Below are 72,089 nucleotides of genomic sequence, written 5' to 3' on the forward strand. Positions count from 1 at the left end.
CTCATGCAGGGCAGAACTGGGATTCCAAGCCAGGTTTTCTGCTCATATGACTCATACCCTTAACCACTGCCATACAGCCTTTCTTGTCTGTATCATCATAGCCTCCAACAGCTGGCTCACCATCTCTGACTCTTCCTGAGAGGTCTGACACCCACTGAAGGCCCCAGATGAACTCATAGTTGAGACAGGAAAATTTGAAGACTTTCACACTCTCATTTATTAGGACTTGGCATTAGGTTCTACACAACACTTGATCTCTACGTGCTCTCCTGATCACTCATGGAAGCCCAAGTCTCCCTTCTGACAACTGTGGACCAAAGAGCCTTGCAGGGTCCTTGTGTCCTTAATGATGATCACAGTCTGCCTTTATCCCGGGGAGGACCTCAGTGTCCATTCTCCTCCACAGAGCTCTGCTCCTCTGTATGGGAATCCTTGAATCAGTTGCTCCCTAAATCATTACTGAGATTGCCAGGGTTTCTGAACTGTCCTGGGCATTTGTCTCTACCATCAGAACACACACTGCACAGCACAGGGAACTTGTGGACTTGGTCACCGCTGCAGCATCAGCAGTGAGCATGTTGCTTGGCACAGAGTTGACATGCAACAAACATTTGTCAAATGAATGAAAGAGAAGCTTTGGCATCTTCTGTCTCACCTTAGAGGGCAGGTTTCAGGTCAGGGTCCATCTCCTCCACCTTCACTATTTACTCCTTGCCACTGAATAATTAACCACCCTCTCCTGGGCTCAAGTTTTAATACATGACGGTAGAAATGATGCGCCAACTTTTAAGCTTTCCCATTTACTCAGAAGACACAGAGACTAAAGGTCTCTTCCCCTGACCACCAGCCTTCATGTTTTAAAAATATGGCTTCTTGATTTTATGCAATGAATAAATAGACACCAGAATGAGACTAATGATATTTATATAAACAGACTATCAATATTAAAATAACACGATGGAATCTTTAAATGTAAATTAATTAGAAACCTGAACTAATTTCATTATTAGCCACTAATACCTTGGGGACATGATCATACTTCTTGAAATACTGAAATGAAAGTTTATGGTATTTTTTGTGTGTAAAGCATCATGAAAATGTCATAACATAGAGCAGTATTTGGTTTTCAAAATTATACTTAAAGAAATATTTCACTTCATCATGTTTAACAGATTTTTTGAGGTATGATTTATTACTTGTTTTATGTGTTCACTTCAAGGCTTTTTAGTACATTTATACAGATATAGGATATAGTCCCTTTCTAATTTAGAACTTAATGTTTCATTCTTAATATACCTCACATACAAGATAGTTGCTTATTTTAATTTCTCAATTCACTTTGAGATGTAGTAGTACAGACCACTGAATGGACACTGAAGATACTGGGAACTATCAATGAGGAAAATGAACAAAGAACCCGCATTGGGTCTTGTTGGCCAGTAAACCTGTATATTGACCTACCGTGGGGAAACCTCCCCTCTGTTTGCACTTGAGAATCAAGTGTTTGGTTAGTTGCAAATTGATAGGCTCTTGATAGGCAATGTGCAAAGCAGAGGCAAAGCTTGGGAAGCCAATGGATGAGCAGAATGATCCACTAATTCCCATGAACAAATTCTCCAAAATGATGTGTTTTCAGGCCTTGAGACTCAGAGAGAACATTGTCAAAAGGTAGAAACGGTTTTTGGTGCTCAGTCCCCTGAGAGTAAAATATGGTAGGGGATGTAGTCTTTTACTGGAGGGAGAAGTAAGTAAGGATTGTGCCAAGCCTTTGTGATAAGAACACTGTACAGTAAGCCTCCTACATATGAACTTTCAAGTTGCAAACTTTCAAAGATGTGAATGTGCATCTGGTTCTAGCAAGGCACCAGAACCTGTGCCATCGATGTCAGGCATGAGTGAAATTTCACCTTGGCCTCCATCTCCTATTGCTGACTATACACTGTCTCCCACCTTCACTCCCTCTTCCGGTCAGTAACTCTTCTCACTTGTTCACTTGATGCTAGCCCCTGTATGCCAGCTGTTGTGCTATACTACTATACTTTTCAAGGAACTACACTGTAAGATTTTAAAATGTTTTATTTTTTGTGTTTGTTTTTTATGTGTTATTTGGGTGAAAAGATCTTCATGACCCAGATAACCACAATGGTGTGATCACCCACCTAGAGCCAGACATCCTGGAATGTGAAGTCAAATGGGCCTAAGAAGCATCACTACAAATAAAGTTAGTAGAGGCGATGGGATTCCAGTTGAGCTATTTTAAATCCTAAAAGATGATGTTGTGAACGTGCTGCACTCAATATGCCAGCAAATTTGGAAAACTCAGCAGTGGCCACTTTTCCAGGACTGGAAAAGGTCAGTTTTCATTCTAATCTCTAAGAAAGGCAATGCCAAAGAATGCTCAAACTACCACACAATTGCACTCATCTCACACGCTAGTAAAGTGATGCTTAAAAATTTCCAAGCCAGGCTTCAGCAATACGTGAACCATGAATTTCTAGATGTTCAAGCTGGTTTTAGAAAAGGCAGAGGACCAGAGATCAAATTGCCAACATCTGCTGGATCATCGAAACATCAGGGAGTTCCAGAAAAAACATCTATTTCTGCTTTATTGACTATGCCAAAGTCTTTGACTGTGTGGATCACAACAAACTGTGGAAAATTCTTCACGAGATGGGAATACCAGACCACCTAACCTGCCTCCTGAGAAATCTGTATGCAGGTCAAGAAGCAACAGTTAGAACTGGACACAGAACAACAGACTGGTTCCAAATCGGGAAAAGAGTATGTCAAGGTTGTATATTTATCACTCTGCTTATTTAACTTATATGCAGAGTGTATCTTGTGAAATGCCAGGCTGGATGAAGCACAAGCTGGAATCAAGATTTCCAGGAGAAATATCAATAATCTCAGATATGCAGATGACACCACACTTACAGCAGACAGTGAAGAAAAACTAAAGAGCCTCTTGATGAAAGTGAAAGAGGAGAGTGAAAAAAGTTGGCTTAAAACTCAACATTCAGAAAACTAAGATCATGGCATCTGGTCCCATGATTTCATGGCAAATAGATGGGGAAACAATGGAAACAGTGAGAGACTTTAATTTTGGGGGCTCCAAAATCACTGCAGATGGTGATTGCAGCCATGAAATTAAAACATGCTTACTCCTTGGAAGAAACTATGACCAACCTAGATAGCATACTAAAAAGCAGAGATATTACTTTGCCAACAAAGTTCCATCTAGTCAAATTCATGGTTTTTCCAGTAGTCATGTATGAATGTGAGAGTTGGACTATAAAGAAAGCTAAGCACTGAAGAATTGATGGTTTTGAACTGTGGTGTTGGAGAAGACTCGAGAGTCCCTTGGACTGCAAGGAGATCCAACCAGTCCATCCTAAAGGAAATAAGTCCTGAATATTCATTGGAAAAACTGATGCTGAAGCTGAAACTCCAATACTTTGGCCACGTGATGTGAAGAACTGACTCTTTGGAAAAGACCCTGATGCTGGGAAAGATTGAAGTTGGGAGAAGGGGGACGACAGAGGAAGAGACGGTTGGATGGCATCACTGACTCGATGGACATGAGTCTGAGTAAATTCCAGGAGTTGGTGATGAACAGGGAGGCCTGGTGTGCTGCAGTCCATGGAGTTGTGAAGAATTGGACAGGACTGAGAGACTGAACTGAACTGAACTGGGTGAAAAGTATTATAAACCTATTACAGTACAGTACTGTTGAGCTGATTTAGTTGGATGTACAAACATGCAGAACTCATTCTAAGTGGAGGACCTACCTGTATAAGTTAGAAGAGGCCAGGTAACGCTGCAAAAACAAACAAGCCACAGATCCCAGATGCTCACAGCAGCAAAGATTTGTTTCTCCTTGTTTTATAAATCTAGTGCAGGTCAGGAGGGAGGCTCTGCTGATTCACTGTTGTCTTTCAGGCACCCAGGCTGAGACAGATTCAAGTTATACACAGGTTTTTATGGATGTCACAGCAGGGCAAACAGTACTGGGGGGCCTCACACTGGCATTTCAATATCTCAAACAGAAAGTAATCCACATGACGTTCAATCTCAGCCCATTGCACTGAATTATCATCCAGTCCCAAGGGGGCAGAGAAGTCTACCCATGTGTCCAGAAAGAGAGGAGAACCAAATATCAGAAAATGGCAGTAAACAGCACCACATATATAGCACTATTTAATGAAGTGAGAGGGGAAATATTTTAATACTAAAATTCTAGCATCAGAATTACATTCAGTAAGAAAATTCTTCTCATTTTGGGAAATACCCCAATAAGCATCTCAGCGTGAGGGTTGAGAGCTGACTAACCAGGCAACAGAAAATAATCCCTGGATTACTCCAAGGGTGATACATTTAAGAATTTGCTATGATCTATGAGGAAGAAGAGAAAAAAAAAAAGAATAAAGAGACATGTCAGCAAGATGCAGAGACAGACGAGATGTGTAAAAGTTCATGGAAAACCTTAAACCCTTCAGTAAGATAACTGAAGTCATGAGAACAAGGATGACTACAGTTCCAGTTTAGATTTTTCACATGGCTGCAACTTAACTTCCTTCATCTTTGTCTTCAGTAAGTCTGTTACCTTCATCTACGCACTGCATGCACAGATTTCTTCTGTGAAAAAATGAAGGGGAGTTTCTTTTCTGATTTAACACAGAAGCAGAACCTGAAGGCAGACATTCTCCCATTCTTCCTCATGTCCTTTCTGTTCCACAGAAAGTTGCCAAAATAAAGGGAAGATTATAGATTTACACTGACTATGGAATTGGGGGTTAAAGCCAAATCTTTCAAGGAGCCAGGAGATTCCTGGTTGGTTATATCCACATAAACTCAGGATTTTATCAGGATAAAAAATGTGGGTATTTAAGAAAGTTTTTGTTGCATTTATTGAGATTCTTGGATCTGGTCACCAAATCTAGAAATGTAACTTGGTTTTAAGGGTTATAGTTCTTTCCTTTTTACTTTTTCCATCCTCTTTTACTTGTCCTTATTCCTCTCCACTTCACATGAAGAGACACCACCGTAGATTTTTCATAATTCTAATGTTGTCCAGTGGAGCAACCAGGAGTTTATGCCACCATTTTTTCATCATTACTTCTGGAGTCTTAGATAACAGGTATATTTTAGGAGTTCCTTTTCAGCTCAAAACAATTCACCAGATGCTGGTGTAACTGGATACACACCTGGAAAAGTAGTGCCATCAATGGGGTGGCGTTACGGAGTAACGACTTCTACCACCAATGGCTCCCAAGACTTGGGAAAACAGCCCGGCTAGGACACTTGGAAATGCAAAGCATCCTGCACCAGATTTTGGCAGGTAGCTGTGCCCTCTTTTAATTTCAGCTGCAATTATAAGGATAGTAAAATGGAAAAACAAGTATTTGTGCAATGAATGGGAAAAGCCAATTAGTTTTGCACCAATGAGAAATAATGCAGAGCTCCTCATGTCATCTTATAAAATTGGCTCTTTCCGCATATATTTTTAAGATGTGTATATACTGTCCAAATGTACTTAGAATTTAAATAGCACTGGAATATTCTGTAAGTTTTAGTAAAGTAAAGGAAATAAGCAATAAAGTTTCTGAATTTTAAGAAGAAAATTATAATATGATCTAGGTATATAGTAATTTAGTAAATATCAGAGTTGTGGGTTTTTTTGCTTCCATAAATATGTTCTTAATGATCTTCTCTTCCCTCTTTCTGTCTCTATTTGCATTCAAAGGAAGTATAGATATATCTAAGATTTACCAGCTAGCTGTGCCATTTCAAGTTTTAATACAAGAATTGGTGATTTTGAACTGTGGTGTTGGAGAAGACTCTTGACAGTCCTTTGGACTGCAAAGAGATCAAACCAGTCAATCCTAAAGGAAATAAGTCCTGAATATCATTGGAAGGACTGATGCTGAAGCAGAAACTCCAATATTTTGGTCACCTGATGAAGAACTAACTAATTAGAAAAAAAAACCCTGATGCTGGGAAAGATTGAAGGCAGGAGGAGAAGGGGAGAGGATGAGACAGTTGGATGGCATCATTGACTCGATGGACGTGAGTTTGAGCCAGCTCTGAGAGTTGGTGATGGACAGGGAAGCCTGGCGTGCTGCAGTCCATGGGTCGCACACAGTCAAACACGACTGCGTGGCTGAACTGAATTTGGGTCGCACACAGTCGAACACGACTGCGTGGCTGAACTGAATTAAACCCTTGGCAGCTCCAGTTTTTTTTTTTTTTAAGGCAGAAAAGTCCACTCTATTGTAGCTTTTTTCCATCCTAGTTGAAACTTGACAACTAGATCTGAAAGTACTTTGTGATTTTTTTTCATATTTGATAAGGCACAATTGCCTATCTGATTACAGGCTGATTTTACAAATGAAGAATTAATATGGATATCCTTTGTTCACTGAGAAATTACTATTAGCTTTAAATGTGAAATTCATTTATTATAAATAATTGAATTTAATCTTTATCACAGTCCTATGAGAAAAATTTTATTGTCCCCATTTTATAGATAAGAAAACAGGTTCATAAAGGTTATCATAGCCTGGCTAGTGAGTAGAGAGATACACAAGTCTACATGAGTTCAAAAGGTTTACTCTGGGATCAACATGTACATACCACTATGTTTAAAATAGATAACCGACAAAGTCCTACTGAATAACACAGAGAACTCTGCTCAATGTTATGTGGCAGCCTGGATGGGAGGGGAGTTTGAGGGAGAATGGATACACATATATGTATGGCTGAGTCCCTTTGCTGTCCATCTGAAACTATTACAATGTTGTTAATCAGCTCTACTCCAATATAAAATGAAAAGTTAAAACAAAAACAAAAACTAGCAGGTAAGCAGAGTTCCCAGAGATGGTATCATGCAAATTAATTTTAACTTCATCATCACATGAATAAAGAGATCCCTGCCAAAGAATCTGCCTGCAATGCAGGAGACTCAGCTTTGATCCCTGGATCAGGAAGATCCCCTGGAGAAGGGAATGGCTACCCACTCCAGTATTCTTGCCTGGAGAATTCCATGGACAGAGGAACCTGATGGGCTACAGTCCATGGGGTCACAAAGAGTCGAACACAAATGAGCACCTAATACTTTACTTTCAACACTTAAAAAAAAAAAAAAAAAGGCTTACTCTGAATCACAAGTAATTACAGTACTCTGAATGTAATTCTTACTTGTATCTTTCATTCATCCATCCAACCATTCATGCAATCATTTATTTTTCCATTCACTGAATTCTAAAAAATCTTATTATTCACCCACTCTCCCACCATAAACCGGATACCGTGTACCAAGAATAGGGGATACAACGGTGTGAACAGCAAAGTCCCTGATCCCCTAAGAGCTTACATTCTTGTAGCAGTAGATGAGAACTGAAATAGAAAACAAAGAGGGTAACATGCATGGTGAGAAGAGCTCTGAAAGGAATGAAGAGAGCACTGTGAAGAAGAGAGATTAGGTGTGGCTGAGACCCCACTGCTTTTCACAGCGAGGTCTGAGAAGGGCTCTCTGAAGAGGGGCTAACTGAGCTGAGACCCTCAAGATGAGAAGGCGGCATCCACGTGCATGGCCAGAAGGAGCAGTGTTCCAGAAGAGCAGGCAGGGTTGGGGAGGTGTCTAGGAGGGCCAATTTCAGGCAATGGAAGTTTATTCTTATGAGTGCCCATTTAAAAATCCAGATAACTTGTTCAGTGGAAAGTATCCACAATCAATTCTACACCATGCTCTTTTCTAGAAGACAGGTCACTGAATGTGTCCTCTAGTTTTTGTTGATTAAATTAAGACCACCATTACATCTTCAGGTGTTCACTTTAGATAACTCTCAAGCCTATTTATGTATGTACCACATTTATTTTTGAGACCTAGGAGAAAGGAGCCTCATGTGGGAGTTCTTAGGGGAAAATAATGGGCAAGTCACACATCTAATTAGTTTTTTCAAATTATTTAATGTCTTAGTTACTTTTTGGTAGCCTTCCCATTTCCTCTCATCTACTGAATAATAAGTTGCTGAGTGTTTGTAAACACTGTGCTGAAGAGTAATGACTGAAATTCTCCATAAAAGAGATCTGCAGTGTGGAGTGGCAGGGTAATTTTGCCCTCAGGGTGTTGGAAGAGATACTGCATCTTGTGCGCTGTCATTACTCCCACAATTAGAGGAAGCCAGACAAGATCCGCCTTCCTGTGACATTCCCAAGTCTCTCTGTTGTGTCTGACTTTTTGCAGCCCATGGACTGTAGCCTGCCAGGCTCCTTTGCCCATAGGATTCTCCAGGCAAGAACAGTGGAGTGGGTCGCCATGCCCTTCTCCAGGGAATCTTCCTGCCCAGGGATCGAACCCATGTCTCTTACGTCTCCTGCTTTGGCAGTTAGGTTCTTTACCACTAGCACCACCTGGGAAGCCCATGCTATATATGTATGTATGTATATATATATATATATATATATATTCAAATATAAATATGTCCTGGGATGTGTTCGCTGGTTTGTAATGACTATGGTATGTCACCCAGTACTGGACCAAATGGATTGCTTTTTAAAAAAATTTTTCTGATGTGGACCGTTTTAAAAGTCTTTATTGAATTTGTTACAATATTGCTTTGGTTTTACGTTTTGTTTTTTTGGCTGATAGGCATTGGGATCTTAGTTCCCCAATCAGGAATCAAACACGCATCTGCTGCATTGGAAAGGGAAGTCTTAACCACTGGACTGCCAGGGAAGTCTCTGGGTTGCTTTTCAAAGGCAGTTCTCCCCTAGATTATAAATTCTTAGAAAGCAGGAACCATGTCTGTCCAATTCACTAGAGCTTAGGATGAGCTTGGGGCTTAGCCATTAGCAGCAGAAATTTCATCAAGGCTTGGGAGGGAGAGGAGGATGAGATGAATGTCAACTGTTGGATTGAACAAAGAGCTGAGTTGTCTCTGGGGGCCTCTGGCTGTCTTCTTTTACTTTTCTCCTAATGAAGAGCAACTGCTGTGAACTTTAGCCTGTTCAGTTTGCTGGTAAACAGAACATGAGGTGGGACGTGGAACTGGACTTGCTGGCTCGTGGAGGTTGTGGGACAGCAGCCACAACTATCAGATTGTCTTGGTCCAGTAGGGAGAGGACAAGCCTGGGAGTCTCCCAGCAAGAGCAAAAGGAAAGACAATAGCTTTATTATTGTTGCAACCTTAGTATTCACCAGATAGCACTCTCATAAAAACCGGATGAATTTGGTTTAAAAAGTGTGTGTAGGACTTCCCTGGTGGTCTAGTAGATAAGAATCCACCTGCTGATGCAGAACACATGGGTTCGATCCCTAGCCCAGGAAGATCACACATGTAGCCGGACAACTAAGCCCCGCATTGCAACTACTGAAGCCCGTGGGCCATAGAGCCCTTGCTCCACAATAGCAGAAGCCATTGCTATTTGAAGCCGGGCACCACACCTAGAGAGCAGACCCCACTCACTGCAACTAGAGGAAGTCCAGGTGAGGCAATGAAGACCCAGTGCGGCCTAAAATAAATAAATACACTAATCTTAGAGGAAGTCCAGGTGAGGCAATGAAGACCCAGTGCCACCTAAAATAAATAAATACATTAATCTTAAAAATTTAAAAATAAAAGTGTGTGTGAAAGAACTTTTAGGTCAGTGAAACTGTGTGTGTTCCTATAATAGTGGACACATCCCATTATACATTTGTCCAAACCCAGAGAATGGACAACACCAAGAGTAAGCCCTAATGGAAACACTTTGTGTGTACAACAGATGTGCCCCTCTGGGAGGCATGTTGAGAATGGGGGAGGCTTCTCATACGTCGGGCAGGGGTATACGAGAAATCTGCACCTTCCATTCAATTTCTCTGTGAACCTAAAACTGTTGTAGAAAAGAAAAAAAAGTGAAGTGAAAGTGTTAGTTGCTCAGTCGTGTTCGATTCTTTGTGACCCCAAAGACTGTAGCCTGCCAGGCTCCTCTATCCTTGGAATTCTCCAGTCAAGAATACTGGAGTGGATAGCCATTCCCTTCTCTAGGGGATCTTCCTGAACCAAGGATTGAATCCAGGTCTGCACTGCAGGCAGATTCTTTACCATGTGAACCATCAAAGAAAAGAAAGTCTATTAACAATTAAGAAATGACATGTAAATAATCAACTACTGACAAGCTTATAAGTCATCCCTCAAATACACATTAATTTGGACTGCAAAAAAAGTTTGTGTATGTGTGCCCATAAATGCACAAAAAATTCCATGAAGATATTCAGAATATTCTTAAACTTGGTTTATTCCCTCTATCTTAGCCTAGGATGTTAGGCAGGAGGATTTACCATCAATTGTCAATCTTCTTGAATTTTAAAGATGTTTTGCTGTGTATATATATTATTTTTAAATTAAAATGTTAAATTTTTTTATATAGGTGGTATTTAATTTCTGGTATGTTTTATTGCTTTTATCCATAAATGACTTCTCAATATTTAATGTATTTAACAATATTAAAACTTTGGAAGTATTTTGTTATCTCTGAAGGAAGAAAGGGATTATTTTTACTCAGAAGAGTCTTCTGAAGTGGCTTAGTACTATCATTCAACATTTTCTGGCTAGGAAATTGGGGTAGAAAGGAGCGAATGTATTCACTGACATATTGAAAATTTGTAAAAAGGACAGAATGAGAACTTGCAGCAGCCAAATTTACAAACGGGGTGCATTCAGCACTGCAGTATGGCCAGTGTAGCAGTGAAATCAGTTAAAACTGGGTGGCTGGGCTGGATGCAGGTGTCAGATAAGCGAGCCCTGCGGGCAGTATCTTCTCAGAAGAGGGTAATGCAGGTGAGTATATCTTACTGTCTAAGCCATTAGGTAGAAATTAAATTGCATCTTCAAAGCAAAGAGTTTGAATTAGTAGGAAATAACCAAGTGGGATGCCCGAGGCCTGTAATCTGATCAGCCAATATTGGAAAGGGTATATTTGGGCAGACAATGACTCCACTATGTTCAAATATTAGAACTAACCAGTATACCTCACCTTAGTGGGGGGGCCCGGTCCTTATTAAAGAGGAGATATGACTATTTCATATTGTTGTTGTTTAGTCTCTAAGTTGTATCTGACTCTTTTGCGACCCCGTGGACTGTAGCACGCCAGGCAAACCAAACGAAAACAAGCATATAAATACAGAGAACAGAGTATTGGTTACCAGAAGGAAAAGGGGGTCAGGGAAGGACAGAATGGGTAGAGTGGAATTAACTATATAGTGCAGAATGAAAGCTAAATTTGGGGGCGATAAGCATGCTATAGGATATACAGAAATAAAAATAAAATATTAGGGGCTTCCTTGATGGCTCAGCGGTAAAGAGTCTCCCTGCTAATAATGCAGGGTACACAGGTTTGATCCCTTGTCCAGGAAGATCCCACATGCTGTGGAGCAACTGAGCCCCTGCACCACAATGACGGAGCCAGTGCTCCAGAGGCAGGGAGCCGCAACTACTGAGTCCACGTGCTGCGGCTACTGAAGCCCTTGCGCCTGACAGCTCGTGCTCTGCAACAAGAGAAGCCCCCGCAATGAGAGGCTCATGCACCACAGCTAGAGAGTAGCCCCCACTCACCACAACTAGAGAAACGCTCCTGTGACAACAAAGACCCAGCACAGCCAAAATTAGTATTAACTAAATAATGTTAAAAAATACAATATTGTACACACAAAACTTATATAATGCTTAAACCAATGTTACCTCAATAAAAAATAAATTAAAAAAGAACTATTCCCCATTTGCGGACAGCATCATCCATAACAATGATGATTCTAAGAAGTGATGGAGAGTTAGTACTCATTGGGACATTACATTAATCATAGAATACATTTCTCCTTCTGTTTCCTTCAGTAGAGAATGGCCAAGGGGTATCTGAGTTTACTATTTACCAGCTCTCTTGGAAACTAACTTGTGACTAGGAAATGCAGGTTATGACAAATTCCATTCTAACCAACTTGTATCAAAAATTCACCAGACGGTTTTGCCATATTGATGTTTGTTGCATAAATAAAGCTTAAACTATAGGAGGACATTAATTGCCATTGTCTTTGCCTTGGGTATCATTTCTATAGCAGTTTAATCTGAATGTTTATAAAGTTTAAAATGAAATGCTTATTCAGTGAATGATGTTATCACAATTTTGGTGCAAACTCAGAGAAAAATCTTAGTTTTAGATTCTGAAGGCTAAAGGAGAATATTATCTTAGGCACATAAAAATCTGCTGCCAAAGACAATATTTTTCGATGATGTGCTATTTGTTAGCTTGTTATAATTATATATTTTTTCTTCTTTTTCAGAGTTAGCTGACTGTGAAGGAAGTCGAAATTCCCATCATTTCTCACTGACAATATCTGGGTGAATGAATAGCGAGTCTTGGGGTGCAAAAAGTAATACGATGCCTCACTTGCTGTACTGGATGCGACTTCAAAGGACTCCTACCCTGGCAGTGGTGGTGAGCTTTGCTCCAATTAGATTAGAAGCATTTAAAAATGTGGATTCACTGGATGCAAATTCAGTAATGCCAAAAGAAGAGATGAGTTAGCTGAGATGCCCTATAGTTGCGCTTCCAAGCAGAAAACCCAGCTGCTGTCCCCTGATGCACTTTGAGTTTGACGTAAAAAGCGATGGCTCAGTCTTTCAGGGGAAAGCTTTGAGGAGGCTTTTGTCTTGTCTCCTGGACTATCTCCTGAGAGGCAGGCTTGTCAGCCTCGAGTCAAATAAATCCAGGCTTCACGATTTGGAGGAGAAGATGAGCTATGCCTTTGCTCTCTTGGCATTATCTGGGGACTTGCTGTGAAAATCCTTCTCCTAGGACAAATTATCAGCCCCGCAAGACTTCACTAAAGCAAAGTAAACTGTACTCATGAAAATTAAATGGAGGCATTCTAGATAATGAAAGAGGGCTCTCTTTCTTTCTCCCTCTCTTTTTTTTTTAGATTCAGGAATTCAGTGCTTTGGTTTTCAGTGATGCTCTGTGCATTTATAGATCAAAGAGCTGGAATATTAGGAAGCATGCTTTTGTTTGCCTTTCTTATTCCAACACCTTAAAATCATGGCTTAGGTCCTTGGGGTCTTCTCTTGCTTGCCAATGCAAATAAAATAAAGAAAAGAGACACGCACTGTGATGAGAATATGAAGCCAGCAGAAAACTGCCCCAGAGTTTGCAAGCACAATCATATGTAACTTGGGAGGTGTGTTTAAGAGTTAACTACTTTAAGTTGCAGAAGACTTGGAAAAGGAAGCATGAGACATGTAGACTAATCAATAAAATATACACTTTGTAAACATTTAAACCACCTAGCCTCAATATTTCTCCCCACTAAAACACTGCTTGTTTATTTTTGTATTATTTATTTGCATCTATCACACTTAATAAAATGTTTCTTTTATTGTTTTAGCATCAATATTTTATCAAGCCTTTTTTTTCTCAACAAATACAAGTTGCATTTGCACTGGAACACTGTTACAGCTCATCTCTTTAAAATTAAAAATGCCCGACCCCCTCCCCTGCCCAAGGAATTATATAGTCCCAATTTATCAGGAAAAAAAAATAAAACTCAGATGGCTTTCGGTACATTTTCAAGTAAAGTACGAAATATTGGCAGATGCTTTTTATACACGTTCGCTTTAGAGTAAAATGAAATTTTCATAATGTTCTTTAAAATACAATCCAATTAAATTTCCAGTGTGTTTACAAGCTCCTGGATGGAACTTTTGAAAAACTCACACTGTAGTAATAACCATAAAACCACCTTGCTAAGCAAATGCTACCCAACTTAGAAATAATACCTTCACAGTTTGTATGGGAATGCATAAGTCTAGAATCTTTAGTAGGTGATTATATTGATGGAGTCTGCATTTTCTCTCCTGTTGTGTCCTCTTTATTGAGGACACACCTGAATGGCACTCTACTACCACACGGGAAGGAGAGGGCAGGAACAAATCTCTTATTTGAGAAAGTTCATGCCCGAGAATTTGAGGCATCTACTCAGAGTCATCCAGCTAATGGCAGGTTCTAGTTCCCAGGTCTTTCCCCCAGAAACCTCTACTTCCATTTCTTGAGTTATTCTTAGCCTCTACTAAGACGGGGTTAATTTCTACTGGACAGCCAACGTATTATGCTCAGACATGGCCAATTACATAGCAGCTCACATCTAGATAAAATTGGTTACATGGCAGATACTACATGGAGTACTGTTATACACAGTATCTCTTTTACTCTTCATAAGAGCTCTGTAAGATAGATTCTAAACAATGTCCTCATTTTACAGATGAGAAAGTGAAAACCACAGCAGTCAGAAAACTTGTTCAAGGAAAGAAGAAAAGGGTCAAACCAGAAACCAAAACCAAGTCTGTCTATACATTTGAATAGACAGAGGAGCCTGGAGGGCTACTGTCCAAGGGGTCGCAAAGAGTCAGACACGACTGAACCAGCTTAGCACGCATACATTTGAAAGTCCATACGTTAAACCACTCTGATGCATGAATCCCCAAAACATTATGTTGAGAGAAGGAAACCATATACAAAATATTGCACACTGTCAATACCATATGATTCCATTTTTATGAAGTTCCAAAACAGGTGGAACTAATCAATGGTGACAGAAACCAAAGCTATTGTTTCTGTGGGGTAGGCCACTGTCTGGACAAGGGGACAAGAGAAATTAAAAAACAAACAAAATCACTCCATTCCACTGCCTCTACACACAACAAGGATACAAACAGAGCAAAAATCCACATTTGTATTTAAAAACAAGCACATTTCCATATGTCTTTGTAAAGAACAGTCATATGCAAACAACATGAAGTATTCCTGAAATAAGAATTTAAATTTGGGGAAGGCAGATTGTGAGAACTCAGTACTTTAGTGTGTAGGGATGATTACAATGCTTTCGCATACACACATCCTTTCTGCAAGTAAAATAGCAAACCATGTGTAAGACACACATGTAAATTATTTTTCCAGATGTGTTAGCTACCATGTGTAAAATCCTATTAAGAAATTTTTGTTGACAACAGCTAGCATTGGGGAGCAGAACCAGATCTTTGGTTGTGTCAGTTATGTTCTTGTGGCTGATAGAATATTTATTCCCAGAGTTAACTGTTATAAATTGCATTTTGCCCCTTCAGTTGCTACAAGCTTGTGATGGAGAGTGGGCGGAGAGGACAACCTGTAATTCAGGATGGTTTGAAAGCCTGTTGCCTAGGAAACTGGGATAAGCAGCAAAATGCCCACCAAAACCAACTGTCAACAAGATAGGGGGTTTTCTTTTTTGATCTGTGTTGCTTTCCAAATACATATTTTGTGTCTCACGTGGAATGGCATCTGATTTGGGCCATTAACCCCTAGTGGTCAGTGTAGGCCTAAGTGGGCCAAAGGTTAGTAGGGGAGGGTGGGACATTCTTCATAAACAATATACTGACAACATATTGGGGGAAGGGGAATTATGGTGCAGTTTAAAAGGGGTTTATAAGATAAGATAATCAATAGGTGAATATTTTACATAACATGCATGCAATTCTTGATCATAACTTTACAACTAAATTTATAGCAGCAAAACTTACTTTTCTTTAATATGAGAATTTTATTTGTTGTAATCCACTATTCCCTGCTGTTATGCTACTTATACCAAAAGCTTTGATTTGCAGTCAAGTAATTATCATCAAGGGTAGTACTTGGGAATTCACAAATCTTTGATGAAAATACTACCTAATTTCCCAGTACTTTTAAAGTATATGCACACTTAACTTTTAATTTTTAAATGTGTCACACATGCACGCAATGCATTTTAGAAGTATGGCTACATGTGTGTGGGGTTCCCTGGTAGCTCAGACGGTAAGGAGTCTGCCTGCAATGTGGGAGACCCACATTCGATCCCTGGATGGGGAAGATCCCCTGGAGAAGGAAATGACAACCCACTCCGGTGATCTTGCCCGGAGAATTCCATAGGCAGAGGAGCTCGGCAGGCTACGGTCCATGGGGTCTCAAAGAGTCAGACATGACTGAGTGACTAACACACACAAACACACACACACTCACACAGACATGTGCATATATATTTAAGTAAAATCATATGAAACTGCTGGGTCTACAAAAATGGCAATTTTATATACTTCAACTCATGAGCAATCATATAATACATTTTTTCTCTCAACATTTTTTGCTTGGATCCCTGTTTCCTCTTTTCCCACTTCCACCTTACCCTGTCTATATCAGCTCTACTCTGCCCTTCTCACATATCCCCACGCTATCCTCTTCTCATGGCAATTCACATTAATAACCATGTATGTATATATCTCCATACTCATGGAATCATGAACTCAGGTCTCCTGCATTGCAGGCAGATTCTTTACTGTCTGAGCCACTAGGGAAGGCCCATGGAATCACAAACAGGTACAAATATATCTGTGCATCTGTATGCATGCCAGCCACCAAATTCATCATGTGAAACCTCAAACTTTCAGATTGCTTTTTTCTCTGTTGAAGGCTATCGCTAAATACTCTAATTCCTGCATTTGAATAATACTTATCTCCTTTTCTTGGCACTTATCTTTAAGGGATTTTAGCCTGGTTTTAAGTAGTTGCTTCACTTTTTTGATACTCATTCACTTGAATTCTCTTTCTTTTATTATATGCTAGAAACTAATCACAAATATTCAAGCTGTAAAGTATGGCAACGGGTCACACAATCGATTAGTCATTCTTTCCTCGTTTCTTACTTCTGCCTCCATAAAATAACCCATTATTTTGCAAAGTTAAGAATAAGGATGTAAGAGAAGGAAATACTTTAACACTAGACCCAGAATTTCTCCTGTGAAGAAAAATGGCCTCCCAGAGCCATTTCTCTGGTTTCCATCTGTCAGAGCAAAGTTAATGATCAGGTAGGCAGTGGGGCCACATGAAGAGACCTTAGAATTCATGTTAGAGAGGAGAGTGTTTGAAAGCTTAAAAGAGACAAGAGGTACAGCTTTACAGCAGATGTCATAGAAAACCTCAGCCACTCAGTGAAAGGTGACTTCTTCCCTCATTGTCTATAGTCATTGCCATTGAATTCTACTCTCCTTCCAGGAGATAATATTGATTTAATGGTGGGAGATCTCTGCTCAGTAACATGGGTAAATCTCCAGGGTGCTGGGCCACTGGGCTACTCCAGGGCTACACCACTCTGAGTTTTCTCACTAGGGAATTAGTCTTGACAGAGGGAGAAGGAGCTCAGGACTCAGAGGTGGAGGGTCTATGCCCTCTTCTCCACTCTGCCCTTGCCTGCCCCTGCCTGCATCTCCATAGTTCTTGGGTGGTGTTTGGCTCACACGTAAAGGTCTGCTGGGTGACCAGGCTGTTGTCCTTGGGTCATGGTCCTTCCTCTTATTTGGAAAGTTCTTTGTCATGAAATAAAAGGTCAATTCACAGGAATTTGGGGGTTGAAGTTCTCTCAAGATCAAGTGAGAAGACTCCATTTCTAAGATCTGTGATGGGTTTGCCTGGTAGGATTGGCTTGGGCCAGTCTTTTATCCTCAGCCAAGGGCCCCCTGGCCAGGCAGAACACAGATCATTCTAGTTCTTGTGTGACTGAGGGCTGTTATTTATTTAGAAGCTGAGACTGCCCTCCTCCTGCCTGTCAAAAGGGTTTCAAAGCTGCCGCACCAGGAAGTGTTTCAGATTACAGATTTCAGTGACTAACGACCCGTGTCCTCGCTTCAGTGGTGAAATCCCCAAATGGTCCCAGAAGAGAAGAGAAGTAAATCGTGACAGCTGCTTAGAGGGCATTTTAGAACTAAATCCCAGGAGAAATGCTTTTAGGTTCCGAGAGAGACCTCCCCACTCCCCACTGAAGAAAAAGAAAATGAAAAGAGAGGGGGGAATAGCAGCATCAGAAGGTCACTGTTTGCAGCTCACTCAGGTGTGCTCTGCAGACCAACCCTCTACATCGTGATTAGTAGTTGACCCTTGAGCTCCTCTACCTCCCAGAAAGCACAACAGAATCAGGTATCATGGGAAGTACACACACACACACACACACACACACACACACACAATCCATATGTTCCTACCTGCAGGAAACAAGTTTCTGTGGGTGAGAGAATGAGGCCAGGTGATATTTCAGAGTGTAATTTTAGCAGATCTATCAAGAACATTGATGTGGGAGGCTTCTTATTGTAATCCCGGTAAGTCTTTTCATTTTTCCTTTGGAAAGTGTGAGAATAATTGTAATGCTGCTTCGCTTCCAAAACTGGACAGTGAGTTAAAGAGCAGCAGCCGCAGACACAACAACAGTAACAACAGCAGCCAAAGCTTTTATCCTGGCCACCATGGAGTTTCTTGGAAGAACTTACCTTGTGAATGACAAAGCCACCAAGATGTACGCCTTCACACTAGACAGGTAACAGACATCTGATTCTGCTTCACAATTTTCTGTGTCCTGAATATTCACAAAGTCCCTAGATCCTACTGCTTCAGACTTGGAGACTTCTGCTGTTGCCACCCAGGGGCATTTTGCAAAATTTTATCAACCCCTGATCGACTTGTATAACTTATATTCTGAAAAGGTCATACTCTGTATAGTTGATTTGATTCCTTACATATCCTGAGTGCATGAAGGATACATCTTATTAATATATTTTTATCTGCAGATTTTCTAAAAAAATTGATATATACAATCTAATGTGTTTACCTTTCTTTCCCTCAATTATTCCCACTTTTAAGATGGTAAATTTTAGTAAATTATATTTAGAAAGAATTAAGGTTTTTTTCAGCTATGTGGCAAATTGTGGTTACACTGATCTTAATTGCTGTTTCCTTAATTACATAATATCATCATCAAATATTCACACCTAGAATAAATATGGCTGAGTTTAATGTTCTACCTAGCTCTAGTTCTTTTTATTATCTTCCACAGTGCCATGTGCAATGTATTCATTCATTTCCCCCTTATTTAGCAATTACTGGTTGAACACATCTGGATATATAATGAAAACAAAAACATTCCTAGTCACAGATCTCTGTCTTCTTGAAAGTTTGAGTCTAATGTAGAATGTGTTTGAGAAATAGGCAATTACAAAATGGCATGTGTTTATTCTAGGAGCATTCAGTAAGAATATCTCAAGGGAACCTAGGTCTTTGCTGGACTTTGGGAGCCAGAGAAAGCTTTTCAGCAGTGATAGACTGAGAATTGAAAAAGAAAAAGGAGTTAGAGTGAAGTTAGGGAAACCCTACATAGAAGGTAGGGTTACAAAAGTTTGCCTGATTGAGGTAATTTCCCGGTAAAGATAGAGGCAAATAAAATGAGATTTTGTTGCGTTTGGGGAATTCAGTCCAAGAGAAACGTACTCAGAATACATAGATAAATGAATGAGAATCTGTGTTAGGAGTGGAATTTAAGAGAATACATACCCATAATAGTATGTTTAATGTTTTTGTGCATTCATGAAGCCAAATTAATATTCCAAAGAGTAGTGGCATTGTGTTTGATGGCATCAAATATTCGAGCAACTGCAAAGGGACTTTTCCTTAGGATATTTATAACTTTGCTTAAAAAATATACAATAAAGAATCTAGCACATTATCTCATATTGTAAGAATTATTTTTTCTTGGAAAATAATATTAGATGTGATTTATTGAGATCATAAACAATAAAGCCTCATGTTAGCTCAGCAGAAATTTTAAACAACAAATTGTTAACACTATGGACACTATTAATAGAGCATTTCTACATGGTGGAATTAATAGTATTTCCCTTCTCATTAAAATAGACCATTTAGCTCTCTGTGATGCAAATAAAGCAACTGTTTATGGTTATAGGGTCTCATTCACCTCATATATGGGTACAGTTTTCAGGATACAGTGATGATAAAAACTGCCAAGCTCATTTTTACTTTCTTTTCAAATAGAAACAATAGAACCTATAGGACTCCTTGTTTTCACTGCCAAGGAAACTTTTAGCTGAGGTAGTATCAGTCCTCTAAGGGAAAGACGCATAGCTCTCTGTTCTTATGGCCTGATTCTCCCAAGGTTAGAGCCTGGTGGGGGAACTAAGATTCCATAAGCCACATGGGTGCTGCCAAAAACAACAAAAAATTCCAAAGACACTTGAACCTACATAACATTATTTATCCTAATCCCTCATTTTGCCACATAGGAAAGGGAATTCCAAAGAGAATAAATACCATTCTTAAGGCTGGATGTCTGATTATAGCAGAGTTGGGATGTGGACTCACACCTCCTGTTTGTAAATTCTGTTCCCCTCCCTTCCCACTCTCCTGCAGACACACTAAATACAAAGCAATAAAGTACTGATGTACTGATATTTGCTATAACATGAATAAACCTTGAAAGCATTATGCTAAATGAGAGAAAACTACATAATGTACGGGTCTCTTTGTAGAAAATATCCAACATAGGCAATTTTATAAAGACAGAAAGTAGACTAGTGGTTTCTTGAGGTAGTACTGTCTGTGAGAAGATTGGGGATTTACTGGGTATGGAATTTCTTTTTGGGGTGATGAAAATGTTCTAAATGAGATTGTGGTGATGGTTGTTTGAGTGTGTGTTAGTTGCTCAGACCAGTCTGACTTTTGCAACCCCATGGATTGTAGACTGCCAGTCTTCTCTGTCCATGGGATTCTCCAGACAAGAATACTGGGGTGGGTGCCATTCCCTTCTCCAGGGGAACTTCCCAACCCAGGTATTGGATGGAACTGGGGTCTCCTGCATTGTAGGCAGATTTTTTTCATAATCTGAACCACCAGGAAAGCTCTATTTGGATATCAGATTAGTTGCTCAGTCATGTCCAACTCTTTGTGACCCCATGGACCGTAGCCTGCCAGACTTCTCTGTCCATGGGGATTCTCCAGGCAAGAATACTGGAGTGGGTAGCCATTCCCTTCTCCAGGGGATCTTCTCAACCCAGGGATCAAACCCAGGTCTCCCATATTGCAGGTGGATTCTTTACTGTCTGAGCCACCAGGGAAGCCCAAGAATACTGGAGCAGGTAGTCTATCCTTTTTCTAGGGGATCTTCCCATTCCAGGAATCCAACTGGAGTCTCCTGCATTGCAGGCAGATTCTTTACTAACTGAGCCACCAGGGAAGCAGCCTATTTGGTTATGAATATACATATATATAAGGTTTCAGTGAGATGGGTGGAAAATTGTTTTGAGTGACTATATTACTTATTTAAAACTAAACTTTGAAAACCAGTCACTCTCAATAGCTTGAAGCGCTTAATTAAAATACACTTACATCTATAGTCTCTCAACTTTCCCATATACCATTCTTCTTAACCTTTCCTCTCCCAGTCATTGCCCATGACACCACACGGCCTCTGTTACTGTCGGCTGGTTTGCCATGTCCCCCCTCTGCTAGGACATAAAGCTTCTTAGATCAAGAGCTTTGTTTGTATCAAGGACATGGTATCATTAGCACCTTTGATGGGGCATTTGTATGGTAGACATGCAATACATTTGTTGAATGGATGAATACATGAAGTGGTGGAATGTCATGGTGGGACCTAAGCTTTTATTTCCTCTCCCAACAGGACTAGTGATTTGAGGTTCTTGGGAAAAGTAATGTTAAAGTACAAAAACAAAGTGATTTTATGTAGTCAACGTATAAATAAGAAGTTAAAAAATTATCTAGTTGGCCAAAATGTTGAACAATCTATTTGGCCAGCCCAATATTACCAGTTCCACTTCAAAGGTATAGAGCCAAAAACGTTAACCTCTGAAACCAAATGAAAATAAGACACAAATTAAAAAAGAATGATTCTCCAAGGTCACAAAATAAAGCTCCACTCTTTAATTCCTTTTTAAAGGGATGAACTCAAAGTTCTAGACTACTGATATCAAATTTTCTAATATTTTGTTATTTTTCTTCTCTGTTTCTACCTCCCCCCCGCCCGCCTTTTTTTTTCTCTTTGATACTACAGTAAATTTCTTTGCTCTACCCTATTGCTCCTGCTCTTCAAAGCCTCAGCCATATTTGAATGGGTGGGAATTCTGGTGATCTACTCCTTGACAGATTCACATTTCATTTTTTAATATATTCTAGCATTTGCTTTCTAGAACCTATGTTTTAAAATTCTTAGAATTTGCATCACTTTCAGACTGAGGGCCTGTCCTACGTCTAGAGATAGATCACTTCGGTCTTATGAGACGATGAGGAATATATTTTAACTTCGGTCTTTAACTTCTTTTGGAATTGTAGACCCTTTGGGGAGTTCAGTGAAGATGGTGGGCTCCTGCCTCTCCCCACAAAACACATACATATACATGTATGAACACACTGCATCCAATTTCAGTACCACTTTTGGATTTCTGGCCTAGTGCTTCAGGAAACAATCTCAGCTCCTGTCCTTGTCTAGGACAAGGTAGCAGTATTAAAAGTAAAAACTGGCCAGGTTTTGTGCACTTTTCCTCTTGTGGCATTGCACACAGGCTGTGCCTCTGGTAGGAGTCCTGTCATGCTCTGCCTTCAAAAATGCTCCAAGGTAAGTTCACTCACCACCTGGTTTTCTCTGCCTACAAGGTTATGAAAAACAGAAAATAAAGCGAAGTAAACCAGTGTTCATACGAACAATGCCAGAACATTCGGTGACCCTGTCCGTCTCACACTGCCTTCTCAGCACAAGGAAAAAGGAAGCCTCCACCATGCTCTCCTATTAGTTCTCTGGCTCCTCTGAGTCAATGACCATCGGTGACTAACATTACTATGCTATAGGGTTGCTAATTACCAGTGTGTATCACATTACAAAGGTGGAAATCTATAGATATAGGAACTGTATGTGTCTTTTGCCAAACGGTTCTTATTTCAATTAGATTATTCAGAATTCTTCAAAATCCTGAGTGCTATTAACATTACCAGCAAAAACATTCTGAAGCCAATTTGTCAACATACATGAAATTCCTTAAAAATGTAGATATTCTTTAACCAAGTAATTCCCCTTTCAGGATTACATTTTGAGGAAATAATAATATATTGAGTAAAGATTAAATATAAGAATATGAATCACAGAAGAGCTTATACAAGTAAATAATTATGAGTCAATTATTCAATTTTAGGAAATATTGTGACATATCTATACTAAATATAATGTTCTCTATATTGAACTAATGATGTAGAATATTTAATAAATTGAGAAAACGTTAATAATATATACAGCTAAAAATTAGGTCCCAAAGCTGTATCTTTGGTGGAATCCCCAGCCCACCCCTACTGAGTTGCAGTCATGTGATCTGGTTAGAGTTTACCCCACTCTCAGTTCTAGGAGTCAGTGTGGTTGGGTTTAGCCAGTCTTCTGGCTGTAACAAGGTCTAAGCCAATTAGCCCATCCATATTCCTCTGGCTTTACAGGCTGGCCAAATCAGGATGCAACTCAGGACTCCTGTTTAGCAGTTGGGAGAATGAACACTCTTTCTCCCTGTATAAGAAAATACGAGTACACAGTCCTGATTACCGTGGGCAACTGTTCCACTTTATGATAAAAGTTAAGCCTGCAGTAAGAGTAGTAGAGAACTGCAGAGCAATGGCTCTGGAGCTTTGATAAATCAGGCCTGATGCCTCTAGATGTTTTCAGCTGCAAAACCAATAATCCCCATGTACTGATCTACCTAGCATGAGCTTTGTTTTCTGTACTTGCAATGAAAAACATTCTAATTAATATGGACTCGAAAAAAAAAGTGAATCACAACAAACTCTGAAAAATTCTTAAAGAGATGGGAATACCAGACTACTTTGTCTCCTGAGAAACAGGAAGTTAGACTATTAACTATTTAACAGGAAGCTAAATAGTTAGAAGATGCTTCTAACTATTGCTATAGTTAGAACTAGACATGGAACAACTGACTGGTTCAAAATTGGCAAAGGAGTATGTCAAGGCTGTATATTGTCATCCTGCTTATTTAACTTGCATGCAGAGTACATCATACGAAATGCCAGACTGGATGAATCACAAGTTGAAATCAACAGTTCTGGGAGAAATATCAACAACCTCAAGATATGCAGATATTATCACTCTAATGGCGGAAAGTGAAGAAGAACTAAAGAGCCTCTTAATGAAGGTGAAATAAGAGAGTGAAAATGCTGGCTTGAAACTCAACAGTCAAAAAACTAAGATTATGGCATCCAGTCCCATCAATGCATGGAAAATAGAAGGGGAAAAAGTGGAAACAGTGACAGATTTATTTTCTTGGGCTCCAAAATCACTGTGGATGGTGACTGCAGCCATGAAATTAGAAGGTGCTTGCTCTTTGGAAGAAAAGCTATGAGGAATCTAGACATCATATTAAAAAGCAGAGACATCACTCGCCAACAAAGGTCTGTATAGTCAAAGAAATGAAAGTGTGAGTCTCCCAGTCATGTCTGAATCTTTGCAATCCCATGGACTATAGCCTGCCAGGCTCCTCTTTCCATGGAGTCATCCAAGCAAGAATACTGGAATGGGCTGCCATTTCCTTCTCCAGAGGATCTTCCCAAACTAGGGATCGAATCTGGGTCTCCTGCATTGCAGGCAGATTCTTTACCATCTGAGCCACCAGGGAAGCCCTAGTGAGCTTAGTCAATGCTATGGTTTTTCGAATAGTCATGTACGGATGTGAGAGTTGGACCATAAACAGGCTGAGTGCTGAAGAATTGATGCTTTCAAATTGTGGTGCTGGAGAAGACTCTTGAGAGGTCCCTTGAGAGGCTGCAAGATGAATCAACCCTGAATATTCATTGGAAGGACTGATACTGAAGCTGAAGCTCCAATACTTTGGTCACCTGATGTGAAGAGCTGACTCACTGGAAAAAACCTGATGCTGGGAAAGATTGAAGGCAAAAGGAGAAGGGTGTGGCAGAGGATGAGATGGTTAGATAGTATCACCGACTCAATGGACATGAATTTGAGCAAACTCCAGGAGATGGTGGAGGACAGAGGAGCCTGGTGTGCTACAGTCCATGGGGTCACAAAGTGTCGGACACGACTTAGTGGGTGAATGACAGCAACAACTAAGTTAAAAAAGTGTGTTTATGTATTACAAAGCTAAACAAAACTATCAATAGTATTTGTCTCTTGGAAGTATGTTTATTAGTGATTTTTCCCTCTGTTTTGTACCTTTTTGTAATTCCAGTTTTTCTATAATGAATATGTATGCTGTTTTATTCAGAAAAATATATAATGATAATTAGAATTATACTCAAGAAAATTAGAGATACCAAAGGAACATTTCATGCAAAAATGGGCTCAATAAAGGACAGAAATGGTATGGACCTAACAGAAGCAGAAGATATTAAGAAGAGGTGGCAAGAATACACAGAAGAACATACAAAAAAGATCTTCATGACCCAGATAATCATGATGGTGTGATCATGCACCTAGAGCTAAGACATCCTGGAATGCGAAGTCAAGTGGGCCTTAAAAAGCATCACTACGAACAAAGCTAGTGGAGGTGATGGAATTCCAGTTGAGCTATTTCAAATCCTGAAAGATGATGCTGTGAAAGTTCTGCACTCAATATGCCAGCAAATTTGGAAAACTCAGCAGTGGCCACAGGACTGGAAAAGGTCAGTTTTCATTCCAATCCCAAAGAAAGGCAATGCCAAAGAATGCTCAAACTACTGCACAATTGCACTCATCTCACATGCTAGTAAAGTAATGCTCAAAATTCTCCAAGCCAGGCTTCAGCAATATGTGAACCATGAACTTCCAGATGTTCAAGTTGGTTTTAGAAAAGGCAGAGGAACCAGAGATCGAATTGCCAACATCCGCTGGATCATGGAAAAAGGAAGAGAGTTCCAGAAAAACATCTACTTCTGCTTTATTGACTATGCCAAAGCCTTTGACTGTGTGGATCACAATAAACTGTGGAAAATTCTGAAAGAGATGGGAATAGCAGACCACCTGACCTGCCTCTTGAGAAACCTATATGCAGGTCAGGAAGCAACAGTTAGAACCGGACATGGAACAACAGACTGGCTCCAAATAGGAAAAGGAGTACGTCAAGGCTGTATTTTGTCACCCTGCTTATTTAACTTCTATGCAGAGTACATCATGAGAAATCCTGGGCTGGAAGAAGCACAAGCTGGAATCAAGATTGCTGGGAGAAATATCAATAACCTGAGATATACAGATGACACCACCCTTATGGCAGAAAGTGAAGAGGAACTAAAAAGCCTGTTGCTGAAAGTGAAAGAGGAGAGTGACATAGTTGGCTTAAAGCTCAACATTCAGAAAACGAAGATCATGGCATCTGGTCCCATCACTTGGTGGGAAATAGATGGGGAAACAGTGTCAGACGTTATTTTTTTGGGCTCCAAAATCACTGCAGATGGTGACTGCAGCCATGAAATTAAAAGACGCTTACTCCTTGGAAGGAAAGTTATGACCAACCTAGATAGCATATTCAAAAGCAGAGACATTACTTTGCCAACAAAGGTCTGTCTAGTCATGGCTATGGTTTTTCCAGCGCTCATGTATGGATGTGAAAGTTGGACTGTGAAGAAAGCTGAGTGCCGAAGAATTGATGCTTTTGAACTGTGGTGTTGGAGAAGACTCTTGAGAGTCCCTTGGACTGCAAGGAGATCCGACCAGTCCATCCTAAAGGAGATCTGTCCTGGGTGTTCTTTGGAAGGAATGATGCTAAAGCTGAAACTCCAGTACTTTGGCCACCTCATGTGAAGAGTTGACTCATTGGAAAAGACTCTGATGCTGGGAGGGATTGGGGGCAGGAGGAGAAGGGGACGACAGAGGATGAGATGGCTGGATGACATCACTGACTGGATGGACATGAGTTTGGGTGAACTCCGGGAGTTGTGATGGACAGGGAGGCCTGCCGTGCTGCAGTTCATGAGGTCGCAAAGAGTCGGACATGACTGAGTGACTGAACTGAACTGAACTGAGAATTATAATCATAAATATCATTTAAGCCAAAGCCATCAGATCTTTTTTCTGGATGGTGATAAGAGGAAAATAATTTATTTCTATCTTTATGCCTTTCAAAGCCATGAATGCAAGTTCTTCTAAGAATCTTATTAATGCCTTCTAATAAGTTTAGTAAAACCATAAGCCTGAGTAGTTCGAGATGACTGTGGAGGTAAACTTTGGTTTTAAGCGTACCGATGTTTAGATAGAGAGGCAATGTGGGCACAGTGCAAACAAGGCTGAGCTTGGAGTCCCAGCTCTGCCATTTCCCGGCTATCTGACCTCAGGAAATCACTTAAAGTCTCTGAATCCTAGTTACTTCAGTAAGAAATGTGTTGTTTGTTGTTTAGTTGTTCAGTTGTGTCTGATCTTTTGTGACCCCGTAGACTGTAACCGACAGGCTCCTCTCTGTGGCACTGGGTTAATGTCATCCACAATCTTTGCATCTGTGAAATTCTATATTTCTATAAATGGCTCCATATTTCTACGAATTCTTTATACTTGAATAGAACAAAAATGCACTGCCTCTTTTGGGAAGTACAAGTAGGTTTAACTCTCATGGGGCTTCCCTAGTGGCTCAGTGGTAAAGAATCTGCTTGTCAAATGCAGGAGATGTGAGTTTGATACCTGGGTTGCTAAGATCCCCTGGAGAAGGAAATGGAAAACTACTCCAGTATTCTTGTCTGGGAAATCCCATGGAGAGAGGAGCCTGGTGGGCTACGGTCCAAGGGGTCTCAAAGGAGTCTGACATGACTTAGCAGCTAAAGAACAACAACAACAAACTCTCATTACAATTTTGATAGATCGGTAGAGATTTCTACAAAGCTGTGTTAAGGGTCCATATGGACTCAGCAGGAAAAAGTGCTATAACCTATTAACAATGTGACTATTGGGAAGAAGGACAGTGATGGCATGCCACAGTGAGTATTTCCATCACCAGGCTGGCTCATACACACATTACTCATTAATAGTAATAATAATCTCATCACTGCCCCTTCCTAAATTTATAGCAGTGCCCAAAATCTTTTCAGTGAAGTAGCTGGGAAGGAAACGAATCAAACTGTATTTGCTTCCTTTCTCCTTTTTTTTTTTTTTGATCTCTTTTAAAAAATGAATTTATCTTTGGCTGAACTGGGTATTCCTTGCTGCGTGCAAGCTTTCTCTAGTTGCAGCGATCGGGGGCTACTCCTTGTTGCAGGTACGTAGGCTTTTTTTTTTTTTTTTCTTCATTGTGGTGGCTTCTATTGTTGCGGTGGGTTCTCTTGTTGTGGAGCATGGGCTTTAGGGTGCTTGGGCTCAGTAGTTGTAGCTCGCAAGCTTAGATGCCCCACTGCACATGGGATCTTCCTGGACCAGGGATTAAATCTATGTGCCCTGCATTGTTAGGCAGATTCTCAACCACTGGACCACCAGGGAAGTCCCTCGTTTGCTCTCTCTTAATTAGAGCTGTGGGTGTGTGTGAGTGCTTAGTTGCTTCAGTCATGCCTATGGACTGTAGTCCACCAGGCTCCTCTGTCCATAGGATTCTCCAGGCAAGAATACTGGAGTGGGTTGCCATGCCCTCCTCCAGGGATCTTCCTGAGCCGGGGATCAAACTTGCATCTGCCTGCGTCTCCCGCATTGCAAGCAGATTCTTTTACACACTGAGTCACCTGGGAAGCCCTAATCAGGGGTTCAGTTCAGTTCAGTTGCTCAGTCGTGTCCGACTCTCTGTGACTCCATGAATTGCAGACACCAGGCCTCCCTGTCCATCACCAATTCCCAGAGTTCACTTGAACTCACGTCCATCGAGTCGGTGATGCCATCCAGCCATCTCATCCTCTGTCATCCCCTTCTCCTCCTGTCCCCAATCCCTCCCAGCATCAGAGTCTTTTCCAATGAGTCAACTCTTCTCATGAGGTTGCCAAAGTATTGGAGTTTCAGCTTTAGCATCATTCCTTCCAAAGAACTCCCAGGACTGATCTCCTTTAGAATGGACTGGTTGTATCTCCTTGCAGTCCAAGGGACTCTCAAGAGTCACTAAATATGAGTTTGCTTACATAAAAACAAAACTTTCTTGAAACTGAGAATTCAGAAGAGAATGTCTTGCTTGTTCCTTACAATGGATGTTTCACCTGGAAGGAGCTGTGAATTCTAAGTTCCGAGCTAGTCAGCAAATGTCCTCGTAGCTGTTCTGAGAATGCATAGGGCTGTCAGTGAGAAGTTTGTTTGCAACCATGTTCACTTCTTGCTTCTGTCAAACTCCTCCACAGCCTGGAACTCCAGCAGAAACCCTTGAATAAAGATCAGTGCCGTGGAGAAAAGCCAGAGGAGCTGGAGGCAGGAGCCGTCCATCACTGCCACCACAACCGCAAGGCCACAGAGGACAGGGCGCAGGAGCAAACCTGCGCCAAGTGGAAGCTCCGCGCTGCTTCAGGAGGATGCTTAGTTTTCATGATTGCAGAGGTCGTGGGTGAGTACTTCTCAAAACGTCTCCAATTAAACAAGCAAACAAACGAAACCCCCGCATCATTACAGGAGGGTTGTCTAAAGTGTTTCTTTTAAAAAGAGACTGAGTATTTTCTGTACACTTAAAGTAACAATATGCTCATTGTAGATAAGTTGGAAAATAGAAGGAAGCAAAATAATATTCATCAAAATCTTACAATTGAATGATAATCTCCCATAACATTATGGAGTATTTTTGTACAATATATTTTCTATTCATACCTCACACATTTTTAAAATATAACTGAGAGCATGCTGAATGCTTTTTGCCATGCCATCAAATAATCTTCAAAAAACATTTCTATGCCTGAACAATATTCTATAATATGCTCTTGTGATTTTCATGACCATCTCTCCATTGTTAGAAATTTAGGGAGTTTTTTGCCTGTTTATGGACAATGATGCAGTGAAAAATCTTGAATAAAACTGCCTGCTTTTCTGGTTTATCCCTTCAAAGAGATTCCTGAAAGTGGAAATTGTTAGTTGAAGAATATGAATATTTTTATTACTTCTTGGAGCACATTGTCAAACTGCTATTAGAAAGCTTGAAACAATTCCTGGGTCTGCCACCTTTGCAGAATGACTCTCTCCAAATCATTACTAGAATTTATTTCAATCTTTCAAAAATCTTTGCTAATGTATAGATGAATATGCTTTATTTTAATATGCATTCCTTTAATTGTTACTGTTAATATTATTTGCATGTTTATTAGTGATCTCTATTTCCCTCTGCTAATGTATTAGTGATCTGTATTTTGTCAGATAATTTGTAATTCTCTATATTGATCTCTGGGAGCTCTTTATATATTAGGATCTTACACTTCCGTTACATTTGTTATAAGCACTATTCTAATTTGTCATTTACTTTTTAAAAAATTTTGGTTTAATTTTTGGTTTGCCTTAGAGAAGTTTCCAATTTTATATAGGTAATTCTACCAAACATTTCATTTTGAACTGATTTATTTTATTATAGTAGTCTTCCACTATTTTAGTGCTTAGTAAGCCTTTCCTATCTATGGAGAAGATAAATATCACTGTGTTGTTCAATTTTTCACATTTAATTTTAAATCGATACGAAATTATATATGCTCTCAGGATCGAAAATTCTCTAACGAGCTAACAAAGATTTCAGCATCATTTATGGAATAGTTCATTATTTCCTCCATTGATTTTTCTCCATATTACTTTTTTCTTTTCTTTAAATTTATTGTTAATTGGAGGATAATTGCTGTACAATGCGTTGGTTTCTGCTGAACAACAACGTGAATCAGCCATAAGTAGACATACATCACCTCCCTCTTGAACTTAATAGAGTTCAGTTCTGAGGTGTTTTATTGACCTGTGTTGCTGATCTGTCGGCAGTTAACATATTAATGTAGGTTTACATGTTGTAATGTCTGTTCTTCCCTCATTATGCTTTAACAGAAAAAAAATATAAAGCTGTTGACTCCTGTTTATTATTCTAATTGAACATGAAAATAATTTTGTTCAGCTTCCTTTGAAATTTAATTATGATTTCATTGTATATGAATTAATTTGGGAACACAAATCTTCTTAAAATACTCAGTTTTTCCTTCTGGGAATACGGTATGTTTCCCCATTTACCCCAGTACTCTACATCTCTCTTCAAGGTTCTGTGGTTTTAGCTTGCTTGTTTAAAGACATGGCCAATCTATTTCTTGCAAGGTTTATAGTAGTTTTGTGTGTTTGGTTTATTCTTTCCAGAGATGAGTGGGGTCTCCCTTTTCTCACGTCCTGCTTTGTAGATCATTACTTATTGTATTTTGGAAAGTTTTCATTTTGTATATTCACTTTGAATTCAATAATGTATTTGAACTATTGCCATTCCAAATGTATTTCAGTTAATTTTCCTTGTTCCTCTCATCCCTCCTCCCCATCCCAGAAGATAACCCTCTTTTGTTCAAAGATGTTTATTTCTCCTTGCTTTCAATAGTTACTTCTCTTCTGTATGTTTCATATTTTTATCATGTTAAATAATATGTTAAACCAAGTCATATGTTCAACTATTTAACTGTTAAGTGAAATATTTTCTGAGGGGTTAAGTATTTTTATTATGTTAACAAAGTATTCTTCTTGTCCTCCTAGTTTTTTAATGGTTAACAAATAATCAAGGATGAGTATTGCCTTTTATCAAAAACCTTTTAAGTTCATTCTGTTTTAAAACGTTTGGCCTATTGTCGATGTGCATTGTATTAAGAGATCACCATGCATTTCTGACATTATGATGACAACAGCTAATATTTATTTATGCTTACTATGTGCTGGGAGCTGCGATGAGTGCTTTCCATGAAGTACCTTACTTAACCTTGATGACATTCCTGAGAGATAGGTCCTATTATAAATTGCAGTTTATAGACCATAAATCTGAAGCACAAAGAGTAAAGTATTGACTCTAGTAACATACCTGTCAGTGGCAGGCAGTTTGAATCCAGAGCTTATGTTCTTAGGCTCCCACGTGGTGCCTCTGAACTGTACTTGGTGGACCATCCTCTCAATGCCTTGCTCAATCTGAGTCACTGATCCTTTTGTTGGGATTTTTATACCTTTTTTCGTCATTGAAATTTAACTATAGCTTTCTATTTGGAACTACTTTTCTAGGTTTTTGAATCTGAATTATGCATATTGAAATGAAAAATTTAGTTTTAATAATTTCCTTTTTATATAAAAAAGCTAAAAGTTTATATGGTGTTGAACCTTTCCTTTTTAAGAACTCCCTAATAAATTTTCTGACTTCAGAGACATTCTTGGATATAATCTTTTGATATATTTTAGCTTCTTTCTCATTCATGGACATATCAAAAATTTCTACTTCTTGAGTAAATTTTGTTTATTTATAAATCTCTAAATTGATTCATCTCAGAAATTGTAAAATATATTATCATACAATGGAACATGATAGTCTCATATGATCTCCTTTAGAATGGACTGTTTGGATCTCCTTGCAGTCCAAGGGACTCTCAAGAGTCTTCTCCAACACCACAGTTCAAAAGCATCAATTCTTCGGTGCTCAGCTTTCTTCACAGTCCAACTCTCACATCCATACATGACCACTGGAAAAACCATAGCCTTGACTAGACAAACCTTTGTTGGCAAAGTATTGTCTCTACTTTTGAATACGCTATCTAGGTTGGTCATAACTTTCCTTCCAAGGAGTAAGCGTCTTTTAATTTCATGGCTGCAGTCACCATCTGCAGTGACTTTGGAGCCCCCCAAAATAAAGTCTGACACTGTTTCCACTGTTTCCCCATCTATTTCCCACGAAGTGATGGGACCAGATGCCATGATCTTCGTTTTCTGAATGTTGAGCTTTAAGCCAACTTTTTCATTCTCCTCTTTCACTTTCATCAAGAGGCTTCTTAGTTCCTCTTCACTTTCTGCCATAAGGGTGGTGTCATCTGCATATCTGAGGTTATTGATATTTCTCCTGGCAATCTTGATTCCAGCTTGTGCTTCTTCCAGCCCAGCGTTTCTCATGATGTACTCTGCATAAAAGTTAAATAAGCAGGGTGACAATATACAGCCTTGACATACTCCTTTTCCTATTTGGAACCAGTCTGTTGTTCCATGTCCAGTTCTAACTGTTGCTTCCTGATCTGCATATAGTAGGTGTCTATTTATTTTATTGGTAAATTTTTTTATTGAATATATTATTTTAATTTTCCTTCTGTTTTCTAATTCACAATCCTTGGCTTTAAAAATATTTTTACTTCCTCTATGTTTCTTTGTTAGAGCTTTAGTCTTTACTGGATCTTTTAATATCTTAAGTTATATTCTTATTTAATATATTTGTATCCTTTTTTATTAATAACAAAGCTATGTATAGTCAAGAACAATCTAGAGGTTTTGGTATGCTATGTTATCTTATAATTTTTTTACCAAAATAATTTAAAGTAACATTATAAACCACCTGTATAGTAGTAAGGCAATGGCACCCCACTCCAGTCCTCTTGCCTGGAAAATCCCCTGGGCGGAGGAGCCCGGTAGGCTGCAGTCCATGGGGTCGTGAAGAGTCGGACACAACTGAGCGACTTCACTTTCACTTTTCACTTTCACGTATTGGAGAAGGAAATGCAACCCACTCCAGTGTTCTTGCCTGGAGAATCCCAGGGACGGGGGAGCCTGGTGGGCTGCCGTCTATGGGGTCGCACAGAGTCGGACACGACTGAAGTGACTTAGCAGCAACTAGTACTCTTGGGACTTCTCTGGTGGCTCAAATGGTAAAGAATCTGCCTGCAATGTGGGAGACCTGGGTTTGATCCCTGAATTTGACCCCTGGGGTGGGAAGATCTCCTGGAGAAGGGAATGGCTACCCACTCCAGAATTCTTGCCTGGAGAATTCCATGGACAGAAGAGCCTGGCAGGCTACAGTCCAGGTAGTCACAAAGAGTCAGACATGACTGAGCAACTAACATTTTCATTTTTCAATACCTCTCTTACCACTATTACTTGTTAGATTCTCTTACTGATATTTTGGTTTCATTTTCTCTTTATTATCCCAAATGGGTGCTAAATTAATAATAATATAAGGCTAAAGGAGAATTTGCTAAGCTATTTTTTTGTACTACAATAGCAAGCAATCAGAATTAATTTGTTTCTTCAAGCTATTGAGTCTTCTGACCTATACACATAGACTTTCATAGCTTTTGGAAACTAGAAAACTTGAGGAGAGCTTGTTGTTGTTGTTCAGTCACCCAGTCGTGTCTAACTCTTTGCAACTCCATGGACTGCAGGATGCCATCTCCTGAAGTTTGCCCAAGTTTATGTCCATTGCATTGGTGATGCCATCCAGCCATCTCATCCTCTGACACCCTCTTCTCCTTCTGCCTTCAATCTTTCCCAGCATCAGGGAAGAGAGCCTAGACCCTTAATCAAATTCAAGATGAATCCAGAGTTGGTAAATAACCTTCTAGTCAAATTTAAAAAAATTAATGCCATATAATTTTTAGAGCCAGGGTAAGTCTTTTGAATGAATGACTTAATAACTTGATAGAGCTGCCAAGCAGTTACTTTTAGCAGCTCCAATCTGGAAAGCTCCTTCTGGAAATCCACTGATATCTATACTGGAGAGGCATTTTTTTTTATTAAGGAAATTTCATGAGATTGTACACAACTTTCAATTGCTTGTATAAGAGATCAACAACATGGAAAATCTAAAAAACAGAATCCATTTGAAACATGATATGAAAAAGTGATATACTGGAAATTCATAGCCTTACAGATAAAGTACTGGTACCACCCCACCCCATACCATCTAAGCAACCAGGGCAGCCTGGTGTACCACAGTCCATGGGGTTGCAAAGAGCTGGACATGACTTGGCAACTGAACACACACACACACCACCCCCATGTGAACACACCTCGCAGGATGTATAAACTGGCTTGTTTTCTCCACAATTTTCTTCTATTGCTTTGCCCTGAAATCATGTGGATGCTGAGAACAGACACATAATCTCCCCAGGTGATGTCTAATTAATATTCTGGAATGAGATGGTCTCTCATTCACAAAACTCAGTTTCCTCTTAGTACCTTTCCATGCCCTGTTACTTTGTTTCTAAAATGACACATTTTTAGAGGGGAAATGAGAAGCTACTCACTTTGAGAAAGCAAATCAATCTCCTCCTTTCCTTCTCATTTCTAATAGTCTATAAGTTCAAATCTGGCTTTAGAGTCAGAAGAAAGTGATGTTGTCAGTAAAGGAATTCAATGGCTACTGACAGAAAATCATTTGGAATTCGAATTGTATTGATATTGAGCTAATTTTCCTAAAACACTGCTCTCTTTATGTTAATTCTGTCTTCAAAATTCTCCAGTGGCTCACCTTTGCCATTTCAGTCCTTCACAACCTTTTCCCCATCATGGCAAGCACAGGAAATTTTCCTGAGCACAGAGATAAACTGACAAGTATCCTTGCAGCAGAAAGAGGCTGACTCCGGGGCTTTCTCTGTGTTAAGCTCTACTTGGCTGCCCCAAGTGAAAAGAGATCAATACATTGGAAAACTCTGGCATCCTGGACAAAGTGAAAAATTCGACTTTGGCTTTCAAGTTATTCCACCATCTGGCTGCCAAACTATCAATCTTCTACTTTTACTACTTCCCTATGTGATGTTTCTTCTGTTTCAGCTATTTATTCATTCTATGCAAAATAATCATTGCACTTTAAGGTCTCTGTAACCTTTGCTTATGCCTTTTGATTTATATGAAAAAGCCCTCTCATTCTCTCTACTCGTCAAAACCCTGACCATCATTCAAGACCCCAACTCACAGCTCACTGCCTTTCTAAAACCATTTTTGACCAAGTCAGAGAAAGCAAGTAGTGTTACCAGATGACTTTTGGGAATCTGGAGGGTCCTCCTGCAGGATGTGGGTCTGAACAAAGCCTTGAAGGATGAGTAGGAGTTGAAAGGTGGCAAAGAGGGAGATGAGAAGGGCCTTTCACATTCAGGGCCTTGCATGTGGCCCAGGAGATCATAAATATCAGCTTCACCTGGAAAGATTTTGAGTGGGTAGGTCAGCATCAGGACAAGAAATCTGTATTCTTACAAAGCAAGTCAAGTGATTCTGATGTGTAGCTATATTTGGGTGCCCCTGTTTGCATTGGGCTGGCATTACCTGTCCAATAAGGTTTTCTCAAACTTATTGTCCTGGTGGCAGCTCTGGTCCTTCTGGCCCCAGCACTTCAAGTTCACAGGCACAGTGGGATGTGAGATGCCAAGCTGGATAAATCAGGGTCTCTCGGTCTTTATACAAGGAGATTTGGGAAAAAGCTCTCTCGTTTTCCTTTAAAACACTACGCTGAAATGATATAAACTCAGAGACCCACTTTTTTTTTTTTTTTTGCTGAAGGGGAGAAAGTTTGTCTTCAGCAGAAAAATAAAAAGCAATAAATTGGAGCCAGAGCAGAGCCCCAATAAGATTTTTTGAACCTTACGGTTAGGCTGTACCTGATCCAATCCCACCCAGATTTATTCTGTTATTTGAGCCAATAAATGATCACTTTGCTGTTTAAAGTGGTTTGCGTTGGGTGTTTATGACTTAACAACTGAGAGAACTAGAGGCAGTGGTACGTGGTACAACATGGTTAGTGGAGAATGAAACTAGAATCGTGGTTGAGGGTTCCAGAAGGCTGAGTAGCCTGGCTGAGGAATCTGGATTTATTCTGGAGGCCTTGGGGAGTAACTGACATTTACAACAGGAGAGAACAAGGTCATAGAGCTGTGTTTAGAGAAAGAACTGGCCACTGGGTACAGAGCAGATAGGAAGAAGGAATTAAAGGAGGCCACAAGCATCAGCATGTCCACTGTGAATGGGCCTCTGAACCTACGGAATTGGAATACTTTCTGATTGCTGGTGAAAGGTCCTAACTGTAGAAAGGCCATTAAGCAGAGTTATACTGCATATGTAAATATGCATCTGTACTTAAGAAGACAGATATACAGACACAGAGAACCCACAGAAGTAAGCTCAAGTATGGCCATTTCTGGAAGAAAATGAGAGTGGCCAGGGAAAGACATCCTGAGGTAGGACTGTTAAGAGTTAAGCAAGGATGGAGGAAGCACTAACTTGCTGGACAGGAATACAGAGCTGGCAGCAGGCTGGGGAAGATGGTAAGTATCTCAGAGGCAGAAAAAATCCTCTTTTAATAAGAGAAGGCCAAAGCTGGGTGGTGTGACAACCACAAGCTTGATTAATAAGGGTACCTGTTTTGTACTAGAGCCAGAGTGTCTTAGTGGCTTAGGTTACTTATATTTTTTGAGGTTCCTGGTACTAAAAATTTAAGAAAATGTGCCAAAGCAAACTGTGATGTGTGTGACATACTTTTAAAACAATGACATCATGAATTTCTGACATAACATTATATATAGCGTAATAATGCTACTCATAAACAATTTTTAAAATATGACTTAACAACATATACTGGGAGTAGTCTATTTCTAGGACACAAGACTGCAATTGTCAGATGAACACTCAGTTCTCTCCTTCCTGTCAGCATGCCTCTGCTCTTCATGAAGAACATCACGAGTGTGTGACACGAACTCTCCAGATCTGAGGTGAATATGAGACCCAGACCCAACATCTCCCCTGCTTGTCGAAGGTCGTCTCCACCCACCAGGCCCTAGAAGAGTCTGTTTCCAGGACGCAGTCCTTAGCGCCTCTCCTACATTGCTCTCAGTGCCTCGCTCTCTACACTGTGTCAAGTACTTCAGGAATATGACTGTTGCTGCCTCGCTTCATGCCTGTATTGCAATTCCCTTTGGCTATTCCTGCTGTGTCTTAACCTTCAGCTTCTCTCAGCTCCGAGTCATCCTCCCTATTACTGGCAAAGATCTCCTGCTTAAATACAGACCTGAGCATGGCATAACCTTGCCTCAAAATCATAGAAAGGTCCCTCTCCCCCACGGGATAACATTCAAGTCCTTTAGTGTGATGTGTGACACCTTACAATGGGCCCAAGTCACCCTTCCTGTCTCGTTGCCCATTATTCCTCCAACACTCCACCCCTCCTGGTGTTGTTGTTCAGCTGCTAGGTCGTGTCTGACTCTTTGTGACCACATAGACTGCAGCATGCCTGGCTCCTCTGTCCTCCACTATCTCCTGGAGTGTGCTCAAATTCATGTCCATTGAGTCAGTAAAGCTATCCAACCATCTTATCCTCTGCCACCCACTTCTCCCTTTGCCTTCAATCTTTCCCACCATCAGGGTCTTTTCCAATGAGTCAACTCTTCGCATCAGGTGGCCAAAGTACTGGAACTTCAGTTTCAGCACCAGTCCTTCTAATGAATATTCAGGGTTGATTTCCTTTAAGATTGACTGGTTTGATCTCCTTGCAGTCTCTCAAGGGACCACTCAAGAGTCTTCTCCAGGACAACAATTGGAAAGCGTCAATTCTTCAGCACTTAGCCTTCTTCATGGTCCAATTCTCGCATCTGTACATGACTACTGGGAAAACCATAGCTTTGACCACACGGACCTTTGTCGGCAAAGTTTCACCCCTTTTACTTTTCAACGAAGGTGCCCTGTTTTTTCAATTCTCTGTTTTTGTTCATGCTCTTATCGCTTCCTGAAAAACACTTCCTTTCTAGTTATTGCTTACTCATCCCTTCTGTGGAAAGTTCTTCAGGGCTCCCAGTGACAGTGGCTTTCTGATCCCTTTGCTCATGTCACCTGTCTTCTGGACAGTGAGCATCAAACGATGAGATCACTGCAGAGAGGGCCTGTGCTTTGTTTCACTTTCTTTATCTTTGTACACCCTGCCCCTACACTGTGCACCATAAGGGCTCCATACATCCAGGCGGGATGATTCAATTAATTGTCGATAATATCCCCATGCTTTCAGAAGCAAATGGCAGTTCAGCCAAGTTGACCTCTTAAAAACAATTTACTCCATAAGACTCAGAATGAGGGCCCACAGTTTTCTGGACTGTTATTATAAGAAGCTCAGATGGTTGTAAAATGGTTCTCAGTTCCTGGGTCTCCATACAAACATGCTTCTTCCAAAGTAAGTCCTTTTTCTTTCCTGGGTGCCTCCTGACTTGGCTGAGTCTGTGGAAGAACTCCTATAAGATGTCATTTCCTTGACTGAAGCTACGATTTTAGCCCAGCATACAGAACCATCACCATCACTCATTGCTAAGATTGTAGCATGCTGCTTATCTGCATGTAGTCATTCCTCTGGGAAGAAATAATGCATTATTAACACAGCTTTATTATCAGGCCCAAGTTTGGCAGACAGAGCAACATTAGAGGATAATTGGAAGGACGACTGATTTGTTAGCAAAATGTTGCTTTTTGGCTAATGAATCATTCCGATTTTTGCCCTGACAGCTCAGTAACAAGCTTGAAGACGATTTTGCTTCAGACCATTAAACTTTGACAAACCAGTTATTAACTACAGCTAGAGCCAGCAATCTGTGGGGATTACTGCAATTATGAACCTTATATGTAATTTTTAAAAATCATTAGTTGAGACAAGGTGAGTCTGATGATGGAGGGGCTGATGACTGACAGACTCCATCACTTTGCAATACACAAGGTGATAAACAGCTTCTGGGAGGACTAATCCATCAGCAGAAGCGCTTTGCTGGGAAGATGGAACAAGAGCAATAAAGGTTATTGTACTCAAGCAACAAGCCCTGTTTGAGAAAAGACAAAGCTGCTCTTTGACTTCTGTTTTAGAGGTTGGAGGTCTTTTCTCAACGGAGAACTGAACGGGAGTGCAGGGAACAAACCAAACAGACAACAAGGCAGGTCTCCTATGGTCTGGGTTCCCTTTCTATGCTTTACTGGATTGCTGCTGCATTCAAGATGATCATAACAAGTGAAATAACTCAGAGAAAGTGAAATATCATACGATATTATTTACACATGGAATCTAAAAACATGATGCAAATGAACTTATTTACAAAACAGAAACAGTCTTGCAGACACAGAAGATAAACTTATGGCTACCAAGGGGGAAGGTGTGTGTGTTAGTTGCTCAGCCGTGTCTGACTCCTTGAGACGCCATGGGCTGTAGCCTGCCAAACTCCTCTGTCCATGGGATTTTCCAGGCAAGAATACTGGAGTGGGTTGCCATTTCCTTCTCCAGGAGATGTTCCTGACCCAGGGATTGAACCTGGGTCTCTTGTGTTGCAGGCAGACGCTTTACTGTCTGAGCCACCAGGGAAGCCAGGGGAAGGTAGGGGGGAGATAAATTAGGAGTTTGGGATCAACATAAACACACTACTATATATAGGATAGATGATCAATAAGGACCTACTGTATGGCACAGGGAACTCTACTCAATATTCCATAATAATCTATATGGGAAAAGAATCTGAAAAAGAATAGGTATATGCATATGAACAACTAAGTCATTTTGCTGCACACTTGAAACTAACACAATATTGTAAATCAACTATGTTCCAATATAGAATAAACATTTTTTAAAAGGATCTCATTGGAAGGTGCCTGTCTTTTCTTCTTACTCCTCCCCAGTATTCATTTCAAGCCCAGGTGGTTAAGATAAACTAATGGAGCAGAAGGAAGTCGTGAAGACTACGGTAAAATTACACATCAAACAATAGCACATCAGTGGGACGGACTGTGTCATCCGGTTTACAGACAAAGTCCAGGCCCTCAGTCTGGAGACCCTTTCAATCCAGCCTGCACCTCTCCAGTGTCATCCTATTATACTTCCCTTTTTGAATCCTTTTGCCCCAATCTAACTGGAATGTTCTTCAAATGTGCCCCACTTTCTAATCTCTGTACTTTAGCTCTCCCAGGAATGGCCTCTCTTGTGCAATTCATTTCTACATGTTCAAATTCTACTCACCCTCTCAGTCTCAGTTTCCTTACTTGTCAAAACAATGTAGATTATATCCAAGTTAAGACCCTTTCTCGTCTTCAGTTCTGTGAGTCTGAGGCGTTTGCACCAAACTGTGGTTAGTACACATACGATGTGGTGGCACCGTGGGGTCCTAACCCATTTCCTATTCTGTATCCCCCTAGGTGGGCACGTTGCTGGGAGTCTTGCTGTCATCACAGATGCTGCCCATCTCTTAATTGACCTGACCAGTTTCCTGCTCAGTCTCTTCTCCTTGTGCTTGTCATCAAAGCCCCCCTCCAAGCGGCTAAACTTTGGATGGCGCCGAGCAGGTATAGTTCATCAACTGAGCATCGAGGCAGAGTAATGCTGCAGAGTCCAATCAAGGACAAAAATGGAAGGGGTGAAGCAAAGCTTTGTTTGAAAATCCCTTAGAGGCACACCTCTGGTGCACAAAGTGAAATAGACATGCATATGGGGATGTGTACTCTCAGTGCTAACACCACTAATAGCCAGATTCATGGTGGCTACCTCTATTCCGATGGGGCAACAGGAACACGTGCGTCATTTTAGCAGCCACCTCAGCCCAAGAATCTCAGTGTGTGGTAACAGCCATGATGTTATTCATTAAAAGACTTGGCATCTGGGAGAGAGGGCGGGGTGAAGCTTCTGACATTTTGCAAAATCAAGCACAGAGAGCCCAGAGAGTTGGAAAGACTGAAGAACTTCCCATAGAGGGGTTGGGAATAGAATATGGACTTTCCAGTTCACATGGCATTTAGCCATTCAGTGGATGGCTCAGCTGGATATCTTGTTTAAACCACCATCAACAACCACAAGAAAAGGAGAAGGAAGAGGGGGAAGAGGGGAGGAAAGTTTACTCTTCGTCTCTTCTTAGAGCTGGGTCTTTGATGGGTGGTGGCTTGCTCTTGTCTAGGAAGGGGACCAGGCATGATGAGGCTTTACAGTCTGGGAAATTTTTACTGTGGCTCATTTTTACAGTCTACCCATCTCTTCAACACATACTGCCTCTCTACTTCTCCTCCTTTGTATTATTTCTTATGTCAGAGGAATAAGAGGAGCTTCTGGATGAATGTAAAAATCATTTATACTAAGAGTTACAACTCCATATTTTCACACCAGTTGAGAAGATCAACGTGAAAGAGACCTGAGGGCAGAGCTTTGGCCAACATGCTAACACAGACAGCCTTCACTAAAAGGTGTCACTAGACGCAGATCACAGGTTGTAGCCTGACGATTATGAACTGTGGTTTTTCACGCTTAGAACGATAGAAAGTTCTAATTTCATGAGATGAGATGGTTGAGTGCCATTTCTGAGCAATGGACATGAAGTTGAGCAAACTCCGGGAGATGGTGAGGGACAGAAAAGCCTGGCATGCTGCAGTCCATGGGGTTGCGAAGAGTTGGACATGATTTGGCTTGACTGAACAATAACAACAATTTCATGCCAAACAATTTATCATCAGAGGTGTTTTGCACTGTCTTTCCTTTAACATTCAGAGAAAGAGAGGGAGAGGGAGAATTGAGGAAATAAACATCAATAAAAGGACTTGGTGACATTGTGAGTTAAAGATGCTTTTCAGTCCCTAATAGGGCTACATTTGGCAAACATGTACCTTTGACTGAGTACCCATCATTGATCCTCATAAATTTTTACCTGTATTTTACCCTTTCTGATACCACTGGTCAAAACTGTTTTGTAAACACAGGGAGGACTCAGAATTTAGATTGCTGCTTGAACTTTCTCCTCCTGGCCATGGAGGTCAGTGAGAATTGACACTCCAGAAGGCCAGGGCTGCTCAACAGAACTCTCTGTTTCAAGAGAAATGTTGTACAATAGATAGTACACTATGGCCATGGAGCAATTTAAATGTGGCTAGTGCTAGTGAAAACCTGGATATTTATTTTACTTTAAATTTAAACAGCCACATTGGATCGATGGCTACCATATTAGGCAGCACTTAATGGCACCCCACTCCAGTACTCTTGCCTGGAAAAATCCCATGGATGGAGAAGCCTGGTGGGCTGCAATCCATGGGGTTGCTAAGAGTCAGACAAGACTTAGCGACTTCACTTTCACTTTTCACATTCTTGCATTGGAGAAGGAAATGGCAACCCACTCCAGTGTTCTTGCCTGGAGAATCCCAGGGACGGGGGAGCCTGGTGGGCTGTGGTCTATGGGGTCGCACAGCATCAGACACGACTGAAGTGACTTAGCAGCAGCAGCCACAGACATATAGGTGAAAATCAACTAGTACATCAAACATATAATTTCATGGATAACTTTGTTTAGGAAGAAGGTAAGTATAAAAAGTGAGTTTAGGTAAAGATAATGTTAATACATGCACCCAATGTTCATAGCAACAATATTTTAATTTCCACGATATAGAAGTAACCTAAAGTGTCCATCAACAGATGAGGTGATAAAGATAAGATGGGCGTGCACACGCGCGCACACACACACACACACAGTGGAATACTACTCAGCCATAACAAAAGCAGAAATTTGCTATTTGCATCAACATGGATGGACAAGGAGGACATTCTACTAAGTGAAATAAACCAGACAGAGAATGAAAAATACTATATGATACCACTTATACGTGGAATCTAAAAAACAAAACAAAGTAGGGGAGAGGGAAGGAGGAGGAGCATGATAGGGATAGGAGATTAAGAGGTACAAGCTGTTATACATAAAGTAAATAAGCTACAAGGTTATATTATACAGCACAGGGAATCTACCCAACATTTTGCAATAACTGTAAGTGGAATAAAACTTTAAAAAATTCTGAATCACTATCTCATACACCTGAAATTTATATAACTTTGTCCATCAACCATACCTCAATAAAAGAATAGAGTGCTAAGTGGCCAATGAGACAGGGGGCATGTGGATATAGCAAAAATCATAAATTGTGTATGTAAATAACTGAAGTCTGGGAAATGAAATGTTACATTGCTCTACTTAGAAGGGGGGAGGGTCAAAATTATGGGATGTGCCTGACCACTGACTCACAGAGTTTTTCTAGAGCCTTGTAGGGTTTTAGAACTGATCGAAAAGGTTGAGTGAAAGATCAAGGTGAGGCTTAAGGAGCTTCTAAGTAAGCAAGCATGCTTTGCTCAGTGGAAAACTTGAACACTGTCTTATCTTTAAATAGTCATGCGAATGCCTCTATTCTGATACTTTTCTTCCTTACTCTTGCCCATAAAATGCAGTTAGAGAGTTGACATACCTTGGAGTTTGCCTCTGTATTTATAGTATGTTGGGTTGGCAAATGAAACTCATTTTCATTAAGCCTCTGAAACCTTCCCTTTCTACTATTTTACAGCGCTGGCAAGTTGTAAATGTTTTATGGCAGAATTAAGAGTTTCTAAACACATTTTACCCTTTGTGTCTCATTATTTCATCTCTTAATAACTTTCAATCATTTTAGCACCTGTTTAAATTAAAATCTCTCAGGAAAACAGCAAGGGCAGGCAGCAATTAATATGCTTTAAAATTTTGCTGAAAATTACTTAGTAATATGGAGCATAATGAACTAGTATTTTATGAATGCAACAAGAAAGTGTCTCATCTTAGTACTAAAATTCATCCACACTTCTGCTTTGTAAATGACTAAGTGAAGTACTGTGAGGCCTCTTTTCTTTGGTGGGGAGGTGGAGCATTAATGTCCTTTGAGTCTTGGGGAGATTAAGGTGGTTTGCAGATTCTTTGTGCATGGGTGTCTCTGTGCTTGTATCCCTAGAGATCCCTGGGCCCTGCTATCCATCCTATGCATCTGGGTGGTGACAGGTGTGCTGGTGTCCCTGGCATGTGAACGCCTGCTGTACCCCAATTACCAGATCCAGGCGACTCTGATGATCATCGTTTCAAGCTGTGCAGTGGCAGCCAACACTATGTAAGTAGCCCCGCACTCTGCCCATGAAGCTTGTCAGGACAGAGATTTGTGGGGATTTTGTTGTTGTTATTGCTTGTTTCTAATCCCTACACTAGTGAGGATGGTAGAGACCTGACAGAGTGGTCAAATGGCTCTACGACCGAAGATCAGGCTGCTTGTGCTAATTAACATGCATTTTAATATCCTCTTCTAAAGCTACCATCTTGAATGCTTCCTGTGTGCCAGAGACTGCTAAGATATTTTGATCTACATTGTCAAGCTCAATGTTCACAACACAAATACTTTACAGATTAGGAAATTGAAGCTCAGTAAGGTTAAATAAATTGCCAATGAGGTAGTGCAGAGGGGGATTTGAAAGTAGATCCACCAAACCCAGAATTGAGCTTCTAGCCATTCTACTGTCTCACATAAACAGTGTGAGAGTTCCACGTGGGATGTGACTTACCCCTCTCCTGTTTTTGTTACATGAACACATTATGGGTTCCCAGAGACCTGGGTTGGAAAGGATCATAAATTTGTTTACTTCAGCCCCTTTCTACTTTTGAATTCCCTTTTGCAATATCCCCATAAAATGGTCATTGAGTGAAGAGTGAAGTTGCTCAGTCATGTCTGACTCTTTGAGACCCCATGGACTGTAGCTCACCAGGCTCCTCCATCCATGAGATTCTCCAGGCAAGAGTACTGGAGTGGATTGCCATTTCCTTCTCCAGGGGATCTTCCCAACCAAGGGATTGAAAGCAGGTCTCCTGCATTGCAGGCAGACACTTTAACCTCTGAGCCACCAGGGAAGCCCAAATGGTCATTAGTTTTATATATATTTTAACAGAATAACAGGGAATTTATTTCTCTCAAGAGTAATCTATCTTATTTTTGCATCATTATGACTGCATGAAAATTCTTCCTTAAACTGTGTTAGCTAAATTCTCTCTTTAGTTTCCATCTATTGGTCCATTCTCTTATCCAGGCAGTCTTGAATCATTCTCATAGGACATCTGATCATCGCCATATTGGTGTGGTCTTCCTAGATGACCTGTTTGATTACTCATGACAATGGGGAGTTGAGGCCAGGACTTCGACCCTTTTTGGTTGATTTTATCTTTCCTATTTGATAGTCTGATTTGGGGTAACCTTACTTAAAACTCTGTTATCTATCTATCTACCTACCTACCTACCTACCATCTATGGTAGACACAATAACGACCCCTCAGGGGTTTCCACATTCTAACCCTTGGAACTCCTGAATATGTCAATTTACATGGTAAGAGAAACTTTGCAAATGTGGTTAAGTTAAGGATGGATCTTGAGACAGGCAGATTATCCTGGTTTATCCAGACAGGCCCAACATAACCACAAAAATCCTTATAAGAGGGAAGCATAGGTCAGAGGGGAGAGAAGATGATGTATTGCTGACTCTGAAGATGGAGGAAAGAGCCTGAAGTCAATGAACATAAGTGACCTCTAGAGGCTGGAAAAGGTAAGACAATGAATTCCCCCTGGAACCTCCAGAAGGAATGCAGTCCTGCCCACGTTCTGACCTCCAGAACTATAAGATAATACATTTATGTTGTTCTAAGCCACAAAGGCTTTGTGGTAACTTGTTATGGCAGCAACAGGAAACCCAGATTCCATCTATGTATCAACTGTCTTGCAATGTAACATAATATATGCAATCAGGTAGGTTCACGCATAAAAGTGAAGAAGACAGTGAGAGTAGAGTGGCATTTTAAACAGATTTTTTTTTAAGAGAGGGTATTAAAGGAGTCCCTGGAATTAGAGGACAACCTGAGCATGCATACTTTGAATAAGTTCCTGTAGGTACTCTCATATCCTGACCTTGTACCTGCTTCAGTTCCTTCCTTCTTAGTTTGGGACCCTTGCTCAAAATCTTTAAGATTAACAATCAGAAGAGTGGTATCTGATCTGCTGTCACTGATGAGATCCCTAATTCCACCCAGTTAACTTGAAAATGCATTTCACATTGGCAGTGGGAGAAAACGTATGGAGATCAATACAAGTCTATCACTCCTGCTGCTGCTGCTGCTGCTGCTGCTAAGTCGCTTCAATCGTGTCCTAGGAGACAAATAAGCCAGGCCACATGTCCTGCTGACTGTCATCATCTTTGCATAAGCAGAACAATACGTCCCCAGGACAGCAGTAACAATAAAAATATTAATAATTTCCCAAGAGTCGTCATATAGGCGGTCCATGCTGCCTCAAGATGAAGATGCACCAGTTAACCACCACATAAATCTGGCACCTTATGACTGAGGCTGACTTTCTGAACAGATACCATCCACATCTTCTTTTTACTGCGACTGCTTTCAAACTCTGAGCCTAACATTGCAGGTGATTTTCATACTTGCAAAGACCAGGGAATTGAAAAGCACGGACTTCCCTGCACAAGGAGGTAATTTTTATGGATAAACATACTGAGTGACTAAAACGTTTACTTAGAGAACTGGGATTACAGATTTTAAGTGCTGGATGCTGCATTGTCTGACTACAGAGATATCTGAACCATAATTTGGGAATACATCTATTCCTTGGGAGCCCAAAATCAGGGCAGAAAGTTCTAACAGAAGTTGCTAAGGGATTCTAGGATGAAGGTTATTGATAGAACCTTAAGGCTAAGTTTTCTCTGCCTGAAACATTTCCTCCTCTCCTAGCCCATTTAACTCTAGTATAACCTTTCAAACCCAACTCAATTGCTTTGTCTGTCTAACTAAATCAGACTCCCTTGTTGTACTATCTGTAGCACCAGTTCTTAATAGGCTTAGTATAATTAGAATTTTCCATTTATGTGTGTCTTTTTAGAATCTCCGCCATCTCCATCATACTTAAAGTTATAATGGGGAGGGGCCATGTCTGTTTACACCATTATGCTCCAAGTACTTAACAGTGCCTGGCATATAAAATCCCTAAATAAGTTTTTTTTAATATAAAATGAGTAAAAGAATGAATGACAATGGAATGAGCATACATGGCAGGCCTAGAAAATGCCAGGTGTACACGGCTGTCTGAAGAACTTTAAATGGTAGCTTCTAATAGAAGGTGAATTTCTGCTCAAACACTAACAATATAAAACCTTTTAGATTATGTAATGGTCAAATCTTGATGAATAGAAGTCACTCTGCTTTGTGACGATGGCCTGAATTTAATAGACACTTTACCTGCAAACAGACTGGGGTATGTGGCACTGAAAAATTATTTTTTTACACCTTTGTTCCAAAATGCTCAGAAAGTGTTTCTAGGCAAGACGTAAGAGATATTACTCCTAAAGTTGTAGATAAACAGAATTGGGTACGTAATTTAGAGAGCCTACCACTAATCTCTTGGAATTGGATTAGAGACGTTAAATTTTGCAATATGTTATACAAACATAAAACATTTATATACATGAATATATTGCAGTTTTGATAAATAGCTACATATTTACACAAGCACATTACTCTCATCATTGGCCATTAGGGAGTGATTCACATTTCAAGTTCTAGTGGAAATGAATAAAATCTAGTAAAATAAAAGTTTAAAAAATTCAACCTTGATGAAATTCACTGCTTATTTTGTTGTATTGCTTTCTGCTGCTTTTTGCCTTTGAAACCAGCACATTTAATTAAGCTCCCACCAAAGCTCAGCTTTAAGTCTAGCTCCGTAGACACTTGATAAATGATATTTCCCCACCTCATTGTTAAATACTTGGCATTTACCTAACAGATGTAACTCTCTAGTTTTAAAATGAAACACAGTAGCATTAACTGGGCTTCCCTGGTAGCTCAGCTGGTAAAGAATCTGCCTGCAATGCAGTAGACCCCGGTTTGATTCCTGGGTCAGAAGATCTCTGGAGAAGGGATAGGCTACCTACTCCAGTATTCCTGGGCTTCCCTGGCTCAAATGGTAAAGAATCTGCCTGCAATGTGTGAGACCTGGGTTTGATCCTTGGGTTGGAAAGATCTCCAGGAGGACATGGCAACCCACTCCAGTATTCTTATCTGGAGAATCCCCATGGACAGAGGAGTCTGGCGGGCTACAGTCCATGGGGTCACAAAGAGTCGGACATGACTGAGCAACTAAGCACAGCACAGCATTAATTAGAAAGAGAAAACTGATGTGAATCTTCAATGTCTGTCCTTGTGTGAAAATGTTTAAATTCTGTGATACTCCTGTGTTCAAAATTTCTCCAAAATAGTCCATTATAAAGCAGCAATGTTTCAATCCATTGCCATTTTGGATAACACAGGCTGTTGTCAACATGATACTGCAAAGATTTTTAAGGGTTAATCTCACGTGTGCCAAGAACATTGTTTTTTCTTTCAGACTAAGTGTGATTTTACACCAGAAATGCCCTGCCCACAATCACAAAGAAGTGCAAGCCAATGCCAGTGTCAGAGCTGCTTTTGTACATACCCTTGGAGATCTATTTCAGAGCATCGGTGTGTTAACCAGCGCGCTTATTATCTACTTTAAGGTGAGTATATCGGAGTCAACTCACTGTTCCAGTGACTTTATAGATTAGGTGGTACATGATCTGGCCCCCCATTATTACTTTAAATGGGGGTGGACTGCCGATTTGCCTACACAAATTACTTTACAAGGTGTAAACAAACAAAACATTCGAAGCTTGAAACCTTAGATTTTCCAAATTCATAAGAGCTATGTCTTTAACTATACAGCTGCCAGTCTTTTAAGAAAGCAGTTCTTTTGTCCTGGGGTTAAGGTGGACAGCAACAGGACCATGAAAAACTTAGGGTTCTTAGGTTATAAGCAACAGAAAAGGTCTCTAGCTCACTTAAGCAAAACATAGATTCACTGATTGAAATTTATTAGAGGTACTCCTCTAAGAAAGCAAGGTAGAAATAAGGGAAACTTTTGGTATTCAAATGTCAGAAACTATCCAACTTCTATCCCAGGCACCATGCTGAAATGAATGTACATGTGTGTGCATGCTCAGTCACTCAGTGGTGTCCAACTCTTTGCAACTCTATGAACTGTAGCCCACCAGGCTCCTCAGTCCATAGGATTTTCCAGGATTTTCTAGAGTGGGTTGCCATTTCCTCCTCCAGTGGATCTTTCCAACCCAGGGATCAAATCCACATCTCCTGCATTTGCAGGAGAATTCTTTACTACTGAGCCACTTGGGAAGCCTGAAATGAATGTGATTCAGCTAATTTTTTTTCCTCTTCTTGTCACTCTGCTGAAAATTCATGTTTCCGGGAAATGGAACCTGATTGACGTAGATTGGGTCTTGTATCTGTTGCTTGGCTGGGGAGGGTAGAGCCGTTGACTGACTCTTCCACAGTGGGAGGGAGAGAACTTCTTTCCCAAAAGAACTGTGTTAATGGAAACCTGGAGTAGATCTGGGTGAGCCTCTGACCCTAAGCAAATATTCACTATAGCTCTCTGTTTGGTAATAACAAGAACTAGAAGAGGTGGGTGAGGCCAGAGGTACAGGCAGGCGGGTAATGGAGGAGAGGGGCATTTATCTCTGTCCATTTGCATCATGACTGTCCATTTCACAGGGACTCTATTGTTTTACTAAAAAACTAAAACATGTAAACAAAAATTACAAAGACATGTCTGAATTCAACTGAGGAAGTCTCACTGAAAGCTTTAAGCTTAAGGCAAAATTCTTCAAGTTGTACAGGTAAGTAGAGTTTGAAAGTACTCTTATCAAGAACCCCTGGCCGAGTTTCTTAGAAGTAATGGGGCACAGAGTTTTCTGTGGCACAGAACTTCATCAAGGGCAGAATAGCAAATGTTTCACCCTGAGGCCAAGGGCTCCAGTGGTGAGAGGGCGTGAGAATGAGGCCTCAGTGTATACTTTTTGGACTGTATCAAAGATGCCTACCTTGAGTCTGCAACATACTTAAGAGAGAAAGATATAAACTGACCCCATCTGCCAAGACCAAGCTCTGGCTATACCTTAGTCATATGCAACCTCTGAGCAGATGATTTCCTTTCTTATCATAATTAAGGCTGAAAAGTCACTGAATGCTGTGCCCATGTGTGCATATTTTTATCCATCCTCTCTACTTCTATTAATTTGAGAGACATTAAATAAGGCCTTTTGAGGGAGCACTCAAGGATATCTCTCCTCTTCTTTTTCATCCTCATTTAAAAAAAAAAATTAGCAGCACTGGCTTTTCCTGATCTGAAAGAATAGCACTGAAACATGTACATAACCACATGTAAAACAGAGTGCAAGTTCGATGCATGAAGCAGGGCACTCAAAGTCAGTGCACTGGGACAACCCAGAGGGATGGGTGGGGAAGGAGGTGGGAGGAAGGTTCAGGAAGGGGGGACACATGTATACCTGAGGCTGATTCATGTTGATGTATGGCAAAAATCACCACAATATTGCAAAGTAATTAGCCTCCAATTAAAATAAATAAATTCATTTAAAAAATTTGGCAGCACTGGCTTTTCATTGCAGTGAGCAGGCTTTCTGTAGTTGGACTGTGTGGGCTTAGTTGCTCCATGGCATGTGGGATCTTAGTTACCTGACCGGGGATCAAACCTTAGTCCCCAACACTGGAAGGTAGCTTCTTTACCACTGCACCACTGGGAAAATCCCTCTCCTTACCTCTTAAAGTGTAGGGAGAACATGTCCTATGGTGTCCCTTTCTTTAGTCATCGAGAGTTGAAAGCTTAGAAGAAGAATTATGTCTTTAGGAAGTCTTGTCTCTGATTGGGATGTTAAGTGTCAGGAGAGTGAATGGGTGACAGGAAAGGAAGGAAGCGTGGGGCTTTACTTATTTTATCAATCAGACTCTCTGCAGGGGAGGCCTGGATTCAATGAACTGAAATTCCTTTTTTTTTTTTCTAGCCAGAGTATAAGATGGCAGACCCGATCTGCACATTCGTCTTCTCTGGCCTGGTTTTGGCCAGCACCGTCACTCTCTTAAAGGACTTCTCCATCTTACTCATGGAAGGTAGGAGTGATTTTCGTATTATTTCCAGCATGTGTGTTTTCTCTTCCCTATAACCACAAAAGGAAATGACCTCAAGGCATGCTCACTGTGAGCCTGCATTATAAGGAAAATGTAAACTGAGAAGGAATTTTTATGAATCCAAGTACTATGAGTTTTATTCATATGGGAATAAACAAAAAAGAATTGGCTTCTATTTCTTCTCTAGCAACTATCATATCATATGGCACAGTATAAAAGCAATATGTACAGATACTAGAGACAGTGAGGCAGAAACAGCAAAATTATACGTTTATTCCTGAATATATGGAAATTACCTAAGAAAGATTGTGTAACTCTGTCTCTTGGGCAGCATTATAACTACTATGATACTGAAAAAGTAAAATGCTTGTTAGACTAGGCCAGCAGTTCTCAGACATTAGTGGCATCAGAACCACTTGGAGGGTCTGTTAAAACAGACTGTGAGGCCCACCGGACAGTTCCTGAGACAGTAGACCTGGATGGCAGGGGGCCTGAGAAATCCAAATTTTAACAAGATGTTGATGCTACTGCCTTGGGGACTGTACTATGAGAACCACTGGACAAGTGTTTTCATACCACTTTAGGGGTTCCTCCACGAGGGCACGGGGAGGGGTCCTTGGAAAATCCAATCACAGCTAGAGGTTTGCACCCTATCAAACATTCAGATGATCAAAAACACCCAGATGTTGGCTGAGCTGCTCTCTTCTGTCCAGCACACTGTGATAGAAGGTGGACACAGTCTCAGAGGGCAGCTGCCTTTGCAACAGTTCCTCCTTGCCTAGCTTAGCTTTCACTGCAGAGGACACATGAAGGCTTCTGTTCTCGGCCGGCACTGTAATCATTGGTAGGTGATGGTGCTGACCACAGTGAAACAGGAAATGGATCGAAAGTCCTTGTGTGACAAGTGAACGCCCTCGCTTGGCAGGGGACAGTGTATTTGTTTAGGTCCCGGATGATTCCACCTCCTGTCCTGGGGGCTGAGTGCCGAGCCGCAGCTGTTGCTGCTTTTACAGAAGCTATCGAAAAGAGACAAATGCATACACAATTTAGGATGACTATATTCAGTGTCCTCTCTCAGTACAGCTCTTCTTTCATGATTATCTTTTTTTATGTAAGGAAAAGTGTAGCTAATTATTGAAAGTCCTATCAGATAGGCAGGTAACTCCTACATGGAATATACTTATTTTTAAATTAGGTTTTCAAATTAGGTTAGCATAAAATAATACTTGTACTTGATAAAATTTAAATATATATGTGTGTGTGTGTGTGCTGTGTGCTTAGTCGCCCAGTCATATCTGACTCTTTGCAACCCCATGGACTGCAGCCTGCCAGGCTCCTCTGTCCATGGAATTCTCTAGGCAAGAACACTGAAGAGGGTTTCCATGTCCTCCTCCAGAGGATCTTCCCAACCCAGTCATCAAACCCAGGTCTCCCGCATGGCAGGCCAATTCTTTACTGTCTAAGCCACCAGGGAAGCCCAAGAATACTGGAGTGGGTAGCCTATCTGTTCTCCAGGGGATCTTCCTAACCCAGGAGTTGAATTAGGGTCTCCTGCATTGCAAGTGGATTCTTTATGAGCTGAGCTACAAGGTAAACCCATATATACATATATATGGAAAGGCATACATACACATATATGTGTAAATGGAAAGGCATAAAATGATAAGACTTCTCCCCATTTTTTCACCTTTAAATTCTCAATCTTATTCTTCAAGCCTAATATCTACTACTATGGTAAAAGGTGACATATATCTTTCCAAAAATATCTATGCATTTACACATATATGTATATGTAATAAAACACACACACACACATACACGTGTGTATGCTGTTGCTACTTAGTCACTAAGTTGTGTCTGACTCTTTTGCAACCCCATCCCCAGCAAGAGTACAGGAGTGGGTTACCATTTCCATCTCCAGGGGATCTTTCCGACCTAGGGATTGAACCTATGTCTCCTGCTTGACAGGCAGATTATTTACCACCAAGCCACCAGGGAAACCCTAAATATGTGTATACATGTGTGTGTCTATATACATGAGTGTGTGTGTGTGTGTGTGTGTGTGTGTAGTGTATGTGTATATGTCTTTTTTTCATACAAACAAGATTATACACGTATTTTGTTCTGCACCTTGTTTTTTTCAACTAGAAATCTTTCCATATTAGTAAATACATAGATAACCTCTTTCTTTTTCATGGGTACAAAGTATTCTATTGTTAGCATCCACTTGCTTATTGATGGACATTACAAATAATGCTTCAATTATATTCTTAGCACTTATATCTGTGGAATAATTGCTAGACATGTATTGCTGTTTGAGAAGTTATGGACCTTTTAAAATTTGATAGATACTGTCATTTATACCAAAGAGACCATATCAGTTTTTTTTCCCACCAACAGTGTATGAGAGTGCTAATTTCTTCCCAACCTCACCGTCACTGGATATTATCAAACTGTTGATTCTCCTCTAATCTGATAGGTGATTATATTATACCTTATTGATTATATATGTGAATCTTTAATTATGAAACCTAGTGAGTGATTTTTCATATACCTATTAGCCTGGGTAATTATTTTTTTGAACACTAATTTTGGTATTTTTCTGGATGCATTAATATTTTTGCAGGCTCTCCATCAGAAAGAAAAAGGTTTCTAGGATGTGATGAACACTGAGGTCCACGGGAACCTGTCCTCTTGCTTGTCAGTATTATTTCATAGAGGAAAATAAATAGGAGCAGACTTGCATTCTCCATAAAAGCAAAGTGATAAAAGGAGGCAAGAGAAAAAGAGGAGTGGGATCTTGACTTAATCTCAAGGGTCCCAGATGAATGACAGCAGAAGGTCAAAGGAAACTCTCCAGGGATGACACATTAGGCATAATTGTCACCTTTGGGTTACAATACCTGGGGTCTAGTGTTTACATAACACTTCACACCCAGAGGAGGGATCTTAGAGTCTGGCATCCCACTTACCCATGTGGCCTTACAAATTCTTCTTAACCCTTCTGACTCCCAATTTCTTCTCCAGTCAAACAGTTCTAACACTGATTAGATCTTAAAGTTTTATAACTATTAAATAAGATCATTACTAGAAAGTGCTTAGTGCAAACCTTGGCCTATAGTAGGTTCTCAATAAAGGTGCTAATATTATTAATTATTTTATTATTGTGTAACATTTTCACCCATGACTATATGCACATTCTATGGCTAATCTGAGATAAGAATTTCTTTGTTTCTAGTACTCCGAGCTTTGTGGCGCTCATAGAGTAAAAAATCATGTTGACCAGCTGTTTGTTCTATGAAAAGATATAAAATGGGATAAAACTAAACTCAAACTGTACTGAATTTTAAGTTAGCTCCAAGGAGGGAATCCCTATGAGCAAGGTTCTTAAACCCTGAAAAAGGAGGGTTAAGGATTCCCTATTCCCTTTAAGAAAGTGGTTCTAAACTGGCAGCTCATTACAATCATCCAAGAAGCTTTTGAAAAATACTTATGCCCAGGCCCTAGACCCAGAGATCTTGATAGATCTCTTGATAGATCTTGATAGATCTTGACAGATTTTGACAGATTTAATAGAAGCTGGCTTTGATGTTTTTTTTTTTTTTTTTTAACATGTAGGCAAGCTTGAGAACCACTTCCAAGCAGTGGTGCCCAGTAGCTTGTAAATACTCCTGCAATGGTTCTCTACTTTGGCTCTGTTAGAATCAACAAATGAGTTAAGAAAATGCTGATGCTGGTCTTATCCCCAGAAAATCTGATTTAATTGGTCTTGGGTGTAACCTGGTCATTGGGATTTCTTAAATCTCTGGTGACACTAATGCACATCCAAGGTCAAGAGCCACTCTGAAAGCATATAGATTTCAGAGCCTCATCCAGAAGATGTTTTCTTTAGGAGAATTTTGATGGAGCCAAGGCATATTTATTTACAACCAACACACCAGGTGTTTATGTTGTATGTATATAATTGAAGTGGCAGCTAAAAAATGTTCATCCTTAGAAAATTTTCCTACAGAATCCTATTTGGATCATCTTTAGTTGACAGAGATTTGCCTATAGCATCAAATGGCTTTACCACTGTGGTGCTAATTGAGTTGATTTTCAAAAAATTCTTATATCAACCTGATACCTTTTATGATTTTAACCAACCATTGACTTGGTTTTTCTCTCTGTAGCCAGCCAAAGCAAATGCCCTTATATTTTCAAATCCTATCATCTCTGTGACAATCCTTGCAATGTTTGAAAACGGTAATTCTACTTCCCTTCACCTTCCCATATCCAGGTAGAGATACTCCAGTTCCTTCAGCCCCAAAACATAGCTGACTGGCTGCCAAACTCCCCACCTTCATGCATGTTCCACACCATTCCTCTAGAAACAATGATGAGAGTCATTGAATAGTAAACCCTTACTAATGTACTTAAAATCATAGAAATTCTACAGACAGAATAATGAGATGGTATTATAACATTAGGATCTCCTATTATCATAGTTCGCTAAGGGACTGGTTGGATAACTAACAATTGTATAGCATTAGAGTTTACAAAAGACAGATGTTTTCTGAGATGTTTTCAGAGTCCCCAAAGGACTCTGTTAACTATATATTGCTTTTATTATACCTATTTTGCTACAAATATTCTGAGGATTAGTTCCAAGTGCTGGGTCAAATTCACAATAGTTGTAGTCAGAATGCCAACCCAAGATTATTCAATACCAAATCCCACGGGATTTCACTTTGCTTTCCAGATAATTACAAATGTAATTGGGGGAAATAATACACTCTGGAAGTGAAGGGTGATGACTGTCTTGATGGTTGCAGAGTAAAATCTGCAAATGCTCTTTGTGAACCTGTGGCTGATGGCAAATCCTTTGAAACAGGTGAATCTGCTTTTGTAAACATTTAAAAAAAGAAACCATAGATGGAGAGGGCAAGGTAGTATTTTAGTAAGGACTTTGCAGCCCCAATTAATCTTTGCACTGAGCCATATTTCATGAGATAACCTACTAACCCCGGCCTCCGGTTCTCTCCTCTTCGCGGGTGTGCCAACGCACCTGAGCTACAATGGCGTGAAAGAGCTCATCTCAGCAGCGGATGGGGTGGCGTCTGTGCAGTTTGCATGTCTGGTTGCTAACAATGAACCAAGTGATTCTCTCAGTTCACGCTGCTGCAGGTCAGTGAGTTTGTAAACATCCTGGACAAAAATTCAGTCATATCCTATAACGTCTGTAATTTCCCTCCTCTTGGTGGAGCAGCCCTGAGTGTCTGTTGCATGCCAAAACAATTGTAATGTGTTTTGTGTGACCAAGGGCCTTTGAAACCCCCTTCCCCATGCCAATGTCATCATGGCAACAGTGCTACTTATGACCACCCTGGAGGTCGAAGGTAGAGCTTTAGAGAGTAGAATAAAAGGATAAAAAGCCACCAAGCTTCAAGGCCTTAAATTCTGTTTGACTCGATGTCCTATTGGTTAAAGGAGTGGGGTGAATTTAACAAGAAACCTTCACTGATTATCTTTAGTGTGTGAGATGTTTTACCCTAGCATCAAAGAGAGAAAGGTGAAGGAGACACAGGTCCCATCCTTAAGATTCCAAAAAGGTAAAAGATATACTAGTCAGAATTAATGGTGGTTCCATTACTGGATGGTTAGCAATTCTGTAACCATGTGAGATAACCCTTGGGATGTGAGGTTTACCCTAAAAAACTACTTTGTCAAGGAGAAGGTGATTTTGCTCATGATACATCCTAGGGCTGAGAAAATGGGCAATGGCTCGGGAGACAGCTCAGACCAAGAATGATATATTAGGCTGCTGAGAAATAACTCATGAAGTTACTTAGAGGCAGGATACAGGAAGAGTCATTGGAGGACTGTGCTTTCTCAGACATCCTCATCTCAGCTGAGAGGCTTGGGTCTGGCTGCAGGGAATTTACAGCCTCCCCTACACCAATATTTCACTGCAAATGGAAGGATCGAGTAAACACTCAGGTTACTATGGAGGGAACTTCACAGCCTCCTGATACCTTTAGGGAAAGGAGAAAAAGACAGCAGAGAAGGCTGCTGCTCTAAATGTTTCCTGGCTCTTGTCACCATCCTTGAGATAAATTGTGATTATATATAAGGGTGAAAACTCAGAGAACCCAGGGAGCCAGTGAGCAGGGCTGTATAAGAAACAATAGTTCTGACTTGGCTTTTTCATGGCTTATCTCCTCTGTCACACTCAGCCCCTAGGGATGCCAGACCCCAGAGAGGACTGTGGGCAGGAAGTTCCCATAGTGACAGGGCGCTTTGCAGCTGTGTCTGTATAAGTGTAGCTGATTGTCAGACCCATCATGGCTCCTTTCAAGTGCACTGCCTGTGCCCTACCCCAGCAGCAGAGACAAAGTACTTGAAGCCGGAGATGAGCCGTTGCCTGTGTGTGTGCAATCAGTGCCAATCTCTCTCAGTTCTTTATCAACAGCAGCCAGCCGGGAGAGCCAGGTGGTTCAGAGAGAAATTGAGAAAGTCCTCAGCAGTCGCTTTCCTGTGCACTCACTCACCATTCAGATGGAGCTGCTAGCCGACCAGGATCCTGCCTGTCTTTTATGCGAAGACCCTCAGGACTAGCCAGTTGCTCTGCCAGCTCCCCAAGTTTGACAGGCCACTGTGTGCTGCTCCACAGTTTCTAAGAAACCAACAGAAGAAGTCTGAGAAACTCATGATACAGTACGATGCACACTGTAGCTCCATCCACCATAAATGAAAACGTGCTTAGATTCATCAGTCAATTGGATTCTCCATTCATCGGTAGCTGTGTTCATTCTAGAAATGTATGTATAGATTATTCCTGCCTGGGGCTGAAATAACAGCTATTTGTAACCACAGGTAATAGAAAGTTCACCTCCCTTCAGTAACGCGTCCCCAGGCTGAACGGGCAAAGCTGAACTCAGGAAGGATTCTTACCAGGAATCAGTGGCAAGGAAAGAGTCACAAAAATTTTCCCAAAACATGAAAAGCAAAAGTAAGGAGAGCCGAGTCAGGGGTAAAAGCAAATCTGGAGCTCCAGTATTCTTGCCTAAAGAATCCCATGGGCAGAAGAGCTTGGCAGGCTATAGTCCATGGGATTGCAAGAGCCGAACATGACTGAGCACACAAGTATGCATGCATGGCTCTTTAGATATGTCCCCTTATTTCATTCTGCTAAGTCTCTTCAGTTGTGTCCAACTCTGTGCAACCCCATAGACAGCAGCCCACCAGGTTCCCCCGTCCCTGGGATTCTCCAGGCAAGAACACTGGAGTGGGCTGCCATTTCCTTCTCCATATTTCATTCTAATGACTTTTAAAAATTTGAAATTAATACCATCATTGTATAGATAAAGCCATAAAGGTTAAGTGAATCGACCAATGTCATTTATTCTTTCATTTAAACATCTTTTTCAACACAGACTATGGGCAGAGCATTGGTAAACCAAGCTGACATGCTCTTTGCCCTCACAGAAGTCTTTCCCCTTTGGGAGGAGATAGTCATTATACTAATAAACACCACCAAGAATATACTACTAATAGCAGCAAGGGATATGAAAGAAGAGGGGCTGATTGAGGTTGGGGAGGTCAATGGAGGGTGTCTCTAAGAAACGGCATCTAAGAGGTAAGTGAAAGCCAAATGCACTGTAGAAGGAAGCACATTCCAGAAGAAGCAAGAGAATGAGGGGACACCCTGAAGAAAGAAGAGGGTTCATTTGAGGAACTGGGAAAGGTCCTTGTGGCTAGAATGTACCAAGTAAAGAGTGAGTTAAAGAATATGAAGGACCAGAAACTGGAGAGGGACTTTCCTGGTGTTCCAGTGGTTAAGACTTTGTGCTCCCAATGTAGGAGGCAAGGGTTCAATCCCTGGCCAGGGAACTAAGATCCCACATGCCACATGGCATGGCTAAAAGAGTGTTAAAAAAGACAGGACAAACAAGCAAGTACAAGTAAGAAAGTAGCTGAAACCAGATCTATTTTGACCAAAATCCCATCTATGCTCTCTCTTTGAACACTTTTGCTTTATTTTGGGTAGGGGGCTGTTTCTTTTTGATCAAGTAATCTGCATTGACAATCAGCCATTATTTCAGAAGTGCCTGCAAAAGAGGAGCCTATGTTCCTCAGAGGAATGAGATGAACAAACTGCTGTGTTTAACAGTAAAGGCCTGGCAGGTGCTTCTGTAATACATCCTGTCTTAGGAGGCACTAGTACTGTGTCCACGCAGGAGTCTGCTAAAGAAAGAGGAAGCCTAAAGGACTGGAAGTGGTTGTGGGCCAACATCGACCCCGGAGACCCTGAGTCATGCCAGTGACGTGGGACATGAAAGGGACAGAGGAGCGAGGCGGTGGAAACAGGGGACTCTGTGGTAAGGAATGAACGTTAGAAGGAATGAGAAATCTGGTCAGTCCCTTCCGCTGCCTTCCAGATTTGTGACCTTCCACTGCCATTCCATTTCTCTGAGCTTCAGATTCCTCATCTGAGAATGGGAATCACATTTTCATCAGTGGGTTTCTGTTAGAACTATGTGGGATAAAAATGTAAAGAGCAAGGTTCTTTGTGTGGTAAAAATTGAGTGCTCCATAGATATTCTTCTCAATCCAGAGTTTCTCAACCGTAGTGGAATCATCTTTTGGGGTTGGATCATTCTTTGTTGTGGATGGACTGTTACAACACAATGGCAGAAAGTTATTCTTGTGCATCATAGGAGGTTGAGCAGCAACCCTGGGCTCTACCCACTAATTACTGCAAGCACTCTCCAGCACACACACACACACAGACTAACAAGGAAAATGGGGCATGGAGGTCTTGGCACTCAGGATGACTCAGAAGTGGCACTTTAGGCACCGCTAAAAGTGCCTTTGGACCAGAAGTCAGTGGGATAAGAGGAAGTAATCTGAAGCTGCTCCTTACATGCCAGGTCCACTTCTGTGCACGTTCCAGACTCTCCAACAAGGGGACAGGAGCATTTAACATGACTCGTCTGAGGCGAGAACATTTTCTGGGCTGTGGTTTTCTCCTAGACAGGGTTCCTGTGTCTACTGCCATGGACACACAATCTCATTTTTTCTCTCCTTGCTTTTTTGGTAGATAAACCCAGACAAAAGTGTCTCCTTGTTCCAGGCCAGTCACGCTTCTCTCCTTTCTTTTTTTTTCCTTTTCCAACCCCTCTGAGCAGAAAGCTGAGTAGGTGAGTCAGGCCAAGGCCTTCTGTGCAAATCTGGCCATCCATCTCTCCTCCCCAGCCCACTCCGTCTTTGCCCAGGGAGAACTGAATGTGCTGGTTTCAAGATTCAGATTCAAACAGTAGAAAGGAAAGGGAAGTCTCACTTCAGCTTCCAGCTGGAGCAGTATGTTCTGAACCAGGAGGCACTTCACTGGGTTACTGGGTCCTGCTTCAGATTTTAAGGATGTGGAACTTTGATTTGTATTCTGCTATTATTCTCTGTGTGTCTTTCACCTGTAGAGAATATCATAAAGTAAAGATGTGCAGGCCTCAATGGGTCTGGTTTGGAACTTGAACTTCTGTATGTTTTAACATACCCAGAGATGATTCTAAAGAACAGAGTCTAGAAGAGCCTCAGCTAAATGAAGTCACTAAGTGGGGGATTCAGACACACAGCCAGGAACCTACAATGATATCTAAAGTTGCAACCATGTGGACGGGGTAGGAAGGAACACCGAGTGGTGAGGATTGTGGGCTTGGCGACTGAGACTTCACGTCATTAAGCTGACAGCCACACTGGAGTTTGAATGATATAGGAAGTTTCTCCAGGCAGATGAAGAAAAAGGTCTTCTAGACAGAGAAAGCTACGTGTAAATCATGCTTGTGTTTTCCTGCTGGTTTTTAATTTGAAAAGCAGAATATATGTGGCAAAGAAAACGATCAACTCTGTGATGTTTAAAAATGTAATTTTTGGTACTTTATCATTATTAACATTGAGGAGAACAGGAGTTCTGCCTTTGATGATTTTTCTGACATTGTCAGCGTCTAGCAGGGTGCTGGAAACCTGGCAGGCATTAATAATTGCTAAGGCAATGACTCTGGGGCCTTGTCATTATTTTTTATTTACGTTTGTGTTTTTCTGAAATTCTGAGGGCCAAGCAAACATTGACTTTGACTGAGGAGGTCACACGTGTGCCATCTCTGCAAATCAATCCACACCGCCGAAAGACCTACTTAGCATTCTGCTGAGGGCTCGCCCTGCTCCGTGGAGACGGCCAGGCATGCCCCCCACCTCAGGAAACAAGCTTAGGCAACCGGAACGAGAGGTGCTGGGGTTCCTAGTGGCTTCTGCCTCAGCTGGCTCTCGAAACAGGAGGAATGGTTCACGCCAACTCAGTCTCCCATCTCAAGGACTGCTGTGTGGTTTTGCTTTTCCATACTTTGTACAGGATGGAGCTCTAACAGATAGACGACCTGGCAAGCACCCAAGTTCTAGGGGCACTGTCTGCTCTGCTTTTCTCTGAAATTGTGTTAATATTCAATTCTATGTCACAAATACATCGAATGCCAGGTCACCCCAAGGGAGATGGACTTGTATGTTAACCAAAGGCAGCGCCTCGGGCTCCCAGCCATTTCTGCTCTTTCCCTGAAATTCTCCATCTTTAGTCAACTTGATTGAAAATTCTGGATGGTAGATGTTTTTGTGTTAAAGTCAAGACAACCTGAAGTGGGGTTTTTAAGGATTTGAGATGAAAGAGCAGTACCACCAGGGGATTTCATGTGCCAGGCATCAGTGCCCAAGGTCTCCCCCTCTCTCTCTGCCCCCCTCCCTGGCATGGTCAGAACTCCAAGCCATTGAACTGACTGCAATAGTGCAGTAGAATTCCTTACTTTGTGGCATGGTATTTTCTCTGGCTACTGAAACATTAATGATCTTTCATGTCTTTCAAAGCAACAGGCTTTATTCTGCAGAATACTAACATCAAGCCAACGCCACTGCCACCCTCCATCCTTACTGTGCTTCACTGTTATCCAGTATCCGGTCCAGATTTATCTAGGGCTCTGTGGTGAGGTTAGGGCCCAGAAAAGAAATGTATGTGTTCCGTATGTTTGGTTACAGATGGAAAACGGGAATGCTGAAGGACATGAAGGAAAGAATGCTTACCCTTTGAACAGCAGTTCTGTCAATTGCCTGAGTCTGAGTCCTAGCCCTTCCCTTCATTAGCTCCGTGACCTCCAGCTAGTGATTTAAATGCTCTGGCCTTGTTTCCTGATCAGTAAAACCTCCCTATTGGGATGCATGAGAATTTCATAAATAAGGACTCAGAGGTTGGATTTGTGTATAGCGGGTAGTTAGCACTCAGTATCTTAACTGGTACTGTTGTTGTGTACAAAGTGAGTCTGTATGTATATGTCACAGAGATTCGTATCATGCCAACTATTAAAAGATTTTGAGTCATCAACACACTCCGGCAAGAGAGTGGTCAAATTATTGGTGAGAATTAAACAGCCCTTTCTCTCACAGGGAGCGACTGAGGCTTGCTGAGATAAAGGCTTATCTGAGAGAGCGTTACCTAGTAAGGGAGTCCTGGAATCATTAAAATAGTTAAGTCCCTTTCTGACATGCTCTGAAAACTTCTACTTTTATCTTTGAAGTAAAAGCTGAATGAGGCATTCCAAGTGCATTTATTAGCACTGTTTAACTGCCCAATTCCATGAAGGCAGTCACAGGACCCCTCCCCCGACCAGACCTTGTACACTGTTCCTATGAAACATCACTTCCTTGGTTTTTTGGTGTCTCTTTCTCTCATGCAGTTGACACTTGCTCTTGCTAGGTGCATTTCCTTCTGCTCGTCTCTCAGTTGTCATTGCCATATTTGGATCATTTACTTACCTGTTAAATTTTTTAAAATTAATTTACTTTAATTGGAGGCTAATTATTTTACAACATTGTGGTGGTTTTCACCATGCATTGACATGAATCAGCCATGGGTGTACAGGTGTCCCCCCATCCTGAACCCCCTTCCTACCTCCTTCCCCACCCCATCCCTCTGGGTTGTCCCAGAGTACCAGCTTTGGAAGCCCTGCTTCATGCCTTGAACTTGCACTGGTCACCTATTTTACATATTTACCTGTTAATTTTGAAAGCCAACAAAGGCTTTTAGCACTCTAGTATCAAAAAATAAAAAAAAAAGTGTGCCTGGGCATACACATTTTATAGATTATTGGAGAATGTCACTCTCCAGTGCCATCCCCACCCAATGAAATGGGAGCCAGAGAACCCTGCAAAGAGACAGACATAATTTTCCACAATTAGCTTTCAAGTACCTTCAGGAAATCATTTTCTCAGCTCATCTCCCTGTATTCCCTGTTTGGGATCACAGGGCAATCTGCTTAAATGACTAATTACAGAAATCATTAAAGGCACCAAGCAAATGTTGTCTTTGAATACCCACATCCCCAGTTTTACAAGTCCTGCCTGGCCTGACAGTGATGAAACCACTTAACAGTCCAGCGCAGGCGGATGTTAAGGGAAAAAAAAAGGTGACCATATGTGGTTCAGTTTCCTAACTTTCAGATTTCACACTTAACGTTTGTCATTCTGTTACTGGGCACCTGTTTAAATTCTATTTTAAAATGTTAATGTATGTTTAAGACAAAATGAGGAAAAAGAGAGTTTGAATTAAGTCGTCATCTTTTGATCACTAAAATCATGACTGAAAATATTTATTGTGACATCAATCAGGACTGTATTGAGAGGACATACATGTCCACTCTCAGTCTTTTACTGGAGGGAAGAACACATTTGAGGAGCAGATTGGTCTAAGAGAGATCAAAGGTGATCTAAGAATCAGAGGCACTTTTGAACATGCTGGTCACTGCTTTGAATCCCCAGTGGGGGTTAGACATTGGTGGTCAGAATCTATGGTAGCCCTTGAAAGTTGTTAAAAACTGAAACACACTTGAGCTTCTTCGGCCATAAAGGCCAGGAAGTGCTGAGAGACGTCAAGCTGAATTGCACCCTATTCAGGTGTGCCACGGAAGCCCCAGGGGACAATGTATCAATATAATTGCCCTACATTTCCTTTCCTCAAAGGGGTGCCCATTTGCTGAAAACATAATTGTCCTATTTGCAGCCATTAAAACCATGTGATCGCTGTACACAGTCCAGTGGCACCATCAAATGTTATGTCCCTAGACCTGTAGAGTTTCAGAGTGTTTGGGGTTATTACAGAAGCAAGGGTGCCAGCCATTCTGAAGATATTGTAAAGCATGGTGAGTTAACCTGTACAATAAAATCAGCATCAGATGTGATTTGGGGGTTTTGTTTGGAGTTGAACTGCATTTTTCAAATGGAATTCAGTAGGAATTTCATCAACTAACTCCCTGTTTCTTTCCCATCCCCTCTCCTATTTTTTGCAGTGATGAATAGGGGATTTTCTTTGGCCTGAACTTGGGATTTATCAACAATAATTTCTGTTACTGTCCCACTCTCCACTCCAAATGTGTCTCTGACATGGCAGAATCCACAACCAGAAAGATATGAGTACCCTGTGTTGACATTTCATTAGTGGAATACATTCTATGAATAATTAATAGCCCAAAAAGATGAAGCCTCCTTTTCTGGTTTCTACTGTCTCATAGAGTTCAGCACCTTGTATGAATTTGGATGAGGAAAGGACATTTCAGATTCCCCTGGCTCAGTAAGCCCTGAATTCATAAGTAAGAAGCAGATTCTTTTTCCATTAAATCACCTTTCCTTTATAAACAGAAAACCATGGAGAAGATTTTTCAGGATCTTGAGATGAGATCATCTTTAATGTTGACTAAAGAGAAAATTCTGAGAGGATCAATTGTTTTTCTTCTTATTATCACAATTAATATTATTTTGATAGCTTTTAAACACCCTAGACTTTACCATTTATACTCCAACTATGGATGGTGTTTTATGTGGGTATAAACATTTGCACAATATATACTTCAGTATACAGATTTTAAAGAAAACTTCTAATTCCACCCTGAAACTTGTCATTAATTTATTAACTCATGTAATCCATTTTTTCAACTGATTTTACTAATATTTATTGATTGAACACACCAGGAATAGTGTAAGGGAGTATAATATTGCTTAGATATATAATCTAGAAGACTTTTTTTATATCGAAGATTAAGAAATGACTGAATAAACCTCAGAGGTCCTGAAAAACACCTTAATACTCATATGTTAGACATCAACTCTGAGAAGTAAACATATCTGCATTCTTCCTTAAAAAATGTATTTTATAGAGGCATTGCTCAGGTGCAATCAAATCATGAAATCAGTCCCATTTCCTAATGAAATTTTACTGATGGCTCTAAAATATTTCACTTCATTTCTCTCTCCAATTACTGAGATATCAGTGCTTCTCACTGTACAATAGAAATTATTGGGCAATGACGAGGATTAGATAAGCTTGGAATGTTAGTGCTAGAGTATATAAGAATGAAATACTTAGTAATAAACTTATCTAAGGAGGTAAAAAAAAATCTGTACACTGAAAACCATAAGATATTGATGAAAGAAACTGGAGAAGACACAGATAAATGGTAATGTATCATGTGTTCATAGATTGGAAGAATTAATACTGTTAAAATATCTATATTACTCAAAATTATCTATAAATTCAATGTAATTCCTATCAAAATTTCATTGCAGTTTATCACAGAAATAGAAAAAAAATCTTAAAATTCATACTGAGCCACAAAAGACCCTGAAAAAATGAATCACAATCTTGAGCAAAACAAAACTGTAGGCATTACACTTCCTGATTTCAGAATACATCACAAAACAATAGGAATCAACAATATGCTACTGGCATAAAAACAAACTATAGACCAACACCACAGAATAAAGGCCCCAAAATACGTCCATGCATTTATGGCCAACTGATCTCCAGTAAGGTACCAAGAACACACAATTTGGAATGTATAGTCTCTTTTATCAATGATATTGGGAAAACTGGAGATCCATGTGCAGAAAAATGAAATTGTATCTTCATCTCACACTGTGTACAAAATCAACTCAAAATGGATTAAAGATTTAGAGGGAAGATCAGGAATTATAAAACTACTTGAAGAAAACATAGGGAAAAACGTTTGACATAGGTTTGGGCAGTAACTGTTTTGTATATAACCCCGAAGGCAACTGTAATGCAAATTTGTAGGACCTGACAAAACTTGGAAGGTGTTTAAAGTAAACTGCATTGAGGTCATGCATATAAAATGCTTAGCATAGTATCAGGTTTGCTAGGTCACTAGCCCAGATAATAAGTGTAAATTCCTCTCCTACTGTGGGCCTAGAGGAGCTATCCCACGTTGAGGTCAGGAAGGGCGGCAGTGAGGAGATACCCCTCGTCCAAGGTAAGGAGCAATGGCTGCGCTTTGCTGGAGCAGCCATGAAAAGATACCCCACGCCCAAGTTAAGAGAAACCCAAGTAAGACGGTAGGTATTGCAAGAGGGCATCAGAGGGCAGACACACTGAAACCATACTCACAGAAAACTAGTCAATCTAATCACACTAGGACCACAGCCTTGTCTAATTCGATGAAACTAAGCCATGCCCGTGGGGCAACCCAAGATGGGCGGGTCATGGTGGAGAGATCTGAAGAATGTGGTCCACTGGAGAAGGGAATGGCAAACCACTTCCGTTTTCTTGCCTTGAGAACCCCATGAACAGTATGAAAAGGCAAAATGATAGGATACTGAAAGAGAAACTCCCCAGGTCAGTAGGTGCCCAATATGCTACTGGAGATCAATGGAGAAATAACTCCAGAAAGAATGAAGGGATGGAGCTAAAGCAAAAACAATACCCAGCTGTGGATGTGACTGGTGATAGAAGCAAGGTCTGATGCTGTAAAGAGCAATATTGCATAGGAACCTGGAATGTCAGGTCCATGAATCAAGGCAAATTGGAAGTGGTCAAACAAGAGATGGCAAGAGTGAATGTCAACATTCTAGGAATCAGTGAACTGAAATGGACTGGAATGGGTGAATTTAACTCATGACCATTATATCTACTACTGCGGGCAGGTTTCCCTCAGAAGAAATGGAGTAGCCATCATGGTCAACAAAAGAGTCCAAAATGCAGTACTTGGATGCAATCTCAAAAACGACAGAATGATCTCTGTTCCTTTCCAAGGGAAACCATTCAGCATTATATCACAGTATATCCAAGTCTATGCCCCAACCAGTAATGCTGAAGAAGCTGAAGTTGAACAGTTCTATGAAGACCTACAAGACCTTTTAGAACTAACACCCAAAAAAGATGTCCTTTTCATTATAGGGGAGTGGAATGCAAAAGTAGGAAGTCAAGAAACACCTGGAGTAACAGGCAAATTTGGCCTTGGAATACGGAATGAAGCAGGGCAAAGACTAATAGAGTTTTGCCAAGAAAATGCACTGGTCATAACAAACACCCTCTTCCAACAACACAAGAGAAGACTCTATACATGGACATCACCAGATGGTCAACACCAAAATCAGATTGATTATATTCTTTGCAGCCAAAGATGGAGAAGCTCTATACAGTCAGCAAAAACAAGACCAGGAGCTGACTGTGGCTCAGACCATGAACTCCTTATTGCCAAATTCAGACTTAAACTGAAGAAAGTAGGGAAAACCACTAGACCATTCAGGTATGACCTAAATCAAATCCCTTATGATTATACAGTGGAAGTGAGAAATAAATTTAAGGGCCTAGATCTGATAGAGTGCCTGATGAGCTATGGAATGAGGTTCGTGACATTGTACAGGAGACAGGGATCAAGACCATCCCCATGGAAAAGAAATGCAAAAAAGCAAAATGGCTGTCTGGGGAGGCCTTACAAATAGCTGTGAAAAGAAGAGAAGCAAAAAGCAAAGGAGAAAAGGAAAGATATAAACATCTGAATGCAGAGTTCCAAAGACTAGCAAGAAGAGATAAGAAAGCCTTCTTCAGCGATCAATGCAAAGAAATAGAGGAAAACAACAGAATGGGAAAGACGAGCGATCTCTTCAAGAAAATCAGATACCAAAGGAATATTTCATGCAAAGATGGGCTCGATAAAGGACAGAAATGGTATGGACTTAACAGAAGCAGAAGATATTAAGAAGAGATGGCAAGAATACACAGAAGAACTGTACAAAAAAGATCTTCACGACCCAGATAATCACGATGGTGTGATCCCTGACCTAGAGCCAGACATCCTGGAATGTGAAGTCAAGTGGGCCTTAGAAAGCATCACTACAAAAAAAAAAAAAAAAAAAGAAAGCATCACTACAAACAAAGCTAGTGGAGGTGATAGAATTCCAGTTGAGCTATTCCAAATCCTGAAAGATGATGCTGTGAAAGTACTGCACTCAATATGCCAGCAAATTTGGAAAACTCAGCAGTGGCCACAGGACTGGAAAAGGTCAGTTATCATTCCAATCCCAAAGAAAGGCAATGCCAAAGAATGCTCAAACTACCGCACAGTTGCACTCATCTCACACACTAGTAAAGTAATGCTCAAAATTCTCCAAGCCAGGCTTCAGCAATATGTGAACCGTGAACTTCCTGATGTTCAAGCTGGTTTTAGAAAAGGCAGAGGAACCAGAGATCAAATTGCCAACATCCGCTGGATCATGGAAAAAGCAAGAGAGTTCCAGAAAAACATCTACTTCTGCTTTATTGACTATGCCAAAGTCTTTGACTGTGTGGATTACAATAAACTGGAAAATTCTTCAGGAGATGGGAATACCAGACCACCTGATCTGCCCCTTGAGAAATTTGTATGCAGGTCAGGAAGCAACAGTTAGAACTGGACATGGGACAACAGACTGGTTCCAAATAGGAAAAGGAGTATGTCAAGGCTGTATATTGTCACCCTGTTTATTTACTTATATGCAGAGTACATCATGAGAAACACTGGACTGGAAGAAACACAAGCTGGAATCAAGATTGCTGGGAGAAATATCAATAACCTCAGATATGCAGATGACACCACCCTTGTGGCAGAAAGTGAAGAGGATCTAAAAAGCCTCTTGATGAAAGTGAAAGTGGAGAGTGAAAGAGTTGGCTTAAAGCTCAACATTCAGAAAGCGAAGATCATGGCATCTGGTCTCATCACTTCATGGGAAATAGATGGGGAAACAGTGGAAATAGTGTCAGACTTTATTTTTCTGGGCTCCAAAGTCACTGCAGATGGTGACTGTAGCCATGAAACTAAAAGACGCTTACTCCTTGGAAGGAAAGTTATGACCAACCTAGATAGCATATTCAAAAGCAGAGACATTACTTTGCCAACAAAGGTTCATCTAGTCAAGGCTATGGTGTTTCCTTTGGTCATGTATGGATGTGAGAGTTGGACTGTGAAGAAGGCTGAGCGCTGAAGAATTGATGCTTTTGAACTGTGGTGTTGGAGAAGACTCTTGAGAGTCCCTTGGACTGCAAGGAGATCCAACCAGTCCATTCTGAAGGAGATCAGCCCTGGGATTTCTTTGGAAGGAATGATGCTAAAGCTGAAACTCCAGTACTTTGGCCACCTCATGCGAAGAATTGACTCATTGGAAAAGACTCTGATGATGGGAGGGATTGGGGGCAGGAGGAGAAGGGGACTATAGAGGATGAGATGGCTGGATGGCATCACTGACTCGATGGATGTGAGTCTGAGTGAACTCCAGGAGTTGGTGATGGACAGGGAGGCCTGGCGTGCTATAAACCATGGGGTCGTAAAGAGTTGGACACGTTTGAGCGACTGATCTGATCTGATCTGAGTGTGCACAAAAATAGAATAAACTGGGAAATTGGGGACATGGGATGGAGAATGGGATACAGTAGACAGAAGGGTAGGAGGTTGAGGATAATAGAGTAAAATGATTCATAAGTTACACATATCTTGGATAGAGGACATTGAAATAACTTGATGCAAGTACAGTAACAGACGGCCATTTCCCTCCATTACTAGCAAAGCCAATAGAAACTGGAGCAGTTTAAAACTAATGCCAGGGTAGGGCAGAATTTAAGTCACCCTAAAAGTGATTTTGCTTTTTAATCTACTTGTTTATTTAGTGAGATTTTAACAGTTAGGATGTGCCAGGCTCTGTGGTAGACATGAGGATCCAGGGATGATGATGGTACCCATATTCTAGTAGGGGATATGGACAATAAAGAAATAAATACATAAATAAGACATTTTCAGATGGTGCCAAGTGGTAAGAAGCAAATGAAAGCAGATGATATGGTACTGACTGGTGTGGGATATCTACACAGGGTGATCATGTAGGTCCTTTATGATCATGTAGGACCTTTATGTAGGTCCCTGGCTTAGCCCGGATGTTAGGAAGGAGCCAGTCATGCACAATGGTGGAGGGAAGGGGAGGCAGCACGTGTGAAGGCACGAGGCAGGAAGAACTGGGCGTGTCTGAAGAAAAGAAAATAAGGCCAGGGGAAGAGGGGCACACTGGGCTCAGCTGGACAGAGCCCTGCACCCCGCAGGGATAAAAGCTGGAAGTTTAGTCAAAGGGAAGACCTCCACTGGATGGAAGGAGGATTACAGCAGAAACGTCCTGTGTGCGCTGTGCTTAGTTGTTCAGTCGTGCCCGACTCTTTGCAACCCTATGGACTGTAGCGGCCAGGCTCTTCTGACAATGGGATTCTCCAGGCCAGAATATTGGAGTGGATTGCCATGCCTTCCTCCAGGGGATCTTCCCAACCCAGGGATCAAACCCAGGTCTCCTGAATTGCAGGCAGATTCTTTACCATCTGAGCAGAAAAGTGGTTTGCTACAATTCTGCAGCTTTGTTGTTTTGGCAAAATACATTTTCAAACAAATTCATCAAAGATTTACCAAGTATCAAAAAATCCCTTGTAAAGAAATGCTTTGTTTTTAAAAATACAAACACACAGAGACACAGATATGCCTTAAAAGTGAAAATAAAATGAAACAGGGAAAAATAAAACCAAGTATGGGTTTATTTTATTACACCCGTATGTGCATGCTAAGTTGCTTCAGTCGTGTCTGACTATTTTTGACCCCATGGACTGTAGCCCACCAGGCTCCTCTGTCCATGGGATTCTCCAGGCAAGAATACTGGAATGGGTTGCCATACCCTCCTCCAGGGGATCTTCCTGACCTAGGGCTCAAACCTGAGTCCCTCATGGCTTCTTCGTTGGCAAGCGGGTTTTTCACCATGAGCACCACCAGGGAAGCCTTTATTTTATTACCATCTTATTTAAATGGTGCTGATGGCAGACAGCACAAAAGCTCTGGAGGGGAGATCCGTCTCAGGAGCGTGGAGATTCACTAGTCATTTAGTCAACCTGGCTCCCACCTCTACCTAATGACCCTCCTGACACTGGTTATGGGTTGTAGTTCCCTGAGTGTGGTGTTTAGCTTACTCTGTGTGTGTGTGTGTGTTTGTGAATTTTAAGGCATGAGTTCCTTTTCTGGGTCTGTAGGAGCTGTCCCCTTTCTCCATGCAACCACCAAGGAAAAGTCATAGTACCCATACAATCCCCACCATTGACTTCAAGGCCCACATCCTATCCATACCTGATCTGG

General features: G+C 40.8%; 1 protein-coding gene across 1 annotated transcript; it reads left to right on the forward strand.

The window, feature by feature from the left end:
- Positions 1-18,329: 18,329 nt before the first annotated feature.
- On the forward strand, positions 18,330-59,555 carry SLC30A8 (solute carrier family 30 member 8). The gene is given in 10 exon segments (XM_086335648.1): positions 18,330-18,400; positions 29,167-29,366; positions 40,910-41,056; positions 44,494-44,644; positions 48,959-49,109; positions 51,468-51,579; positions 56,532-56,544; positions 56,644-56,694; positions 56,696-56,757; positions 58,043-59,555. Coding segments are annotated over 10 exon segments (1,104 nt in total). The 3' UTR covers positions 58,189-59,555.
- Positions 59,556-72,089: the final 12,534 nt, after the last annotated feature.

The sequence above is a fragment of the Bos grunniens genome, chromosome 14 (genome assembly GCF_055505025.1).
Source record: "Bos grunniens cultivar Pamir isolate PY7600 chromosome 14, Bosgru_T2T1.0, whole genome shotgun sequence".
NCBI lineage: Eukaryota > Metazoa > Chordata > Mammalia > Artiodactyla > Bovidae > Bos > Bos grunniens.